Here is a 72,089-nt window from a genome sequence, read left to right as displayed (position 1 = left end):
AAAATCATGGTCACAAAAGGAAGACAAGAAGGAAAGAAAGAAGGAAATGATTACCATGAAACAACCAGAAAACACATAACAAAATGTCAGGAGGAAGTCCTTACTTCTCAATAGTAACATTGACTGTAAATGGACTAAACTCTCCAATAAGAGGTCATAGAGCAGCTGAATGGATGAAAAAACAAGACCGATTGATCTGTTGTCTATAAGAAACACACTTCACCTATAAAGACACACAAAAACTGAAAATAAAGGGATGGAAAAAGATATTCCATGCCAATGGAAACCAAAAAAGGGCAGAAGTTGCTATACTTCTTTCAGACAAAACAGATTTCAAGACAAAAACCATAGGAGGAAACAAAGAAGGTCAATACATACTGATAAAGAGGTCAGTTCAGCAAAAGAATATAACAATTTTAAATATGTATGTATCCACACTTGAGCCCCAAGATGTATAAAGCAAATATTATTAGAGCTACTCCAATACAGTAATAGCTGGAAACTTCAACACCCCGTTTCAGCATCGGACAGATCTTCCAGACAGAAAATCAACAAAGAAATATTAGACTCAATGTACACTATATACCAAATGGATCTAATAAGTATTTACAGAATATTTCACCCAGTGACTGTAGAATACACATTCTTTTCTTTAGCACATGGATCCTTCTTAGTGGTAGATCATATGTTAGTTCACAAAGAGAGTCTTAAAACATTGAATATATTGAAATAATGCCAAGCATCTTCTCTGGTCACAATGGAATGTAACCAAATGTCAAACAGCAAGAAGAATTTTGGAAACTATACAAACACATGGAAATTGAAGAATAGGCTCCTGAATGACCAGTGGGTCAATGAAGAAATTAAAAAATGATTTGAAACAAATGATAATGGAAACACAACATACTAAAACCTATGGGATACAGCAAAAGCAGTACTATGGGGGAAGTTTGTCACTTATCAGTGCCTACATCAAAAAACAGGGAAAGCTTCAAATAAACAACCTAATGAGGTGTGTTAAAGAACTAGAAAAGCAAGAGCAAATCAAACACAAAATTGGTAGAAGAAAAGAAATAATAAAGAGCAGAGCATAAATAAATGAAGTTGAAACAAAAAAATACAAAAGATCAATGAAACAAAAAGTTGTTTTTTAAAAAGGTTAAACAAAATTGGCAAACCCTTAGCCAGACTAAGAAGAAAAAAGAGAAGATCCAAATAAAATCAGAAACAAAATAAGAGATATTACAACTGATACTGCAGAAATTCAAAGGATCAACAGAGACTACTATGAGCAACTGTATGCCGATTAATTGGGAAATCTAGAAGAAATGGACAAATTCCTAGATACATACAACCTACCAAGATTGAACTAGCAAGAAATCCAAAACCTGGACAGAGCAATAACAAGTAATGAGATCAAAACTATAATAAAAAGTCTCCCAGTAAAGAAAAGCCCAGGACCTAATGGTTTCACTGTTGAATTCTACCAAACATTTTAAGAATAACTAATACCGATCCTACTCAATCTATTCCGAAAAACATAGGAGGAGGGAGTGCTTTCAAACTCTTTCTATGACGCCAGCATTACCCTGATACCAAAACCAGTCAAAGACACATCAGACAAAGAAAACTACAGGCCAATATCTCTGATAAATATTGTTGCAAAAGTCCTCAACAAAATGTTAGCAAGCTGAATTGAAAAATACATTAGAAAGATTATTCATCATGACCAAGTGGAATTAATCCCTGAGATTTAAGAATGGTTCAACACATGCAAGTCAATCACTATGATAAATCATATCAGCAGAATGAAGGATAAAAACCATATGATTATTTCAAGTGATGGTGAAAAAGCATTTGATACAATTCAACATCCTTTTATAAAAACTGGGTATAGAAGGAATGTACCTCATCATATTGAAGCCATATATGACAAACCCTCAGCTAGTATCATGCTAAATGGGGAAAAATGGAAATCCTTTCATCTAAGATCCAGAGCACAAGAATGCTCATTGTCACCACTGTTATTCAACATAGTACAGGAAGTCCTAGCTAGAGGAGTCAGAAAAGAGAAAGAAATAAAGGGCATCCAAGTTGGCAATGCAGGAGTCAAATCGTCCTTCCTTGCAGACGATATAATCTTCTACTTGTAAAACCTAAATACTGCACACACAAACCTAGAACTGGTGAATAAATTCAGTAAAGTTGCAGAACACAAAATCAGCATACAAAAATCAGTAGCATTTCTATATGCCAACAGTGAACAATCTGAAAATGAAATAAAAAAGTAATGCCATTTACAATAGCCACAAGTGAAGTAAAACACCTAGGAATTAACCAGAGAAGTGAAATATCTCTATAATGCAAACTATAAAACATTGATAAAAGAAATTGAAGAGGACATCAAAAAATGGAAAAATATTCCATGATTATGGATTAATGAATCAATAATCTTAAAATGCCCATAAAACCCAAAACAATCTACAGAATCAATGCAATTCCTATCAAAACACCAGTGACATTCTTCTCAGAAAGAGACAAACAATACTAAGATTTATATGGAATCACAAAAGACCCAGAATAGCCAAAGCTATCATAAGCAAAAAACAAAACTGAAGGAATCACATTACCTGACTTCAAATTATACTACAGAGGTATAGTAGTTAAAACAGTATGGTACTGGGATAAAAACAAACACAGAGGCCAATGGAACAGAAAAGAGAAGCTAGAAACAAACCTGCACACCTACAGTGAACTCACTTTCAACACAGGTGCCAAGAACAAGTACTGGGGAAAAGACAGTCTCTTCAATAAATGATGCACAGAAAACTGGATGTCCATATTCAGAAGAATGGAACTAGATTCCTCTCTCTCTCCATTCACAAAAATCAAATCAAAATGAATTAAATACTTAAATCTAAGACCTCACACTATGAAACTACTACAAGAAAATGCTGGGGAAAATCTCCAGGACATTGGTCTGGGAAAAATTTTCTTGATTAATAGCCCATGAGCACAGGCAACCAAAGCAAAAACGAATAAATGGGATCACATCAAGTTAAAAAGCTTCTGCACAGCAAAGAAAACAATCAACAAACTGAAGAGACAACTCACACAATGGGAAAAATATTTGCAAATTATGCATCTGACAAGGGATTAATAACCAGAATATATAATGAACTCAAACAACTCTACAGGAAAGAAATCGAAAATCCAATCAAAATGGGCAAAAGATCTAATGCAAATCAAAACTACAATGCGATATCATCTCACCCAAGTTAAAATGGCTTATTTCCAAAAGACAGGCAGTAACAAATGTTGGTAATGATGTGAAGAAAAGGGAACCCTATGCACTATTGGCAGGAATGTAAATTAGCACAACCACTATGGAGAACAGTTTGGAGCCTCCTTAAAAAAAAAAAAAAAAAAAAAAAAAATAGAGCTACCATATGATCCAGCAATCCCATTGTTGAGTATATACCCAAAAGAAAGAAAATCAATATATTGAAGAGATATCTGCACTCCCATATTTGTTGCAGCACTGTTCACAATAGCTAAGATTTGGAAACAACGTAAGTGTCCACCAGTAGACGAATAGATAAAGAAAATGTGGTACATATACACAATGGAGTACTATTCAGCCATAAAAAAATAATGAGATCCTGCCATTTGCAACCATATGGATGGAACTGGAGGTCATTATGTTAAGTGAAATAAGCCAGGAACAGAAAGACATAACTTATTCTCACTCACTTATGGGATCTAAAAATCAAAACAATTGAACTCATGGACATAGAGAGTAGAAGGATGGTTACCAGAGGCTAGGAACAGGAGTGAGTGGGTGATGGAGAGGCAGCGATTGTTGGTAGGTCCAAAAAATTTATAAAGAATGAATAAAATCTACTATTAGATAGCACAACAGGGTGACTATAGTCAATAACTTAATTGTACATTGGAAAATAACTAAAAGAATGTAACTGGATTGTTTGTAACACAAAGGGTAAATGCTTGAGGGGATGGATACCTCATTTTCCATGATGTGATTATTATACGTTGCATGCCTGTATCAAAACATCTCATGTACCCTGTAAACATATACCTGTATTAGGTACCCACAAAAATTAAAAATACGAAAATACAAATTTTTTTTAAAAAGAGTATGGCATTGTTTTCAGTTCATTCTATTACACAGACAACCAATATTTTTCAAGTTCTTATAATGTGTTTATCATTATGACTACCTTTTAGAAAGATATAGGCAGTATAGTATATATTCTTTGTCTTCAATGAGCTTATAAATTAATTGGTGACACACACACGTAAATTAAATAACAATAATTCAAGAAGTAGCTTGAGGCAGTATTAGATTAAATGTTCATGTAACAGTACAGAAAATAAATGCAATGAGCTCAGAAGACTATTAGTGAAGGTTGATGAAGAAAGAATTTTAACTGAGACATAAAGGATAAAGAGAATTTAGATAAATAGTTTTACAATAAATGTAAGGGACCAGTAAGGTTGCAACCTAAGCCAAAGCTCCGAGCAAAGAGTGCATGTATATATACAGCCAACAACCAGCAAACCTGATAAAAGGGGAAGGTTTGAGTGTGGAGGACAGCAGTGTTGGCCACAATTTTCTTTGTTGTAAGATGCAGATAGTCGGCTCAAATGGGAACTGATACATTCTTGTAACTTAAAACCCCAGGGCTGGAACTCCCTTCAAATGAGGGCTCATATTATTATTTCAGGGTTTGCTATTATTCTCCCATTTCTCTGCTTTGCTCTTGTTTGTGGTGTGACTTCAATTTGCAAATTGGTTGTTTGCACATGCTGGGGAAAATGGCCATAGACATTTCCACTTTCATATCCACTTAGCTTAGACACTGGATGGGAAAAAAATAACTTTCTCACAGCAACTGTATAATAATTTAGGAAAGAATGACTGGCTTAGTACAGACCATGTGCCCAAATAGAATACCTATTGTAGCTAGAGAGAAATAAAGCTACTAGGATTGTCTCAGAGTTCATCATTTGCCCAAACCCTGTGATGGTTGTGAGGAATCATCAGGTTCACAGGCATTGAAGGAGGTGCGTTCCCCAAAGGTAACAGAGATGCTAAACAGGAAAAAATTAACAGATTACACAATAACAACAGATCTCAACCCTCTTGGTAGGTTTCTCCAAGCAATATGTTTGAGATGTATATCTTCATACTATGTGCTATCTATGAATGATGAATCTCAATTCTATTATAACAATTTTTTAAATAATGTCTGAAATTTACAAAACATTCCCCAGGTTGCCCATGCATTTGGTCCTAGAAGGTTGGTGCACTTCTCTTCTCACCACAGTCCCAAATCATTATCGTAGTCAGACAATGGAGTGCATCAAATGTTAAAAAAGAACATTGTTCTTTATTATGTTTATATGTGATATTGGCACTGTTACATAGACATCATTGTAAAATTGACATTTGTATTTCATTTTTTAAATCTTGTATTTGTTTGAATTATCTGTTCACAAAATAATCTGAGCCTTTCTTTCTTGCTTATGTTCTCATGGAGAAATCTAAAACAAGAGTATCCAGATAATCTGAAGTCTCTTTTCTCCCTCATCTCCACACTCTCATACCCCTCACACTTCAGCTGTCATATATCTACAAGCCTAAACAGTCTGGAGAGTGTTAAAAGACCATGTGATTTTATTTCCCCACTACACCCACTATACACTTCTACTGTGTGAGTAAACAAAAATATCCAACCTCACTTTGGAATATTGAAGCATGTAACTAATTATGTATATAAGATATGCTGTCTGTCAGGGACACCTTTAGAAGGTACTCATAAAGAATTATTAAAATCAGAACTTCATGGGGAGCCTGAAAAAGAATTGTGGTAAAATAGCATCAGAATAACAGTAGTAAATAATTAAGAAAAACAGGACATCAGAGTAAGCTCAATGTAACTATTGTTGCAAATTGAATATTTTCTGGTTATTTAATACAAGCAGAATGATGTATAACAACTTTAGCTTTACTTTCATATAAATAAAGCTGAAAATTCACCATAGTTTTGTAGCCACTTACTGGGTACTTACAATTCATTTAGGGTATTTACTTTGCTCCATAATAAAATTGGCTTATTCAGTGTATATGAATTGGCATGTTCCTTAGGGGCTGTTCTCTTTTTCTCCAATGTCTGCATCTATTTGCTTAGAAATTCCAGTGGATTTGTGGGGAAGCCACTTTAAGAAGGTAAAGGAAGGACATGTCGGAAGAGTGAATGGACACAGTCTGCGGCACACAGTGGACCCAGAGTCCCACACAACTAATTTAAGCCCTTCTTACGAATGAGATCATCTGAAGACTAAACCAAGTGTTCTCATTCAGAATGACGTACCCAAAGTGTTTCCAAAGTTAATCCAGACCATGAAAGAAACCAAATCTGAGTTTTTGTTAGCTTTTCTTAAAACTTAATATAGTTTGTCCTTGCTCCCACCATCAACAGGAGTAATTAGATCAATGTAAGAAAAGTGTGAAGTAAATATACTAAAGCATACATTTTTTTCCTGCTATTTGACTCATGTTTTTATTCTTTCTCTGTTGCTGTTCTTCAGCATTCTGTCTCTTTAAAAATATATGCATAAAATGAAAATACACACTTTAAAAAATTACATAATACCAAATGAGAAGCGACAGTCTCCTACCCAATCTCACAAACTCCAGTTCCTTTATATGGGGAGAAATAACTTTTAACTAATTCTACTGTTAATCTTCTGGTAATCACTACCGAATTCTAAGTGATATGTTTAACCTATAGATTGGAAAAAAATGGCTGTTATGTTGATGACTCTAAATTTTTTAACTGTAACCATGACTTCTTGACTGAACACCAGTCTCATAGAGGCAGCTGCCAGCTTGTATGTTCAATGAACGTTGCAAACTTAACACCTCTAAAACAGAATTGTAGATTCCACTCCATTATCTGTCCCAAATTTAGTTCACCACGAGTCTCTCCAATTTCAATGACACCATGATCTAAAAGGGTACTCAAATCAAGACCTAGGAGTCATCTCTGATTCTTCCATTTCCTTCTCCCTCTCTAGTCAATTAATCGCCAAGTCATAGGAATGCTGTCTAACCAAAATATATCTTGAATCTTTCCCATTGTATCCATGTCCATTCCACTTAATCCAAGCCACCACTGGTTCCTAACCAAACAACTGGAACAGTTAACTGGTTTCCTTCCCTCAACTCTTACCCCATTTTAATCTATTTTCTATATAGCAGCCAGAGAAGTCTTTAAAATGCTATCAGATCCTAAAACTTTTCTGTTTAAAACTCTTACACTACACTTAGAATAAAAATCATAATGCCTAGTTGTGACCTACAGGACCCTGCGTAATCCGATTCTTGCCTTCCTCTCTAACCTCACTTCATGTCATGCTTCTATTTGCACCCTGTACTCCAGTTGCATTAGGCTCCATTCCTGTCCTTGAGCATTCCAGGAAGGATCTTCCTGGAATGCTAATTTCCTAGTTTATACCTGGATTCCTTCTCATCTTTAAGGTCTTAGTTTAAATATCACTTCCTGAAGGAACAACCTGTGGCTAACCCATTCTAACCTCCTTTCCCTTTCCTTTCTCAAGTGGGTATTGGAAAGATAAAGGCTTCATTTCTCAGTCTCCTTATACTTAGTGGAGGCCATACTACTGGTTCTGGCCCATAAGACATAAGATGAAGTTGGCCATGGTTTCTTCTATTTCATTCTTCCTCCCTGGAATGCAAAAGGAAAGCTGGATGTAGAGCAATTCCTGATAAGCAGGGCAGAATAGAGCGAAAGGAGCCTGGATCCTAATAACACCATATTGACTGTGAACTGAAAAATCAAACTTTTTTTTTTTTTTAATACTTTAAGTTCTAGGGTACATGTGCATAACGTGCAGGTTTGTTACATATGTATACTTGTGCCATGTTGGTGTGCTGCACCCATCAACTTGTCAGCACCCATCAACTCGTCATTTACATCAGGTATAACTCCCAATGCAATCCCTCCCCCACCACCCTGTGATAGGCCCCGGTGTGTGATGTTCCCCTTCCCGAGTCCAAGTGATCTCATTGTTCAGTTCCCACCTATGAGTGAGAACATGCGGTGTTTGGTTTTCTGTTCTTGCGATAGTTTGCTGAGAATGATGGCTTCCAGCTGCATCCATGTCCCTACAAAGGACACAAACTCATCCTTTTTTATGGCTGCATAGTATTCCATGGTGTATATGTGTCACATTTTCTTAATCCAGTCTGTCACTGATGGACATTTGGGTTGATTCCAAGTCTTTGCTATTGTGAATAGTGGCTCAATAAACATGTGTGTGCATGTGTCTTTATAGCAGCATGATTTATAATCCTTTGGGTATATACCCAGCAATGGGATGGCTGGGTCATATGGTACATCTAATTCTAGATCCTTGAGGAATCGCCATACTGTTTTCCATAATGGTTGAACTAGTTTACAATCCCACCAACAGTGTAAAAGTGTTCCTATTTCTCCACATCCTCTCCAGCACCTGTTGTTTCCTGACTTTTTAAAGATTGCCATTCTAACTGGTGTGAGATGCTATCTCATTGTTGCTTTGATTTGCATTTCTCTGATGGCCAGTGATGATGAGCATTTTTTCATGTGTCTGTTGGCTGTATGAATGTCCTCTTTTGAGAAATGTCTGTTCATATCCTTTGCCCACTTTTTGATGGGGTTGTTTGTTTTTTTCTTGTAAATTTGTTTGAGTTCTTTGTAGGTTCTGGATATTAGCCTTTTGTCTGATGAGTAGATTGCAAAAATTTTCTCCCATTCTGTAGGTTGCCTGTTTACTCTGATGGTAGTTTCTTTTGCTGTGCAGAAGCTCTTTAGTTTAATTAGATCCCATTTGTCAATTTTGGCATTTGTTGCCATTGCTTTTGGTGTTTTAGACATGAAGTCCTTGCCCATGCCTATGTCCTGAATGGTATTACCTAGTTTTTCTTCTAGGGTTTTTATGGTTCTAGGTCTAACATTTAAGTCTCTAATCCATCTTGAATTAATTTTCGTATAAGGAGTAAGGAAAGGATCCAGTTTCAGCTTTCTACTTATGGCTAGCCAATTTTCCCAGCACTATTTATTAAATAGGGAATCCTTTCTCCATTTCTTGTTTCTCTCAGGTTTATCAAATATCAGATGGCTGTAGATGTGTGCTATTATTTCTGAGGGCTCTGTTCTGTTCCATTGGTCTATATCTCTGTTTTGGTACCAGTACCATGCTGTTTTGGTTACTGTAGCCTTGTAGTATAGTTTGAAGTCAGGTAGCATGATGCCTCCAGCTTTGTTCTTTTGACTTAGGATTGTCTTGGAGATGCGGGCCCTTTTTTGGTTCCATATGAACTTTAAAGCAGTTTTTTCCAATTCTGTGAAGAAACTCATTGGTAGCTTGATGGGGATGGCATTGAATCTATAAATTACCTTGGGCAGTATGGCCATTTTCATGTTATTGAGTCTTCCTATCCATGAGCATGGTATGTTCTTCCATTTGTTTGTGTCCTCTTTTATTTCACTGAGCAGTGGTTTGTAGTTCTCCTTGAAGAGGTCCTTTACATCCCTTGTAAGTTGGATTCCTAGGTATTTCATTCTCTTTGAAGCAATTGTGAATGGAAGTTCATTCATGATTTGGCTCTCTGTTTGTCTGTTACTGGTGTATAAGAATGCTTGTGATTTTTGCACATTAATTTTGTATCCTGAGACTTTGCTGAAGTTGCTTCTCAGCTTAAGGAGATTTTGGGCTGAGACAATGGGGTTTTCTAAATATACAATCATGTCATCTGCAAACAGGGACAATTTGACTTCTTCTTTTCCTGACTGAATACCCTTGATTTCTTTCTCTTGCCTGATTGCCCTAGCCAGAACTTCCAACACTATGTTGAATAGGAGTGGTGAGAGAGGGCATCCCTGTCTTGTGCCAGTTTTCGAAGGGAATTTTTCCAGTTTTTGCCCATTCAGTATGATATTGGCTGTGGGTTTGTCATAAATAGCTCTTATGATTTTGAGGTACGTTCCATCAATACCGAATTTATTGAGTGTTTTTAGCATGAAGGGCTGTTGAATTTTGTCAAAAGCCTTTTCTGCATCTATTGAGATAATCATGTGGTTTTTGTCTTTGGTTCTGTTTATATGCTGGATTACGTTTATTGATTTGCATATGTTGAACCAGCCTTGCATCCCAGGGATGAAGCCCACTTGATCATGGTGGATAAGCTTTTTGATGTGCTGCTGAATCTGGTTTGCCAGTATTTTATTGAGGATTTTTGCATCGATGTTCATCAGGGATATTGGTCTAAAATTCTCTTTTTTTGTTGTGTCTCTGCCAGGCTTTGATATCAGGATGATGTTGGCCTCATAAAATGAGTTAGGGAGGATTCCCTCTTTTTCTATTGATTGGAATAGTTTCAGAAGGAATGGTACCAGCTCCTCCTTGTACCTCTGGTAGAATTCAGCTGTGAATCCATCTGGTCCTGGACTTTTTTTCATTGGTAGGCTATTAATTATTGCCTCAATTTCAGAGCCTGCTATTGGTCTATTCAGGGATTCAACTGCTTCCTGGTTTAGTCTTGGGGGAGTGTAAGTGTCCAGGAAATTATCCATTTCTTCTAGATTTTCTAGTTTATTTGCGTAGAGGTGTTTATAGTATTCTCTGATGGTAGTTTGTATTTCTGTGGGGTCGGTGGTGATATCCCCTTTATCATTTTTTATTGCGTCGATTTGATTCTTCTCTCTTTTCTTCTTTATTAGTCTTGCAAGCGGTCTGTCAATTTTGTTAATCTTTCCAAAAAACCAACTTCTGGATTCATTGATTTTTTGGAGGGTTTTTTGTGTCTCTATCTCCTTCAGTTCTGCTCTGATCTTAGTTATTTCTTGCCATCTGCTAGCTTTTGAATGTGTTTACTCTCGCTTCTCTAGTTCTTTTAATTGTGATGTTAGAGTGTCAATTTTAGATCTTTCCTGCTTTCTCTTGTGGGCATTTAGTGCTATAAATTTCCCTCTACACACTGCTTTAAATGTGTCCCAGAGATTCTGGTATGTTGTATCTTTGTTCTCATTGGTTTCAAAGAACATCTTTATTTCTGCCTTCATTTCGTTATGTACCCAGTAGTCATTCAGGAGCAGGTTGTTCAGTTTCCATGTAGTTGAGCAGTTTTGATTGAGTTTCTTAGTCCTGAGTTCTAGTTTGATTGCATTGTGGTCTGAGAGACAGTTTGTTATAATTTCTGTTCTTGTATATTTGCTGAGGAGTGCTTTACTTCCAATTATGTGGTCAATTTTGGAATAAGTGCGATGTGGTTCTGAGAAGAATGTATATTCTGTTGATTTGGGGTGGAGAGTTCTATAGATGTCTATTAGGTCTGCTTGCTGCAGAGATGAGTTCAATTCCTGGATATCATTGTTCACTTTCTGTCTCATAGATCTGTCTAATGTTGACAGTGGAGTGTTGAAGTCTCCCATTATTATTGTATGAGAGTCTAAGTCTCTTTGTACATCTCTAAGGACTTGCTTTATGAATCTGGGTGCTCCTGTATTGGGTGCATATATATTTAGGATAGTTAGCTCTTCCTGTTGAATTGATCCCTTTACCATTATGTAATGGTTTTCTTTGTCTCTTTTGATCTTTGATGGTTGAAAGTCTGTTTTATCAGAGACTAGTATTGCAACCCCTGCTTTCTTTTGTTCTCCATTTGCTTGGTAAATCTTCCTCCATCCCTTTATTTTGAGCCTATGTATGTCTCTGCGTGTGAGATGGGTCTCCTGAATACAGCAGACTGATGGGTCTTGACTCTTTATCCAGTTTGCCAGTCTGTGTCTTTTAATTGGAGCATTTAGTCCATTTACATTTAAGGTTAAGATTGTTGTGTGTGAACTTGATCCTGCCATTATGATATTAACTGGTTATTTTGCTCGTTAGTTGATGCAGTTTCTTCCTAGCCTCGATGGTCTTTACATTTTGGCATGTTTTTGCAATGGCTGGTACCGGTTGTTCCTTTCCATGTGTAGTGCTTCCTTCAGAGTCTCTTGTAAGGCAGGCCTAGTGGTGACAAAATCTCTAAGCGTTTGCTTATCTGTAAAGGATTTTATTTCTCCTTCACTTATGAAACTTAGTTTGGCTGGATATGAAATTCTGGGATTAAAATTCTTTTCTTTAAGAATGTTGAATATTGGCCCCCACTCTCTTCTGGCTTGGAGAGTTTCTGCCGAGAGATCTGCTGATAGTCTGATGGGCTTCCCTTTGTGGGTAACCCAACCTTTCTCTCTGGCTGCCCTTAAGATTTTTTCCTTCCTTTCAACTTTGGTGAATCTGGCAATTATGTGTCTTGGAGTTGCTCTTCTCGAGGAGTATCTTTGTGGTGTTCTCTGTATTTCCTGAATTTGAATGTTGGCCTGCCCTACTAGGTTGGGGAAGTTCTCCTGGATGATATCCTGAAGAGTGTTTTCCAACTTGGTTTCATTTTCCCCCTCACTTTCAGGCACCCCAATCAGACGTAGATTTGGTCTTTTTACGTAATCTCATACTTCTTGCAGGCTTTGTTCATTTCTTTTTCTTCTTTTTTCTTTTGATTTCTCTTCTCGCTTCATTTCATTCATTTGATCCTCAATCGCTGATATTCTTTCTTCCAGTTGATCGAGTCCGTTCCTGAAGCTTGTGCATTCTCACGTATTTATCGTGTCATGGTTTTCATCTCTTTCATTTCGTTTATGACCTTCTCTGCATTAATTACTCTAGCTATCAATTCTTCCACTTTTTTTCCCAAGATTTTTAGTTTCTTTGAGCTGGGTACGTAATTCCTCCTTTAGCTCTGAGAATTTTGATGGACTGAAGCCTTCTTCTCTCATCTCGTCAAAGTCATTCTCCGTCCAGCTTTGATCCGTTGCTGGCAATGAGCTGCGCTCCTTTACTGGGGGAGATGCGCTCTTATTTTTTGAATTTCCAGCCTTTCTGCCCTGCTTTTTCCCCATCTTTGTGGTTTTATCTGCCTCTGGTCTTTGATGATGGTGATGGACTGATGGGGTTTTGGTGTAGGTGTCCTTCCTGTTTGATAGTTTTCCTTCTAACAGTCAGGACCCTCAGCTGTAGGTCTGTTGGAGATTGCTTGAGGTCCACTCCAGACCCTGTTTGCCTGGGTATCAGCAGCATAGGCTGCAGAAGATAGAATATTGCTGAACAGCTAGTGTACCTGTCTGATTCTTGCTTTGGAAGCTTCCTCTCAGGGGTGTACTCCACCCTGTGAGGTGTGGGGTGTCAGACTGCCCCTAGTGGGGGATGTCTCCCAGTTAGGCTACTCAGGGGTCAGGGACCCACTTGAGCAGGCAGTCTGTCTCTTCTCAGATCTCAACCTCCGTGTTGGGAGATCCACTGCTCTCTTCAAAGCTGTCAGACAGAGTCGTTTGAGTCTGCAGAGGTTTCTGCTGCTTTTGTTGTTGTTTACTGTGCCCTGTCCCCAGAGGTGGAGTCTACAGAGACAGGCAGGTTTCCTTGAGCTGCTGTGAGCTCCACTCAGTTTGAGCTTCCCAGTGGCCTTGTTTACCTAATTAACCCTCAGCAATGGCGGGAGCCCCTCCCCCAGCCTCTCTGCTGCCTTGCAGTTAGATCGCAGACTGCTGTGCTAGCAATGAGGGAGGTTCCGTGGGCATGGGACCCTCTCGGCAGGTGTGGGATATACTCTCCTGTTGTGCCCGTTTGCTTAAAGCACAGTATTGGGGTGGGAGGTACCCGATTTTCCAGGTGTTGTGTGTCTCAGTTCCCCTGGCTAGGAAAAGGGATTCCCTTCCCCCTTGCATTTCCCAGTTGAGGCGATGCCTTGCCCTGCTTCAGCTCTCGCTGGTCGGGCTGCAGCAGCTGACCAGCACCAATTGTCTGGCACTCCCTAGTGAGATGAACCCAGTACCTCAGTTGAAAATGCAGAAATCACCGGTCTTCTGTGTAGCTGGCGCTGGGAGTTGGAGACTGGAGCTGTTCCTCTTCGGCCATCTTGCTCCTAGAGATCAAATTTCAACTTGAGTTTTAACAGGGACAAATTGCATCCAAATCATAGCAAATATGCAGATGAAGACATTATTCTAGCCCACCAAGAAAAATGTATTCATAGCCATCAGGATAGAACACAGGGACACAGGAAGGGGAACATCACACACTGGGGCCTGTCACTGGGTGGGGGGTTTAGGGGAGGGATAGCATTAGGAGAAGAAATACCTAATGTAGATAATGGGTTGATGGGTGCAGCAAACCACCATGGCATGTGTATACCTATGTAACAAACCTGCAGGTTCTGCACATGTATCCCAGAACTTAAAGTATAATTTAAAATAAAAGAAAAAGAAAGAGCAGAAAATAACAAATCTTGGGCCAGGATATGGGAAAATTAAAACTCGTGCATTGCTAGTAGAAATGTGTAATGATGTACCCCCTATGAAAATCAGTATGGTAATTCCTCACAATATTAAACAGAATTATCATATGATGCAGCAATTTTACTTCAGGGCATATACCTAAGATAATTGAAAAGGACTCAAACAAATATTTCATAACCCCTTTGCTCATAGCACCATTATTCACAATAACCAAACGGTAGAAGCACCACAAGTGTCCATCAATGGAAAAATGGATAAACAAATGTGATATATACCTAAAGTGAAATATTATTCAGTCTCAGAAAAGAAGAAAATTCTGACATACTACAGCGTAGATGAACCTTGAGGACATTGTGCTAAGTGAAACAAAAGAGACAGAAAAGAACAGAAACTGTATGATTCTACTTACCTACGGTACCTAGAGTAATCAAAGTTATAGAGACATGAAGTACAACCGTGGTTATCAGACAAAGAAAGGAAGGGAAATTGGGAGTTGTCATTTAATATGTATAGAGTTTCAGTTTGGGAAGATTTAAAAGTTGTGGAGATACATACATGGTGGTAATAATTGCATAACAATATGTATGTTCTTAGTGCCACTAAACTGCAAACTTAAAAATGGTTGAAATGATAAATTGATGCTATTTAATTTAAAAATTTAAAATTTAAACTAAAAGGAACATTTAGTCTGCTATGGGAGAAAGACTTATGAACAAGCAATTATGTAACAGTCCAGTGACTGATGAGACAGAGATGTACAGCATCATTGCTCTGCCCCACAGTCACAGACTGCCTGTGCTAAACATGTTCCACAAGTAGTCATTTTACTTAAAGTCAGAAAATTCAAAAATCGTTTTGAAATAAGCTCCACTCAGCCCATTGTGATTCAGTCACTTGTACCCCTAGCCCTAGCAGTTCAAATTCAGATAACAAAAGTAGAAACATTTTCCAAAGCCACAGTCTAAAAGAGGGATGGAAAATATTTAGAAGATTGAAGTCCCCTTTGCGCGCGCGCGCGCGCACACACACACACACACACACACACTCCAATTCCCAGAGTAGGTAAAGCTTTCACGGGGTAGGGGATGAAGAGAAAGGAAACCAAAGGAACACAAGAGTTAAAGTCTAGACATTAAAGAATTGGCCTGGCTTTGTCAGACATGGATTATTAAACAGACTAGGGAGAAACAGGGAGCAAATGAGAGCAAAGTCAGCAGCCAGATCAGATGTTAGTGCTTGGAAATATTGCAGTCTTCATTAAATGATAACTGCACAGCACCTGCCCTGAAGCACTGCCTCTGTTGCCCTTCCCATTGACAGTAGGTAGGAGATTACCTATTGAAAGTCTAGCAGGAATGATGCCTATATGCTTTCAAAACTTGCTTAACCTCCATCCTATCTACCATACATAGAACAATCTCCCTTTCAATGGTCCATAATACTTGTATCTCTCTAGAAAAGAGAAAATGGCAGACCTCTGGGCAATAGATGGTGATCTGGGAAGGAAAGAAAACCCTTGCCTGGCCTAAGACACAATAGGTGGAACCAGTTCATGCTCTCCCATCAATCTGGGACAGTGTTGGGACAGAGATTAGCTTGCTTTTACAGTCAATAAAACATAATTAGAGATCTAAAGCGTCAAATACTAAAAGTTCAAGTATCACACATTAAAAATTCAGCAAAAATGTTATGGAGTTTAGAAAAACATGATAATTTTAATGATTAAATAATGAAATCCATGTTAAGGCACTTCTGGACAGGAGAATTAAGATATTCCCCTCCCACATACACACACAAAGGTAATATAACCAGGATCATGGGTGTGATTCCTATGACTCTTAGTTAGACATGTCTGTAAGCACAAAGTCTTAGGGCACAGAGGAGCTGGGGTCACAGTCAGGACCATAGTCAGTTGGAAGAAATCAGTACAGAAATCTGGACAGGGATCCACGGTGCATATCAAAACAAATCCCCTGAAACATTTTCAACCATCCTGCCCAAATTTAGCCTTAGAAGCTCTGGCCACAGACTTTCCTTTTCTGGAATCAGGAGGAAAAACAGAAAGAAATCAGGCTGGTATGTCTAGCTCCCTAAAACTCCAAACAAGAGTCACAGTCATGCAGCCTTGGTACCTCAATACTTTGCTCCTCAATGAAACAGGTTAGCTTAATGTAAGATAATGGAACACCCTTCACCTCTTGATTTTGTTGCATCATTAACTGAAATTATCCCTGGGCAAATATGTGTCCAATGTATTTCCCATTATTGGCATGTTACCCAGTAGACTCTACTTTCTCTGGATTCCAACTCTCTTAGCAATAACTTAATGGTAACATCACAATGTCTCACTGATTTTTAATGAGAGTCATCTTCATGTGATTCTTCCTGAGTCCATTATTAATTGTTTTTCTTTTCTTGTGGCTGTTCTTTCCCTTCTCTGTACCTACTCCAAATTATTAACTGTCTCATGATCCGAAATGAAAACAAATGACTAGAAAAAAAGTTTTGCTTGAGTAGATCTTTTCCTATATGAATACTAACTAGGGAGCAGCTCCTACTACCACCCAATTCTAAAAATATTTGGGATTAGTCTACTATATGTTGGCGCCACTCCACCAGTAGGATACTCTTACTGTTCAAGTACAAAAAGACATAATATTTTATAGTTTTGAAATAATGTTTGAATATATTTAAAAAACTATTGATGCCCAATGAGTTGGATCACCTAACAATCAAACATTTATTAGCTCTAGGTGAAAATGAATTTTGCATTAGAACTATTAACATTGTCCACCTACGAAAGCTATAGAGATTAAGCAAGGGACTGGGTACTCAGATTAATCAAGGAGTGTTTGCAATAGAAAAGTTTTCTCCCTCAAGAGTAACACTTATCTATGGATAATATGTAGTTAGTAGTTATTAAATACTGTGTCTGAGAAATAGAAAGAAATAATATGTATTTCTGCCCCTGAGTAGTTTGCAAACTTACAAGTCTTAGAAGATGGCTAATACTTTTTAATTTATTTTTAATACAAATTATTTGCAGATCTTTACAGCTCAAAAGAGGCTAAGAATCTAAAGTCAATTCATAGGCAGTAGAAATGTGATAAAAATGAAAATATCCTAAATCATTTATAAAAAGTACAATATACATTGTTTCATATTATTTGTTTTTTAGAGACAGGGCCTCACACTGTGTCCAAATGTCCTTTTTTTATAAAGACATCAATAACACCAGATTAGGGCCCACCCTAATGACCTCACTTTAACTTGATTACTTCTGTAAATATCTACAAGTAAATTTCCAATAAGATCACATCCTTAGGTAGTTGTGAGGCTTAGGACTTCAACATAAGAATTTGGGTGAAGGGAGGCAGTTCAACACATAGTAAGTATTGGATCCCCCAAAAATATATATAATATTGAAATATTGAAATATATAATGTTTATGTATATATGTCATGTTTATATGTGTCATGTATACACACACACATATGTTTTATATATATATATCAGCATGAACCTTAGGAATGTAGACAAAGCTCCATTTTGCAAATGTTTTATCTTAAAGCCTTGGCTATATTCCGCAAAGCATTTCTTTGTGTATCTTCAACAGAACCAAAGTGAAGGAGAATCACAATTAATTACTCTGAAACTGATGGTTTGCCTAAAATTTCTCTATTACTACCCAATTTGCCCCCAGCAATACCTTCCATAACCAGTATCAAACAAAGGCTATTAAGACCCTTCTTCCTTTCTTCCTTCTCAACTTTCTTCAAACTTCATATTTACACATTACTTGATGGGTAACAGTTTAGACAGAACTTGACTTTTTAAATGTAATTTTGCTGTACTTTAAAAAGAAATTTACTTATTGCTATATGCTATTTCCCACTCCATGTTGCCAAGGTGTTTAGATCATAGTAGGCTACATATATTATTTTATATGAAGTAACTGCTAATTGGTTTAACTGTTTGTAACCTAATATAGTTCTTGCTTATACATAGGTACTTTGATATGTTGTAGTAACATTTCAGAAATTAATTGGGGGTCCTTGGCATGATATAAAACACATTACAGTTTTTCTCCTTTAAGATAATAGAAAATAAATTTTGGTTAGCATTTCCATGAAGAACTTCTGGTTTTTAAAAATTGTTTACTGACGTTAAGAGGAAATGTCAATATTTCTTGACTAGTGAGATGATAGAAATGTAGTAATTGAACTGTAATTTCATGAAACTGATTTTATGAGAACTCAGGTGGTGCTTTAAGCTTAGGCTAAGCTAAGCTTTTGTATTTGTGTACCTCAAAAATATGTCAACATATGTCAGTATATTTTTGATGTGCATAAATACAAAAGTGCCAAACATTTGGTAACACTAGTTACATGATAGCACTCAATATGGAAAGAGGGGAAGAGAGGCAGTGTTTCATCAGTAAATGTTAGGTCACAGGGGACCTTAGGATCCAGGCTAAGGGGTTGAAAATTTACTGATAGGCAATAGAGGGTCACTGTTTTTTTTTAAATGGGAAATCTAAAAAGTTTGCTTGGGTGATAGAAGAGGAGGTCAAAAACAAATAGATCTTGATCATTGTGGCTTCTTTGATATAGAAATGAGTTTAAAAGACTTGGTTAAAAATTCTCAGTTGCCCCCTACTGGTAAGGAAGAGGTGATACAGCACAGACGGCTGATTTGATAATTCCTGTGCAGCCGGAATGAAGCATGGAGGAAACCCTCAGAATGAAATAATGCCAAAAATACCTTCAAGCTAAGTTACCCCAACAGATAAGAGCATTATTCTCTGAAAAGTAGCCAATATGCAATAAAAGTTCAATTGTAGGACTGAGAATGAGAAGAGAGATTTCTTCAGTGATTAGAGAATATCAGCTGAGCTGGGAACTTGTGGAGAAAGGGAAAATAGAAATCTTCATTTTAAACACCTTCAAAAATCTGAAAATGGTTTGTAAATGTATTTATAGTCTTTCACTTCAATTGGCTTTCAAAATAAGCCAAGTTGGAAGCACTTCATTAGAGTGCAGTTCAAAATCCCTCCTAAGAACTGTGTATGTATAGCCATCACGAAGTATACTTATGAGGCAAATAAAGTTTATAATTTGAACTTTGAACAAGGGAGAACAAGATAAAACTCTGTTTCAATTTTTTAGAAAGCGCTTCACTGTTGTATTACGTCAGAGGATGAGTGCTCTGCAGCAACCCTCATGTTCTCTGGCTGTATCTTCTCTCCTCTACTTCACCTTCCTCTTCCAAGATATTTTATTTAGAATAAAATATTACATGGAACAGGAATGGCTGAAAGTTCGGAGATGATGAGGTGAGAGAGAAGCATTATATTATCCATCCCCCTGCAGCAAGTTTTCATCAATTGTTTCAGGCAATTTGCTAACCAGTGTTGAAAATAACCAGCTATGTGTTCATTTAGATCTGTCAGTCAATGCCTCTGTCCCTCAGTTTCCACATCTATAAGATGAAGAGGATGAAAAACGTGGTTTTTAATGTCCATTCCAACTGTAAATTCCAAAGCACCACTACGAATTGTAGAGCCAAATGTAAGTTGACCCTACCTCACCACCACCCATTCTACAGAACAGGAATTTGAAGCTTAGAAACTTCGTGTATATGTGTGAGTGTGTGTGTGTGTGTGCGTGTGTGTGTGTGTGTGTGTTTCCTTACAGCAGAAGTTGAACTGGAATCAAGACTGTGTGCTTTATGCTTAGTCCTACTCAATTCTAATTCCTTTTTATCTGAAATAGAAAAGACAGCCTATATGTCAGAGAGGCAAGAGCTTTGAATCTACACAAGTGACCAATTTTTCAAAACCAAATAATTTTTTTCCAGTCCTAATGATTTTTAAACTTATATGTATTATTCTATGGTTTTATGTATTTAAGCATTTCTGCTACTTTTGTTCATTAATCAATTTAGTATTACATACATTATTTTAGGATTCTAGAACTCTTAAATAGACTTGAAATTCTTTTTACCTCTCAAATATACCCACCTTTATACTTCTACTCTTCACCTTAACAAAATTATCCACTTTCTCTCACATATATTACTTTGATCTTTTGTTTCTTAATTTAAAATCAACAAATGTAATGCTTGTGAAAGTTAAATTTGCCAAAGATATCACAATATAATCGTTAAGTTAAAAAAAGTTTCAATAGGTAAGACTGTTTCCAAATGCAGAAGTATGTGTGTGGGACATTGGAGGAAGGAAACGGGTGATAGAATAACATAGAACAAATGATTTTACAAGGAAGTGTCTATAGAAATACAGAAACCTTGTGATAGTTTGCTCAGAATAATGGATTCCAGCTTCATGCATGTCCCTACAAAGCACATGAACTCCTCCTTTTTTATGGCTGCATAGTATTCCATGGCATATATGTGCCACATTTTCTTAATCCACTCTATCATTGATGGACGTTTTGGTTGGTTCCAAGTCTTTCCTACTGTGAACAGTGCCGCAATAAACATATGTGTGCATGTGTCTTTATAGCAGCATGATTTATAATCCTTTGGGTATATACCCAGCAATGGGATTACTGGGTCAAAAGGTATTTCTAGTTCTAGATCCTTGAGGAATTGCCACACTGTCTTCCACAATGGTTGGACTAGCAAGGACAAAAAACCAAACACCGCATGTTCTCACTCATAGGTGGGCATTGAACAATGAGAACACTTGGACACAGGGTGGGGAACATCACGCATCGGGGCCTGTCGTGGGGTGGGGTGCGGGGGGAGGGATAGCATTAGGAGAAATACCTAACATAAATGATGAGTTAATGGGTGCAGCACACCAACATGGCACATGTTATACATATATAACAAATCTGCAGGTTGTGCACATGTACCCTAGAACTTAAAGTATAATTTAAAAAATAATAATAAAAATAAATTTAAAAATTAAAAAAAAAGAAATACAGAAAGCAAAATTACAGGCATCTGTGGTAATAAGCTAGCTAGATGGTACAATGTTCAGCTATCATTTTTACCAAGCCAACATTCAATTCCTCTTCTGAAAACAGTAGCACATTTTCATCGGAATAACTCTTCCCTCCTTCGTTCTTAGTCTATGGAGTTAAAAAAGTCCATGGTAACTCTTATGTGTCAGGTCTGGCCAATTACAGCACTGCATCCTTCACCACACAAGGGGTGATCCCAAGATGAGCATGTAACTCAAGACAAAGTGAAGTGTTAAATCTCTATTTTTGCCTCAATTCCACAACTTATCTAAGTCTGTTATTGTTTGAGTTGCTTAAAGTTACTTAGTTGATTTTTCTCCTTTGAAAAGACTTTACGATCTGTATCATCTGTTTAGTTAAATCATTCTGAGGATAAAATGCATAAACACACAACTTATGAAAATGTTTCTAAGCAGGATACGTTACGAAAACATATCCAATTATAGTATGTATAACTGGAATCACAAAATACATGCCCAACATATATTATGCCATTATAGAAATACAGTCTAAATGTGCTTCATAAGTCAAAATGCAAAATATGAACAAAAGGTGATGGTGATAATATCTCAGCAAGTTTGCTTCTAAGCACCAGGACATGAGTATACTGAAATTGAAGAAAAATTTTTATTATCTGAGCCTATTCATTTATTTAGTTTTTCAAGGATTTATTGAACACCACTATGTGTCAAGCACTCATTTGGGTACACATGAAGGCAACTGTCCGGAGCTGCGCGCCCCGGCCATAGCAAATAATAATTAATGATTAAACGCCCGAGCTCTCTTCCTTTCCACCTTCTACCTCCTCCCTAGATTTGTTGTTTCTCTTTTGTATCAATACCTCATAATAGATGGCGCTCTTCCTGCTTCTTCTTCACTTGTTTTTCCCCGGCGGCCGCGAAAATTGTTACTTTGTAGCACAGGCACCATCCCATGCCCGGGAAAATTACCAACTGACAGCGCAGGTGCAACATGGCGTTCGACCAGAGAAACCAATACCTACTTGGTCATGCCCTCTGCGATGAGATCATCTCCGCCTCTGGCCCAACCCCTTCCCCTCCAAGTGTATATAAGGCACTGCATTACCGCCATTAAACGAGACTTGATCAGAGCACTGTCTTGTCTCCATTTCTCGTGTCTCTTGTCCCCCAAATTCCCACTCCCTCCTCCAGGGCCTGCTTCGACGATCCCGCAGGCCGGGATACGTGGCGCCTGAACAGGGACCTGGAAACGAGGGACTCCATGAGGAAGAGGACGCCAAAGGACGGTCGACCGCTAATAAAGACAAAAGGAGTCAAATTCTTCTGATCACCGCGGGAACCTGCCGCGTCAGAATCGAAGGTAAGTGACGCGTCCGAAATGGGACAAGAATTAAGCCAACATCAAATATATGTAGGACAATTAAAAGAGGCTTTAAAGATACGAGGAGTAAAGGTTAAAGGTAATGATTTGTTTAAATTTTTTGATTTTGTAAAAGACACTTGCCCTTGGTTCCCACAGGAAGGAACTATTGATATTAAAAGATGGCGTAGAGTAGGGGATTGTCTTCAGGACTATTATAATACTTTTGGGCCGGAAAAAATTCCTGTAACCGCCTTCTCTTATTGGAACCTCATTAGAGATTTAATAGATAAGAAGGAGGCCGATCCGCAAGTCATGGCTGCGGTCGCTCAGACGGAGCATATTTTAAAGGTTAGCTCCCGCTCTAACCTCGCAAAGCCTCTGCAAGATACGGAGGAGGATCTCATTTCCCTCGAAAGTGATCATGAGGAAATTAAGTCTCCTTCTGTAACAGATAAAGAAATGCCACATGAAAACAAACCAAAAAAATACCCAATTTTACAGATGCTTCAAAAAGAGGAGGAAATTAATAAGCCTAATCAATCGGATATAAATTGGGATGATTTAGAGGAAGAGGCAGCTAAATATCACAACCCTGATTTGCCTCCCTTTACTTCATACTCACCCCCATATAATAAGACGCATAATGAGGCTTCTGCGCCTATTATTATGGCAGCAATAGATCCTAAAGAAGAATTAAAGCAAAAAATTGCTCAACTAGAAGAGCAAATTAAACTTGAAGAGTTACATCAATCATTGATAATTAGGCTCCAAAAGCTAAAAACAGGAAATGAAAAAATACCCAACTCAGACGCTATGGAGGGTTCCTTGCGCCCACCTCAGCGGCCTGGACAACATGTTCCAAGAGGGGGGTTAGTTGCTAGCCGACATAGAGAAGACTCCTCCCCCAAAGACGTTTTTCCGGTCACTGAAACCATAGATGAACAGGGACAGGCTTGGAGGCATCATACTGGATTTGATTTTACTATTATAAAAGAGTTAAAGACTGCTGCCTCTCAGTATGGGGCTACTGCTCCATATACTCTTGCTATAGTGGAATCTGTAGCTGAGAATTGGCTCACTCCTACAGACTGGAATACCTTAGTCAGGGCAGTTCTTTCTGGGGGAGACCACTTAATTTGGAAGTCAGAGTTCTTTGAAAATTGTAGAGATACAGCTAAAAGAAATCAACAGGCAGGAAACGGTTGGGATTTTGATATGTTAACAGGTTCAGGTAATTATGCAGACACTCAGGCCCAAATGCAATATGACCCTGGACTGTTCTCACAAATACAGGCTGCTGCTACAAAAGCCTGGAGAAAACTTCCCGTTAAAGGAGATCCAGGGGCTTCGCTCACAGCGGTTAAACAAGGACCCGATGAGCCATTTTCAGACTTTGTGCATAGACTTATGACCACGGAAGGTAGAATCTTTGGAAATGCAGAAACGGGTGTAGATTATGTTAAACAGTTAGCTTATGAAAATGCTAACCCCGCCTGCCAAGCGGCAATCAGACCTTATCGAAAGAAAACAGATTTAACAGGATACATTCGCCTTTGTTCAGATATTGGGCCCTCATATCAACAAGGCCTAGCAATGGCCACCGCTTTTAGCGGCCAAACAGTGAGAGACTTCCTCATTAACAAAGGTAGAGATAAAGGGGGATGTTTTAGATGCGGAAAAAGGGGACACTTTGCAAAAGATTGCCATGAAAACCAAAATAAGAGTCCAGAAGCAAAAATCCCAGGCCTTTGCCCAAGATGTAAAAGAGGAAGGCACTGGGCAAACGAATGTAAATCTAAAACTGACAGTCAAGGAAATCCTTTACCCCCCAGGCAGGGAAACGGGATGAGGGGCCAGCCCCAGGCCCCGAAACAAGCATATGGGGCAGTCAGCTTTGTTCCAGCCAGCAACAGCAATCCATTTCAAAACTTAGTAGAGCAACCCCAGGAAGTGCGGGATTGGACCTCAGTTCCACCTCCCACACAGTACTAACACCTGAAATGGGACCACAGACCTTAAATACCGGAATATATGGACCCTTACCACCTAACACTTTTGGGCTACTTTTAGGAAGAAGTAGTGTCACCATGAGAGGCTTACAAGTCCTCCCTGGAGTTATCGATAATGATTATGAAGGAGAAATTAAAATTATGGCCAGAGCTATTGATAGTATTATTACTGTCCCTCAAGGAGTTAGAATAGCTCAGTTACTCCTGCTACCTTTGGTTAAAACAGATAATAATATCCAATACTCTAATAGAAATATAAAAGGTTTCGGATCATCAGAGATATATTGGGTGCAACCAATTACAAATCAAAAACCCTCTCTAACCTTATGGTTAGACGGGAAGGCATTCACTGGACTAATAGACACAGGGGCTGATGTAACTATCATTAAACAGGAAGATTGGCCCTCTCATTGGCCTACCACAGAAACTTTAACTCACTTGAGAGGAATTGGACAAAGCAGTAATCCTAAACAAAGTTCTAAATATCTAACATGGACAGATAAAGAAAACAATTCAGGCCTCATTAAGCCATTTGTCATTCCTCACCTACCTGTTAACCTTTGGGGGCGAGATCTGCTCTCTCAAATGAAAATTATAATGTGTAGTCCAAATGATATAGTTACTGCACAAATGTTAACTCAAGGATACACCCCTGGTAAAGGTCTTGGAAAAGGAGAAAACGGTATCCCACAGCCTATACTGGTTTCAGGACAACTTGATAAAAAGGGGTTTGGAAATTTTTAGCTCAGGCCACTGACATACCTGCACCCCAAAGGTGCGCTGACCCCATTACTTGGAAGTCAGATGAGCCCGTTTGGGTTGATCAGTGGCCTTTACTCAATGATAAACTAAGTGCTGCCCAACAGTTAGTGCAGGAACAACTGATAGCAGGGCATATTGTGGAAAGTAATTCTCCTTGGAATACACCTATTTTTGTTATTAAAAAGAAGTCTGGTAAATGGAGACTCTTACAAGATTTAAGAGCAGTAAATATCACTATGATCCTTATGGGTGCCTTACAACCAGGATTGCCTTCACCAGTTGCGATTCCTCAAAAATATTTTAAAATCGTTATTGACCTTAAAGATTGCTTTTTTACAATTCCCCTTCACCCTGCTGACCAAAAAAGATTTGCCTTTAGTCTTCCATCCACAAATTTTAAACAACCAATGAAGCGTTATCAATGGAAAGTTTTACCTCAGGGTATGGCTAATAGTCCTACCTTGTGTCAAAAATATGTAGCTGCCGCTATAGAGCCAGTCAGAAAAACATGGGCACAAATGTATATTATACATTATATGGATGATATTTTAATAGCAGGAGAAATTGGCGAACAAGTCTTACAGTGTTTTGCCCAACTCAAACAGGAGTTAACAGCAGCAGGACTACAAATAGCCCCAGAAAAGGTACAATTACAAGATCCATACACCTATCTTGGTTTCCAAATTAACGGACCCAAAATCATTAATCAAAAGGCCGTTATACGTCGTGATCATTTAAAAACTTTAAATGATTTCCAAAAATTACTGGGAGACATAAATTGGCTTCAGCCGTACTTAAAGCTCACCACAGGAGAGTTAAAACCTCTTTTCGATATATTAAAAGGAGACTCTAATCCAAAATCTCCCAGGTCCATTACTAAAGAAGCATTAATAGCACTCCAACAGGTAGAACATGCCATTGCAACACAATTTGTTACCAGCATTGATTATTCTCAGCCATTAATATTCATTATTTTTAACACAACAATAACCCCTACTGGCCTATTTTGGCAGAATAATCCCATTATGTGGGTACACCTGCCCTCCTCCCCTAAAAAGGTTTTGTTGCCTTATTATGATGCAATAGCTGATCTAATTATCTTGGGAAGAGAAAACAGTAGAAAATACTTTGGAATAGAACCCTCTACTATTATACAACCCTACACTCAATCACACATCCATTGGCTGTTACAAAATACGGAAGCCTGGCCAATTGCTTGCGCTTCTTACACTGGCGTGATTGACAACCATTATCCACCTAACAAACTCATTCAATTTTGCAAACTTCATGCGTTTGTGTTTCCCCATATTACCAGTAAAGAACCTCTCAATGACACATTACTAATTTTCACTGATGGATCTTCCACAGGACTTGCCGCTTACACTTACAATGATATAATCGTTAAATTCCAGACTGCTTATACATCAGCTCAGCTGGTCGAATTGCAAGCTATAATTGCAGCACTATCAGCTTTTCCTTGTCAGCCACTTAACATTTATACAGACAGTGCCTACCTGGCTCATTCAATACCCCTCTTAGAGACCGTGTCTCAAATTAAACATATTTCAGACACAGCTAACCTATTTTTACAATGCCAACAACTTATTCAAAAAAGGACTACTCCCTTTTTTCTTGGGCATATTAGGGCACATTCAGGATTACCGGGACCTTTAACTCAAGGTAACGCAACAGCCGACACGGCAACAAAAACCATAGCCACAGTCACTACAGACAATTTGCAACAAGCGCAAAAAGCACATGCCTTACATCATTTAAACGCCCAAACCTTAAGGCTTATGTTTAAACTTACCAGAGAACAAGCTCGACAAATAGTTAAACAATGCGCCAACTGCATAACATATTTACCTGTTCCCCATCTAGGAGTTAACCCCCGAGGACTCATCCCCAACAAAATTTGGCAAATGGACGTTACTCACCACTTAGAATTCGGTCAACTAAAATATATCCATGTATGCATAGACACCTATAGTGGATTCATCAGTGCAACTCTCCAAACAGGAGAGGCCACTAAACATGTCATATCTCATTTATTACACTGCTTTTCTATTTTAGGAATACCCAAACAAATCAAAACAGATAATGGCCCCGGTTATATAGCCAAAACCTTCTTACAATTTTGTAATACGCTACAAATTAAACATACCACAGGCATTCCCTATAATCCCCAAGGACAAGGTATAGTAGAAAGAGCTCATCTGTCATTAAAAACTGTTATCACAAAATTAAAAGGGGGGAGCTGGTACCCCGTGAAGGGTACCCCCAGAAACATACTCAATCATGCCCTGTTTATCCTTAATTTTTTAAATTTGGACAGTCATGGAAAATCGGCTGCCGACCGTTTCTGGCATCCTGAATCTCAAAAACAGTTTGCAATGGTAAAATGGAAAGATCCACTTGATAGTTCATGGCATGGCCCCGATCCAGTTTTAATTTGGGGAAGAGGCTCAGTATGCATCTTCTCACAAAAAAATGATGCAGCCAGATGGCTGCCTGAAAGATTGGTAAGACAAATAAATCATAACCATTGTCAGTCCAGGGAAGATAAATCTCCCTGAGAAGTTCTTTCCTTCTTGTTTTTCAGAAAATGAAGCCTAACATGAGATTCCTTTGGGGAATAATCGCTCTATATAGCATAGTGGCAGTCTATGCAGGTTTTGGTGACCCTCGTAAGGCAAGAGAATTATTACGAAAACAATACGGCCAGCCTTGTGATTGCAGAGGGGGACAAATATCTGAACCTCCGTCAGATAGAATCACCCAGGTGACTTGAGTGGGCAAGACAGCTTACCTAATGCCAAACCAGTTATGGAAATGTAAGTCTACCCCAAGAGATACCTCACCTAGCGGGCCGCTCCTAGAATGCCCTTGTAGCTCTTTCCAATCTTCTGTACATAGTTCCTGTTATACCTCCTATCAACAATGCAAATCAGGCAATAGAACATACTATACGGCCACGTTACTAAAAACACAAACTGGAGGCATTAATGACGTACAAGTATTAGGATCCACTAATAAACTTGTACAATCTCCTTGTAACGGCCAAAAAGGAAAGCCTGTTTGTTGGAGCACTACCGCCCCCATTCACATTTCTGATGGAGGAGGCCCATTAGATACTGCAAGAATTAAAACCGTCCAGAAAAAATTAGAAGAAATTCATAAAGCTCTATATCCGGAACTTCAATATCACCCCTTAGCCTTGCCTGAGCTTAGAGATAATTTTAGGCTCGATGCTCAAACCTTCGATATCCTCAACGCTACTTACAATTTACTTCAAATGTCCAACACAAGTCTGGCCCATGATTGTTGGCTTTGCCTTAAGATGGGCCCCCCTATTCCTCTAGCTATACCTAACCTTTTATTGTCCTATGCCAATTACTCAAATGAATCCTTAGTAAATAATTCCTGTCCTATTATCCCCCCCCTCTTAGTTCAACCGATGACGTTTTCTAATTCCACTTGCCTCTTTTCACCATCATATAATAACACTAAAGAAATTGATTTAGGCTATGTTGTGTTTGACAACTGTACCTCCATAATCAATGCCACCAACCCTTTGTGTGCTGTAAATGGCTCGGTTTTCGTTTGTGGAAACAACATGGCATATACTTATCTACCTACACATTGGACAGTGCTTTGTGTTCTGGCCACTCTTCTCCCCTATCTCCTGCCATTTCTTGGTCCTTTACTTACTCTTCTACTCTTCCTCACTCTCGGGCCTATAATCCTTAATAAGCTTATGACATTTGTCAGACAACAAATCGAGGCCTTCCAGGCCAAACCTATACAGGTCCATTATCATCGCCTTGAGATGACTGAAAATGGTGAGTCTTATTTACCTTAATAAGACCACCTCCCCTGTGTGCTGAACTGGACAGTCAATGACGGGTAAGAGGACACTATCCCCATCCGAGCCTAAGACAGGAGGGCCGCCCTTGCTGCTGCCTTATCCCATGATGGGCCTAGAAGATGGGGATGAGTTGACCCAACCTAAGACAGGCGCAGTTCCCGAGGGGTCATTTCTTATCATAAAATAATAAAAAGGGGGACCTGTCCGGAGCTGCACGCCCCGGCCATAGCAAATAATAATTAATGATTAAACGCCCGAGCTCTCTTCCTTTCCACCTTCTACCTCCTCCCTAGATTTGTTGTTTCTCTTTTGTATCAATACCTCATAATAGATGGCGCTCTTCCTGCTTCTTCTTCACTTGTTTTTCCCCCCACGGCTGCGAAAATTGTTACTTTGTAGCACAGGCACCATCCCGTGCCCGGGAAAATTACCAACTGACAGCGCAGGTGCAACATGACGTTCGACCAGATAAACCAATACCTACTTGGTCACGCCCTCTGCGATGAGATCATCTCCGCCTCTGGCCCAACCCCTTCCCCTCCAAGTGTATATAAGGCACTGCATTACCGCCATTAAACGAGACTTGATCAGAGCACTGTCTTGTCTCCATTTCTCGTGTCTCTTGTCCCCCAAATTCCCACTCCCTCCTCCAGGGCCTGCTTCGATGATCCCGCGGGCCGGGATAGGCAACATTGAAGACATAGATAATATAGATAGATATAGATGATATAGATAGATATAGATATAGACAGATGGTATAGTAGATGATATAGATACAGAGTAGCGAAAAGGAAAAAATGTTATTTAACACAGACACATCTCTTTTATCACATATGCAAAAGTAAGCAGGATCTAAAAGGTTATAGCTACTTCTACCTTCCATAGAAAATTATATTAGGGAAAGAAATCCTTGAATAAACATCTTAATTGGGCAATCATAAAAGGAAATGTCTTAATTTCAAAGTTCCTATTGATGGTTTTTACTGGTATATGATTGAGTCTTCAAGAGAGATCTCTTTGTTGATCAAAATACTTTAAACAACTCGAAGATATAACAAGGTGAGGTTAAGATCATCACAGTAAGAGCCACTCTGAAATGGTGCTCATTGTGTGGCAGGCACTTGTTTAAGCCCTGCACTACTATAACTTTTTTTGTGTACACAATGACCCTCTGGGAAAGAGGTATTATGATCATTCTTACTACATTGAGTAACCATAGGCATCGTCATTCCATAGCATTCTTGTTTTTAACCAGTACTTTGGGTGGCCTGTTTACAGATGACATGATCATTTATGTAGACAATCCTAAAGACTCAACAAAAAAAGAACCTATTATGATGAATAAATAAATTCAGTAAAATTGCAGGACACAAAATTAACATACATGTTTAGTCATGTTTCTAAACACAGACAACAAACTATTATTTAAAAAAAAATTAAGGTGGCTGGGCACAGTGGCTCACGCGTGTAATCAGCACTTTGGGAGGGTGACGCGGGCAGATCGCCCGAGGTCAGGAGTTTGAGAGCAGTCTGGCCAACATGGTGAAACTTTACCTCTACTAAAAACACACACACAAAAATTAGCCAGCCGTGGTGGCACTGTAGACCCAACTACTAAGGAGGCTAAGCAGGAGAATCACTTGAACCTGGGAGGCGGAGTTTGCAGTCAGCTGATCTCATACACTCCAACCTAGGTGGCAGAGTGAGACTCCGTTTCAAAAATATATACATAAAAAATTTATAAAACAAAAAATAAAAAAGTAAGGTACAATCCCATTCACAATAGCAACAAAAACAATAACATACTTAGGAATAAACTTAACCAAAGAGGTAAAAGACTTGCACTTTGAAAATTACAAAACACTGTGATAGAAATAAGACAGACATAAGTGAAAGACATTGGCCAGGAATGGTGGCTCACACCTGTAATCCCAGCACTTTGGGAGGCCGAAGGGGGTGGATCACTTGAGGTCAAGAGTTCAAGACCAGCCCGGCCAACATGGTGAAACCCCGTCTCTACTAAAAATACAACAAAATGAACCGGGCATGGTGGCCCATGCCTGTAGCCCCAGCTACTCAGGAAGGTGAGAGAGGAGGATCATTTGAACCTGGGAAGTGGAGCTTGCAGTGAGCTGAGATGGTACCACTGCACTTCACCCTGGGTGACAGAGCAAGACTCCGTCTCAATGAATGAATGAATGAATGAAGGAAGGAAGGAAAGACATAATGGTTTCATGGATTTGAAGAATTTATATTGTTAAAATTTTCGTACTATCCAAATTGATCTAGAGAGCCAATGCAGTTCCTACCAAAATTCCAATGACATTGTTTACAGAAACACAAAAACAATCCTAAAACTGATATGGAAGCACAAAAGAGTCTTAATAGCCAAAAAAATTTCTAATAAGAAGAGCAAAGCTGAAAGCATCACACTTTCTGATTTCTAAATGTATTGCAAAGCTATGGTAACCAAAACAATATGCAATGGCATAAAATCAGACATAAATCACTGAAACAGAACGGAGACCCCAGAAATAAGAGCATACATTTACAGTCAATTGATTTTTGACAAAGATGCCAAGAATACACAATGGGGGAAAGATGGTCTCTTCAATAAATGGTTATGGGAAAACTCAATATCCACATGCAGAAGAATGAAACTGAATCCTTATGACACTATGTACAAAAATTAACTTGAAATAGAGTAAGTACTTAAAACAACTAGAAGAAAACATAGGGGAAAACCTTTTGTCATTTTTTTGTCATTGGTCTTGGCAATGATTTTTTGGATATGACACAAAAACACAGGCAACAAAAGCAAACAGGAAAATTAGATTGCATCAAACTAAAAATCTTATGCAGAGCAAGGAAAACAATCAGTAAAATGAAAGGCAACCTATGGAATTAGAGAAAATATTTGCAAACCATATATTCAATAAGGAATATTCAAAATATCTAAAACAAATATTTCAATATCTCAAAAACAAGTAACACAATGAAAACTGAACTCAGGAACTGAAAAGATATTTTTCTTTTTTAACATTTCAACTTTTAAGTTAGATACAAGGGGTACATGTACAGGTTTGTTAAATGGATAATTTATGTGATGCGGAGGTTTGGGGTATAGATCCCATCAGGCAGATAGTAAGCATAGTGCTCAGTAGGTCATTTTTCCACCCATGTCCCCCACCACCCTCATCCCTCTAGTTGTCCACAGTGTTCCCTTATTTATGTCAATATGTACTCAACATTTAGCTCCCACTTATAAATGAGAACATGTGATATTTAGTTTCCTGTTCTTGCATTAATTGACTTAGAATATGGCCTCTAGCTGCACCCATGTTGCTGCAAGGACATGATTTCACTCTTTCTTATGGCTACCGTTTGTTGGCTGCCTGTATGTCTTCTTTTAAGTAGTGTTTGCTCATATCTTTTGCCAATTTTGAATAGGGTTATTTGCTTTTTGCTTGCTGATTTTTTAAAGTTCCTTATAGATTCTGGGTATTAGACCTTTTTTGGATGCATAGTTTGTGAATATTTTCTCCCAGTATGTAGGCTCCCTGTTTATTGGTGGTTTCTCTAGCTGTGCTGAAGCTCTTTAGTTTAATTAGTTCCCACTTGTCATTTTTTGGTTTTGTTGTGAATGTTTTTGGGAACTTAGCAAAAAATTATTTGCCAAGGCCGATGTCAAGAAGAGTATTTCCTAGGTCTTCTTCTAGGACTTTTATAGTTTGAGGTTTTACATTTAAATATGTAATCCATCTTGAGTTAATTTTTATATGGTGAAAAGTAAGGATCCAGTTTCATTCTTCTGCATAGGGCTAGACAGTTATCCCAGCACCATTTATTGAATAAGGAGTCCTTTCACCATTGCTTGTTTTTGTCAGCCTTGTGAAAGGTCAGACGGTTTTAGGTGTGTGGCTTTCTTTCTGAGTTTTGAGAACTGAATAGACATTTTTCTAAAGAAGACATACAAATGGCCAACTATTATATGAAGAAGTGTTCAATATCACTAATCATCATGGAAATACACATCAAAACCACATTGAGATATCACCTCATACCTGTTAGAATGGCAATTATCACAAAAGATAACAAGTATAAGGATGTGAAGAAAATAGAACACTTGTACATGTTAGTGGAAATGTAAATTGGTACAGCCATTATGGAAAACAGAATGTAAGTTCCTCAAAAAGTTAAAACTACACTACCATAAGTTCCAACAATGCCATTTCTATTTATATCCAAATGAAATGAAATCAGTATCTTAAAGAGATATCTGTGCCTTATCCCTTCTCCATGTTCATTTTAGCATAATTAACAATAGCCAAGATGTAGAATCAACATAGGTGCCCATCAACAAATAAATGGATAAAGCAAGTGTAGACTATTATTATTTAGTGAAATGTTATTCAGCCTTAAAAAAGAAATAAATTCTGCCATTTGTGACAACATGTATGAACCTAGAGCATTTTGCTAAGTGAAATAAGTCAGAAACAGAAAGATAAATGCTGCATGATATCACTTATATATAGAATCTAAAATAGTCAAATTCTTAAAAGCAGAGAGTATAATGATGGCTGCTAGGGCCTGGGGAGATGAGGAAAATGGGGAAATGTTGGGTACTGTGATGGTTAATAGTGAGTGTCAACTTGATTGGCTTGAAGGATGCAAAGTATTGATCCTGGGTGTGTCTGTGAGGGTGTTACCAAAGGAGATTAACATTTGAGTCAGTGGGATGGGGAAGGCAGACCCACTCTTAATCTGTGTAGGCAGCATCTAATCATCTTCCAGTGAATATAAAGCAGGTAGAAAAATGTGAAAAGATGAGACTGGCTGAGCCTCCCAGCCTACATCTTTCTCCATGTTGGATGCTTCCTGCCCTCTAACATCAGACTCTGAGTTCTTCAGTTTTGGAACTTGGACTGGCTCCCCTTGCTCCTCAGCTTATAGACAGCATGTTGTTGGACCTTGTGATCATGTGGCTTAATGTTTAATAAACTACTATATATATATATATACACACACACACACACATATATACATATATATGTTATATATCATTATCTCACCCATTAATTCTGTCCCTCTAGAGTACCCTAACGAATAAATACATCTTTTGGTACCAGGAGTGGTTCTAGAGGAACAGAATATTAAGGATGAAGTTCTTTCACTGGTTTTGGGGTTTCTGGAGTTGGCTGCTTAATATTGTTAGACCCAAAAACGCTAATGTCTCTGCTTCTAATAGTATGGAGAACACTGAGAGTCCTTGGGATTAACTGTTTACAGAGTTGTGCAAAATAAACGCATTTGACACTCCTGATTCATCACCTGTGAGAGGCAATGAGTTTAGCAACTTTATATATAATACCTTTGACCATATATGGTCCATATGTGGTCTATATGTGAACTAAGAAACATAACGAAGCTGGATAGCTGCTCCTAAGTTCAGTGGAGAAAGTGAGGAAAGAACTAACTCCTGGCTTCAGAAGCAGATACTGAGCCTCAAATCTGCTAAGATTGCCCTGAGTGAGAGTCTTACCTCCTGTAGAGAGAGAGAGAGCTGAAATAGTGAGAGTCTTACCTCCTATATACAGAGAGAGAGCTGAAAAGCTCTTATCATGTGAGTGACTGACCTGCAAAGAAAGATGTATGCACAGTTTCGCCAGGTGTCTACTGTTAAAGTGAGGGCATTGATTGGAAAAGAATGGGACCCTGCCACTTGGAATGGGAATGCCTGAGAGGACCCTCCTGAAGCTGGGGACACTGAGTTTGTAAACTCTGATGAACATATTTTGGCAGAAAAAACAGCTTCCCCATCTCCAGTAGTGACAATGTCCCCTCCCGACCCATGCTGCCATCAGCCTTTCCACATTTGTCTGAGGAGATAAACCCTGCACTGCCTGAGGCAAGAGTGATGGCCTCCCCTGAGGAAGTTGCCAGGCAAGATAATATTGATTCTCCTCAGGAGCCACCCCAAACACCCGTGTTTGCTTCTAGACTTATAACTAGGCTAAAGTCCCAGCAGGCTGCTAGAGGTGAGGTTGAGAGTGTGACCCATGAGGAGGTGTGCTACACTCGAAAGGAACTGCTTGAGTTTTTTAATTTATATAAGCAAAAATCCAGAGAACAGACATGAGAATGGATATTAAGGGTATGGGATAATTGTGGAAGGAACATATTGTTGGATCAGGCTGAATTTACTGATTTGGGCCTACTAAGTAGGGACTCTGCATGCATTTAATGGTTCAGCTCATGAAGTTACAAAAGGTTCTAATAATTTATTTGCTGGGTTAACTGAAAAATGGATTAAAATATGACCCACTGAGCTAGCTGGAAATGCCTGATCTCCCTTGGTTTAATGTAGAGGAAGGGATCCTAAGACTTAGGGAGATTGGATGATGGAGTGGATTAATGACTTTAGACCTACTCCTCCCAGCTGGGAGGGTTCAGGAGATATACCCTTAACCAATGCCTTTTGAAATAGATTTTTGAGGGCAGCACCTGTATCTTTGAAGGCCCCTGTAATTGCTCTTCTCTGTATATCAGATCTAATGGTAGGAACCACAGTCACTCAACTACAAAATTTAAATACGATGAGAATAATTGGATCACGAGATGTCAGGGACCAAGTGGCAGCACTCAATCATCAAAGAAAAGGTAGACATAGCTACCATAATGGACACCAGAGGCAAAGTGACAATCAGAATAGTCTGACTCATGTAGTGCTTTGGCATTGGCTAATTAATTACAATGTTCCTAGAAGTGAAATTGATAGGGAGCCTGCTGCATCCCTACTTAAGTTGTATAAGCAGAAAATTTCTAGGTCAAGTGAATGAAAGACTAAATTGAATTATAAAAACAGAGAATCATGGCCCCTCAATTAATTTCTAGACTTGAGCCAGTTTGTACACCTAGAACCCCTTGAATGAAGGGGAAATTGGGTCCCCTTGAGGAAGGACCCCACTACACTACCAACAATTTATGTTGTTAATCTTTCTCCCATTCTTCCTCAAAGAGACTTCCCAGCATTTTACCAGGGTAATTGTGCACCAAGTGACCATGGTGACAGGGACAGAGGTTGCACATGGGCTCAGCAACAAGGATTTCCACTCACCAAGGCTGACCTGGCTATGGCCACTGCTGAGTGCCTGATTTGCCAGCAGCAGAGACCAACACTGAGTCCTTGATATTGCACCATTTCTCAGGGTGATCAGCCAGCTACCTAGTGGCAGCTTGATTATATTAGACCTCTTCCATCATAGGAAGGGCAGAGGTTTATCCTCTTTGGAAGAGACACTTACTCCAGGGATGGGTTTGCCTATCCTGCACGCAATGCTTCTGCCAAGACTACCACCCATGGACTCACGGAATGCCTTATTCACTGTCACAGTATCCACACAGCATTGCCTCTGACCAAGACACTCACTTTACGGCTAAAGAAGTATGGCAGTGGGCTCATGCTCACTGGTCTTACCATGTTTCTGGTCTTACCATGTTTCTCATTATCCTGGAGCAGCTAGACTGATAGAATGGTGAAATGCCCTTTTAAAGTTACAATTACAGTGCCAACTAGTTGACAGTACTTTGCAGGGCCTGGGAAAAGTTCTCCAGGAGGCCGTGTATGCTCTGAATCAGCGCCCAGTATATGGTACTGTTTCTTCCTTGGCCAGGATTCATTGGCCCAGGAATCAAGGGGTGGAAATGGAAGTGGCACCACTCACCATCACCCATAGTGATGGTGCAAAATTTTTGCTTCCCGTTACCACATTACATTCTGACGGCCTAGAGTGTTAGTTCCAGAGGGAGGGACGCTGCCACCAGGAGACACAACAATGATTCTTAACTGGAAGTTAAGATTGCCACCTGGACATTTTGGGCTCCTCCTACCTTTAAGTCAACAGGATAAGAAGGGAGTTACAGTGCTGACTGGGGTGATTGACCTGGACTATCAAGATGAAATCAGTCTACTACTCCACAACACAAGGCGTTACAGTGTCTCTTAGTATTACCATGCCCTGTGATGAAGGTCAAAGGGAAACTACAACAGCCCAATCCAGGTAGGGCTACAAATGGCCCAGACCCTTCAGGAATGAAGGTTTGGGTCACTCCACCAGGAAAAGAACCATGACCTGCTGAGGTGCTTGCTAAAGGCAAAGGGAATACAGAATGTGTAGTAGAAGAAGGTAGTCACCAATACCAGCTACGACCACGTAACCAACTGCAGAAACAAGGACTGTAATTGTCATGAGTATTTCCTCCTTCTTTTGTTAAAAACATGTTTGTGCGTGTATACACTTGTACTAAGGAAACATCTTCATTTTATTATTTTTTCTTTATCATGTGACATAAGACTTTTTGAGTTCGTATCAGCATTTAGTATTGTTAACTTTATGTAATAGCATTTGGTCTGGGGATTGGTGCATTTCCAGTTGTACGAAGGATAGTTGTATTATGTTAGGCATAATTACGACCTTATTATTGTCCTTACTTGAAGATTATGTATGATCTCAGGAGACGTGTATGGGTTCAAGTTGACTAGGAGTGGACTTGTGATGGTTAATTCTGAGCATCAAATTGATTGGATTGAAGGATACAAAGTACTGATCCTGGGTATGTCTGTGAGGTTGTTGCCAAAGGAGATTAACATTTGAGTCAATGGGCTGGGGAAGTCAGACCCACCCTTAATCTGTGTGGGCACCATCTTATCAGCTGCCAGCAAATATAAAACAGCCAGAGAAATGTAAAAAGACTAGACTGGCTTAGCCTCCTAGCCTACACCTTTCTCCCATGCTAGATGCTTCTTGTCCTTGAACATCAGACTCCAAGTTCTTCAGTTTTGGAACTTGAACTGGCTCTCCTTGCTCCTCAGCTTGCACATGGCCTGTTGTGGGAACTTGTGATCATGTGAATTAATACTTAATAAATGCCCTTTTATATACATATACATATATATAACAAGATATATATGTATACATGTGTGTACTTATACATATACATATATACATATATGTATATATGTTATATAACATACAACATACATACATAATGATATATATACATTATTTTATATATAACATTATATATAAACATATATAACAAGATATATATGTATATGTATCTATTAGTATATATATTTATTAGTTCTGTCCCTCTTGAGAACCCTGACTAATATGGTACAAAGGTTCAGTTACATGGGATGAATAAGTCCTGAATATCTGATGTAAGCAAGGTAACTGTAATTAACACTGAATTATATAATTGAAATTTGCTAAGAAAGTTGATCATAAGTTTTCTTACCACAAAAAAATGTAACTATGTGAGATGATGCATATGCTTAATAACGTGATTTCAGTAATCATTCCACAAAGTTTTTGTGTATCAAAACACTATCTTCTACACTTTAAGTACATGTAACTTTTATTGTCAAATATATATCAATAATCTGGGAAAAATTTTAAGTACTTCATGCAGAAATATAAAAAGGGAAAAAAAGTTGCAACACAGCTGTATAAGAAAATATTATCAAGCTTCACGAAGAAAGGTTTTGTATATTTTGTTCATTGCCTTACGCTTGTCACCTGATAAGTAGTAGATGCTCAACAAATACTTGTTAAATGAATTTATGAAGGATAGAAGGTACTGTAGTCACTAAAACTAATACTACTAAGTAATATGTCTATTAAAAAGGGATTACAATATGTTTTTACATTTAAAAGCAAATTAAAAAGTAGTGTTTATAATGTGATCACAATTTTCTCCTCTAAATTTTATCATTCTCCACTTAAAAGAGCATGACTTACAGTTGAAAAATGCATTTATTTCTTAAAAATCAGCATACAAAACATTTAGAAGCTGATAGAATACTATAACTAGAAGTCTTGAAATCTGGCAGTAGAAAGAATAAGGCAGCATACTTGCTGAAAAGATTTTAGCTCAATTTTTCAATTCTAGAAATCACTTATTTGATGAAGACTCTTCAAGATTCCTAACCAATTGCAAGCATATTTTTAAAAAGGAAAAATTCCAGAACACTTTTACATAACAATTCAAATCTGAAAATATCTCCCCAATGAAATAACCTGCCGTTGTAATTTCTTTAGGTAAACTTTTTGATTGACTGTCTTATCAATAAAATAGCTTTCTAAAGACCATTGCTGTCCCCAAACAGTCTACCAACGTTTGCCTTCAAAAATAGAACTCAGAAACGTTAGCTCTGGGATTATAAGTTTGGATAAGGGACCCCACTCTACTTCTTCTGTGCTTCTCCATTTTTCTTTGTAGCAATGGAAGGTAAGGGTAAAAAAACTGTTTGGGTTCATGAAGATTCCCAACAGAAAAAATTTATTTTTAAGATTCCTAATAAGCCACACCAGACCCTTGATTTTAGCCCCAAAGTCCTCTGATCCACTAAATGTTTATAAACCATCATTGCTCATGTACTTCAAATAAACAAAGACTTTATACTTAATTTCATAAGTAAGGTTTGGATTGACTGCTTACACTATTATTAGTTTTAATAAACCAACTAGTAATGTGTACTACATTCCAGTAGTATAAAAAGAGCTAGAGAAAATCTAAATAAACCAGTGTGTTATTTATTATATAAGAGTACAGATGTTTCTTCCTAAGAGGAAATAGAAGATGAAGGAATATATATATATATATTTTGAGACTGAGTTTTGCTCCTGTTGCCCAGGCTGGAGTGCAATGGCGCGATCTCAGCTCACCACAACGTCCGCCTCCCGGGTTCAAGCAATTCTCCTGCTTCAGCCTCCCGAGTAGCTGAGATTACAGGCATGCGCCACCACGCACGGCTAATTTTGTATTTTTAGTAGAGATGGGGTTTCTCCATGTTGGTCAGTCTGGTCTCGAACTCCCGACCTCAGGTGATCCACCCTCCTCGGCCTCCCAAAGTGCTGGGATTACAGGTGTGAGCCACCACGCCTGGTCGGAAGGTATATAAATACTTAAGGCAAAAAAAGTTGAGGAAGATCAAGCAGTATATATTCTTAAATGCCTCTACAGATTAGGAGATAAAATCACCTTCTGTGAGTTAAAAGGCAGAGCTGGAGTTAAGGATTTTAGGAGGGAGCAAAAAATTTTACAATAGTGGAAATATACCAGAGTCCACCATAAATGTATACCAGAATTATTGAGTAGCACTGAAAACCCATTTGAGTTTGATAGCAGGACTCTGAAGAGACAAATCAGCATGGCTTGGTTATTTCTCAACCAATGTTTAGGAGCCGAGAAAGGAAATCAAGGAATGTATTTGGGGTAAGTTAATCAGGCTTACGCTTTCACAAAAAGACCTCACAAGATTAAGCAGGGAAAAGACCAGTAATTTCTGAGGAGGATATCATCAGCCTAGTTTTAGGTTAGGAGTAGATTCAAGGTTTAACAGAACACAGCCAGGAAATTGGGAGAACATAATTGGATAATTAACTGCCACTTTGGTAGGAATAAGAAAGTTGGTGGACAGTAAATAGGTTGTGGTTGATATTACAAAGGTTATGGTTTAAAATTCTGAAGAAGAGTTTTAGTGATGCTCAGCCCCAGGGTATCATCATGGAAGGCTTATTTTGATTAAATGGTCAGCAGGTGGGGATATCCCCTCTGGTGGGGATATGGATATAAGAGTGAGATAGAGAAAGTGACGTCAACGTGAATGTTGACTCACCCTGGATAGTGATGAGACAGAACCTGATATTCTAAGCAACCTATCATATTTAATTAATCTAGACTTTGGCTTTTGTCCTTAAGATGTGGCAGAATAACGTTCATGACAATGAGGATGAGAAAGGGCAATATAAATGTAGACTACGAAAGGGAAGGAGTTTTACTCAGCAGTGGGAGCAGAAAATGCATATTCTTTGGTAGTGAAGAGCAGGAACTTCTTCCATAAAAGTTCAAAGTTGCCTGGCCTAATATTAAAATTAATAAGTCCAAAGCCAAGAAAATAAATAGTAGCTGTTAAGACATTTTTTTTAATTTTTGCTTTACTTTTCCTCTCTGCTTCTCTTTCCATGGTCTAATAAAAATGCTATTAAAGTAATATTATTACCCAACTTAGATAAAAAATAGAAAACTATCTACAATGCTGTCCAAAATGATAATAACTAAAATTTGCAATTATAAGAGTTTTAGGGAATTGGTATTATTCCTGGAGCATTAGTCAGACATTGAGGGAGTTCCCTGGTTAACTTCTACATTTTAGATCTTAGCTCAAACATTTTTTTCTTAGAGAAGTCTTTTCTGAAATTCCCACCACCAATATTTTTTCATAGCAGTCATCACTGTTGTTCTATTACATTGTTTGAACTTCGATGAATGTGTCCCCCCATCCACCACATGAATACACAATAGACTGTAAATTCCGTAAAGCGATGACTGTGAATCCTTTATTCTGTATAGGCTCAATATCTGATAGATTGCCCACCACAACGAACTGTTTTTTGAGTGAATTACTGAATTGCATGTGTCTAAATTTCCTTAGGATTCTAAACCAGGCAGTATTCCAAAGTTTTAACATTCAGTTTTAGTGCATGGGTTACATAGGATCTCAAACATGCAACCATTGAATGAGTCAAAAGATCAAATGAGATTCATTGAAATCAGAAACTATCTGTGTGAGGTGTAAAATTATTTAGTAATATATTAAAATTATGAATGTAGCTTTATGATGATGGTATTACTGCACAAATTAAGGGAAGGACTCAAGATGCACCCCAGGTCTAAATCCTACTTCACAGATTACTATCAGAACCTACTAGGTCCCTCTAAAATCTATGTGCATCCACCAGGCATATATTCGGTCCCTGCCCTATTTCCCCTCCCCTAGTTTTGGCGAAACTGTTGCAAAATCTTAAACTGCTAAATAGACCCAGAAGTCAGGTAGCCAATAGATATGCTTCCTAATTATAAGCATTTAATTAGTAATCTTTGGTCTGAATCTAAGGTGGAATGTTTGAACTAGGATGAATGAGGAGCAGATGATAGGGTTGGCAGCGGGGAGCTGTTTTGGGATGATACTTCTTGAATTAGCAAATCATTACATGGTAGACATCTTTGACTTGAGCAATTCAACAAATATAATAAAGAAATAACAGTAAGCATATAGAGCACCTGACTACTGCTGATCTTTTAATTGGGTGCACACACTCATCTTCAAACTGTTCAATTGGATCTGCAATAATATTTCAAGACAAATATATTTTAATGTATACAAATGGAGTTTTAAAATAAATTACACTAATAACTTTGCAACTTAATGCTTTTTCTCATCTTTCTCTATAGTAACTTGCTAAGATCGTAAAGGAATTTAGTTATTATTTTTATCATAAAATAATTTAGATTGCTAAGTTCTATGCTAAGTTCTGAATTAACAGTCATTTTGGCTTTAAAATGCCACTGTAAACTTAATTACATTAATTATACATATATGTTTACTTACATAGAAATTAGTCACCCCTTGACTGCTGATATTTGAATCTACTTTTTCATAATCATTTCTTATTAAGTATATCAATGATAATATCTAATTAATTTACAAGCTACCCTGCTAAGGCAAACTGAAAATTCTTTAGGGTAAAAGGGATATATCAGGTTCACTGGTATTGTGTTCACTATTAACATCATTGTGGCCTTTTTTTCCTTAAACATTGAACTTATTCAACTGTGATCAGAAATTATGCCCCAAATGATTTCAATTATTTGAAATTTGTTCAACTTACATTATGATCTAAATTTTGCTAAGAATTTATGTGCCTTAGAAGGAAAGTGAATTCTATTATTTGTGGTTAAGTGCTTTCCACAGCTTTGTTAAGTTAGCTTGATAATTTTGTTTTCAGATCTTCTATATCTTTTATGGTCTTTTGGATAAATATATTTTAAAATCAAAATCATTTCTGAGTTTTGGTGAAGCAATATAAGAAGCTTGAAAGTCATCACTCTGTCCTGAACACAGGTAAAAGCTGAATAAACCAAAATGTCAACAACTCTTACTAGATCCTAAGAGAAGTGAGATCATAGGGCAAACTGCTACACCCCAACTGGAAAGACTGACGGGAGAATAGAGAGAATCACAGAGCTCATCAAATCAGAAACTCATGAGCAGCAACCTCCATGAAAACCAGTGCCAGGGTAGGAAAACCTAAACTGTAGTTGATGAGTAATTGCTGGAGTCTCAATGCAGACAAGTATGAGAATTTAAAACATCCAGGGGACCCAGTCATCAAGGCCCCAACACTTTTGTGAGTTCTACCTCCTCGAGCTCTACCGTGTTCTCACAGTGAATATCATAGAAAAACATCCTCATACTTTGAGTAGTGGAAAGGAAAAATGAATCATTTTTAAGTATACCCTTCAAAAAAGATGAAGAGCATTCCCTTCTTCCTAACAAGATCTGCCCTCAGTAGAAATTATTTAACCAGAGCCTAACCTGCTGCTATTTCCCACAATCTAACTGACCCGGGGAAAGGAAAATACCCAGCTCCAGCCCACTTTAGCTATCCCATGCCACACAAGGTGGTTGGGTAATGAGAATGACATGTGAAGTTCACAATCCAGAGATACTGGCTCACCAAAAGACTAAGACCTAAACATAGGTCTATACAACGTTTTTCTCTCCCCCTACGTTTTACCACCACATTACTAAAAGCCGAGTGTAACAGTTCATTTTACCTATTACATCCTTTCTGACTGTCAAGTAAAAATTACAAGACATACTAGAAGCAAAAAACACAAGCTGAAGAGTCAGAGCAAGCATCAAAGCCAAAATCAGTATGGCAGGGCCATTGGCATTATCCGATCAGGAATTTAAAACCACTATGATTAATATGGTGAAGTTCTAATGGATAAAGTGGACGGCATACAAGAACAGACAAGTAATCTATGGGGAGAGATGGAAATCCTAAGAAAGAACCAAAATGAAACGCTAGAGATTAAAAAAACTGTAGTAGAAATGAAGAATGCCTTTGATGAGCTTATTATCAGGTTGGTAAAAAAGTAATTTTTATTTTTGCCATTACTTTCAATTGCAGGAAGGTGGTAAAAAGCACACAAGCAAATATTTCATTAATTAATTTGAAACTTGAATATTCTTAGCATATACCATACTTTTCAATACACTCATGCTGCAAAAAGGCATGATAATGAGATGCCACGCAGGCTTGTATAAATGTTGGGAAGGTGTAAGATCATTTCTCTACAGTAATATTCCTCACAAGGAGCTTATTACAATTATACTTCTCTATGGTTTTTCATTTCTAAGGTATTTCAGTGCCTAAACTGAACTTAGAAATTTGAGAACACCCCAACTGAAGATGGGTATATGCAGGCATGCAGGAACAGAGATTTGATCAAATCCTTTGAAAAATTATTTAACTTCCCAGGTTAGGGGAAGTCAGTTCAACACTGGTGGGTAAAGAAATCTGTGAAGGGCCAGAAACTGAGAAGTCAAGTTTGGAAGAGAGATGGTTGCATTATATTGCAATGAAATTAATATTTATTATTTCCATTTTACTTAAGATAAAGCTTTCTAAATGAACATGATGTTATAATCTCTAAGAAAACCAGGTCTAATTGCCTCTCATTAAGATTGCAATCTTAAAGGTCTGATTTTTCTAAAAACACTGTTTATTCTTAGATTATAGCATGTTCATAAACAAACTCCTGTGCGTTATTTGTTTCATCTTTTTATTGTTAGGCAGAATGTAGCATTTACTTGCATGAATCTGAACTCAGGCATTAAAGTTAAATGGATTTAAACTAGAGGACATTTTGTTCTCTATAAACAGCTGGATGACTGTAACATTTCCACATTAAGGCAACAACAATGAAAATAAAAACAAATCACAACAATTTATATAAATTCTAGAATTCTGTTGCTTTATCCACCTAAAACCTATCTTACTTTTTGCATGAGAAAAGGAACAACAGAAGTTTTTTAAGGATTCACAAACCTTATCCTTGTATTTAGAACATGTTTGCATTTTTGTGGTGTTATGCCTTCTGAGAGGTAATAATATCATAATTTGGGGTCTTTTGCTATCTTGCCTCAAGTTAGCACTTGAGTGAAAGAGCAAAGTTCAAAAGTTCACATAAACATACCAAACGATTTGGAGAAAGGGAACACTCTTTTGAAGCGCCCTCTGTGTTTAGTACATAAATACAAACGGTAGCATCACATTTTGTTCTTTGTCCTTAAGCTCATTGAAATTCAATTATGTTTCAGAATGGAAGAAAGTGAATAGTAGGCTAGATGTGTCCTTAAACCAAATAAATTCCCTGAAAATAACTCAATTCTTCCTTGTTTTTATATCTTTTCTCCACCTGCTCCACCTGTGCCTCCAAGTGAAAGCAATTTTACAGTCAATAGTTGTTGTGGGGTTTGGATTTGTTTTTTTTTTTTTTACCTCTCTCTTAGTCAAAAAGATGGTAAATCTTTCTTTGAGTGGGGCCAAACAATGGGGCCTAGAAGGAAGGAAAACAGATAGTAGGACCAGAAAAACAATTTTAAGTGAAATGAGGGCTCTTATGTCACAATGTAGGTGGAACCTGCCTTTAAATTCTCTTTGAACTGCTTCAAGGATGGGGACTGCTCTCATCTAGCCTTATGCAATACTTTATAAACTTATTTTTTAAGTTACAGTTTCAATGATTATTACTACCATAAGTGAATTCTGAATTTGAAGTGTATTTTATAAGTCAAATGTCTAACCTAAGGGAAAAAAGACAAGAGTCGGAAATTTTAAATAGAAAATTTGAAATCAATGAGTGTAAGATGACTTATTCTCTCTATTTTTATTTTAACAGTTCAACTTTTCCTGCAGACTAAGGAACAGCTAATGGCTTATGTCATTAAACTCTCTTTTACAAAGTTAGCAAAAAGCTAACAGTTTTCTCTTTTGAGGTTAAGAATAATAATAAAATTAATAGCTATATTTTACTGAAAGCTTATGATGTTAAGCTCTTAAATGAGCTGGGTTAGTTTTCAGCCTATAAGGTAGATTCTAGTAATAACTATTTAGCCAAGGAAACCAAATCTCAAAGAAGTTAGGTAATTCTCCCAAGTTAGTAAGTGAAAAAGTCAAAATTATAATGCAGGCTGACTTCCTTAAAAGCACACTTCACCTCCTGCACAGCCTCTAACACTAAGCCTATATTCTTCCTTTCTACTACCTCACCAAACCTGAACATTTTCTTTTCATTCTTTAAGCTTTATTTTAAATAGGAACCATCCCTTAGTAATTATAAAACTTCCAGGAAGTAAATTGGAAACTACTTTCTGATATTGCTGCTTTTCTATTACTAACTTTGTTTACCTCTGCCTCCTAGTCTTATTTCTTTCAATGTTGCACCTGAACACAATATTCACCATTGGCAAATCCACAAATATTTACTCATATTGCCTAAAAACATTCATTTAGCAGATATAATGTTCTAGGCTCTGTTGAATAAGTTAATAAAGAGATGGTTTAGTATGAGAGTGTGAAGGGAATTATGCATTTGGCCAAACCATCCCCTTGAAGGCAATGGTAAGCATTTAGAATATTTAGTAGTATAATGGTATACTCTGATTTGGTGATAGAAAAATCACAAGGCTGGATGTTTGGAGAAGAGCTTAGAAAAGAGTGTGTGAGACTGAATGCAAGGATATCTGTAAAGAGGATTTTGTTGTCCAATCTAGGCAAGAAATAATGAAGGTTGGATCTGTCATGATATGAGAAATTGAGAAGTAGGGTAGTTAGAAGTTCTCTATTGAAGAGAACCCAACTTAGGGAGAATCAGGTTCTAACTCTGTGCACTAACAGCAAAGTTGTGCACTAACAGCAAGAAGGAAAAATATCTAATACACTTGAGAATAAAAAGTCCCTCCATACAGCTCAGGGTGTCAACAGAGACAGAACCACATCAACCCTGGAGTTTTCATGCATAGAAGGAACGCTGGGCTGGGAAGATTGGCTCACACCTGTAATCCCAGCACTTTGGGAGGCCAAGGTGGGTGAATCACTTGAGGTCAGGATTTCAAGACCAGCCTGGCCAATATGGTAAAACCCCATCTCTGCCAAAAATGCAAAAATTCACAGGGCATGGTGGTTTATGCCTGTAATCCCTGCTACTCAGGAGGCTGAGGCAGGAGAATCAATTGAACGTGGGAGGTGAAAGCTGCAGTGAGCCAAGATTGCACCACTGCATTCCAGCCTGGACAACACAGTGAGACTCAGTCTCAAAAAAAAAAAAAAAAAAAGAAAAAAAAGAAAAGAAAAAGAGAGAAGGAAGGAGAGAAAGAAAGAGAGAGAGAGAGAAAGAAAGAAAGAAAGAAAGAAAGAAAGAAAGAAAGAAAGAAAGAAAGAAAGAAAGAGAAAGAAAGAAAGAAAGAAAGAAAGAAAGAAAGAAAGAAAGAAAGAAAGAAAGAAAGAAAGAAAGAAAGAAAGAAAGAAAGAAAGAGAAAGAAAGAAAGAAAGAGAAAGAAAGAAAGAGAAAGAAAAGAAGAAAGAAAGGCAAGCTGGACAAAAAAGATGAAGTGATTGCAATCACCCGGAGTTAATTTATTTTTCAATGCAGAGATTTCACACGTAAGAAGATGAAAACTAAGATAAGTAAGAGCCGTTTATTGTTCTCCTACCTGCATTTCAATCTGGCAACTTGGGTTTTACTTATTTTCATACACTCCTGGCCAAATGAGGAATGAGATCTGTTGCTCTGTAGAGCAGAGAAAACAAGGGAAGAAAAGTATGGAGCTAATTGTTTCTGACATAAAGGAAATTTTCCTGACACCCCTTCAGAAAGAAAGATGATACAAAGCCTGAGAGTATAAGTGAGATGTCAGAGAGTGAGCCCTTATATCCCTGTAATGTAACACATGACCAACTACCACAAATAACTACAACCCTAGCTGAGCTACCCCTCTCACATTTGCCATATTTTACATCACTTTTTGAGCTCTAGAGAGTTAATTTAAAGAAGTGGAGGTGAATTATCTAGGCTGCATAAAAGTAAATTTGAAAGATTTTACTTTGTGTTTAGCTAACATTATAAGATTGACTAAGTTCTCTTTTTTCATTTTCCAAGTAAAATGCTTATAAAAACACAAAAATATAAAATAATAGCAACATTAAAAACTAAAATTGACAGGAAGCTGATTGTTAGAAACTATTACAAATGCCATGGATAAACTTTGCTAATTAAAATGAATAGTAATCTCATATTATCCAATGTGGGTTACTATATTTATTTACTATTTGATTTACTATTTTTAATTTACTAGACAATTTTATTCACTATCTCTGTCCTGATAGGCTGTATTATGAGAAGAGCATATGAAATTATGTTAGCAATGATGATAGGCAGAGTTATGATAAACAGAAGAGAAATAAAATGTGGCCGAATAATGAGATTTACACCATGGGGAATCAAATGATAATATTTAAGTATTGAGTCTGACAATTAAATAAAAACTAAAATATATATAATTTAAATATAACACTAGTAAAATTTTAAAATAGGGCATTTACTTCCACAAATACTGGAGAAACATATGACATATTTTTAAAAACTGAAAAGGAGAAGTGTCAAATAATTATTAACAAAAGAATCAAAGAGAAATATAATGAGCAGACATAGCAATTTCAATGGCTTAAATTCAACATAAAATCAGTTTGCCTAAAAACAATTAAACAAAATAGCACAGATACATTAAAAGAAAAATGATGGGCCAAGACATTTAGAAAAAGACCAAGGAAAAAATTCAGGTAAATAATTAAGTTATATAAGGAAAATCATTTTATGTTGAAAAACATTTCAATTCATAATAAAATGATGACTATCACAAAACTTGTTGTACTGAATAATGCTCTCTTGTAATAGCAAATATGAAAATTAGAAAATGCTAAAGTCGACAGAAATGATAGTATTAGAAGTGCATAATAATCCCTCTTTCACATTTTAGCAAATTTGGTAGGCAAAAATTAGCATATAAAAGATATTAATTACACATTCATTTAATTTATATCATATAGACAATACACAGTATGTTATATAATATAGGTGTCATTCCTTTAAAAGTAAAATACAAGATTATAAATCATTCTACTATAAAGACACATGCACATGTATGTTTATTGCAGCACTATTCACAATAGCAAAGACTTGTAACCAGCCCAAATGCCCATCAATGATAGACTGGAGAAAGAAAATGAGGCACATATACACCATGGAATACTATGCAGCCATAAAAAAGGATGAGTTCACGTCCTTTGCAGGGACATGGATGAAGCTGGAAACCATCATTCTCAGCAAACTAACACAAGAACAGAAAACTAAACACCACATGTTCTCACTCATAAATGGGAGTTGAACAATGAGAACATGGACACAGGGAGGGGAACATCACACACCAGAGCTTGTTGGGGAGGTGGAGGACTAGGGAAAGGATAGCATTAGGAGAAATACCTAATGTAGATGACGGGTTGATTGGTGCAGCCAAACACCATGGCACGTGTATACCTATGTAACAAAACTGTGCATACTGCACATGTACTCCAGAACTTCAAGTATAATAATAATAAAATAACATAATTGCAAAATCAATAAATTTGACTACATCAATTATCACAAACAGAATTAGTAGGCAGATTAGACTATTTGGCATCAACAATACAGATCGATATGATTTTGTAAATAAATATTTATATAAATAAACTTTTTCAATGTTAGCAACCCAATAGAAAAATGAGCAAAGGACTGACTACCAACAGAAGTGATACAGATATGTAATAAAAATATCAAGAAATTTTAAGCTCATTATTCATGAAATATATGCAAATTAAAACAGCAATGAAATTAGAAGATACTACCAAATAAATAAATTTTTTAATTATTAAACCAAGAGAGGATGTCATAGGCTGAGCAGTTTCATACACTGCTGGTAGTAAAGATTTCTGGTAAATAATTGAAAAACTATAGCCTTAACAATGTTCACATATTTTCTTTTTATTCAGTAGGGCATACATTATGGAAATAATATAAAGTATGCAAAAGATTTCTGCATATCAATGTTCACTGAAATATTAGCAATAAAAAGAAAAAAATCCAAACCGAAAAAATCCATAATCTTCTATTTTGGATCATTGGAGGGCTTTTTTCTTAATTTACCATTTAAAAAAATAATTTCAGAATGCATATACTGAACCCCTGCAGGTTTCAGGCAATACTTCATAATCAATTTTGTTAATATTTTGGTTGTGAAATATCTCACCTCTAACTGGGGTAAATTAACTAATAAATAGCCTCAACTAAGTTCAGTTGAATCTTGCCACCAAATTAAATCAAACCAGCTCAGGTGCCCACCAAATGAGTTACAAAGATACTTTTCATAGCTATTCGGATTTTAAATTATACATACAGGATTGATGAATTGTAATGATATAGTATTAAGTTATGAAGTATCCATATGATAGACTATGACTCAGCAGATAAAAATTACACAATTGAAATATTTTAGAGTACAGGGAAAGGCTCTTATATATATCCAGTGAGGATGTTAGTATTTGAAACTGTATAGAGAGTGTATTTCCAATTTTTAATAATATTTATGTATATAGAAAAGGTCTAAATGACATACTATGAAATGTTAGCAGTAGTTCTCTACAAGTATTAGGGTTACAGTTGATCAGTTTTATTTATTAATCTTGTCTATATTTTCAGATTTTTAATAATGAGCATATATTCTTTTTATCTCAGAAAAAAATACTTGGGTTAAAAGAAAAAAAAATCATCTAAAGTGTAACCTAAAATGGTTCTCATATATTTAAGATGCTATTGGATAAATCTAAGTAAATGCTCTTTAATTAACAGAGAAAGGAATGCATACATTTGGCACGAAAAAAAAATCATAAAACATACTTTTTTGGCTATAAAGGTGATTAATAGCAATAATAGTTTACAAAGGAATATTTTGGAATCACAATCCCTAAGAAAATTTAAATAATTTACAACTGCTGCCTGTATGCTTTCATTTATCATAAGGATGTTTTTTATGTTCCAATTTCCTCCTTTAGAAGAATGTTGATAAATTGGTGATAGTGTGCTATATGGAGATTAGAGAAAAGGGAGTAAGAAATGAGAAATTAATTAACTTCAAGATTCTTTCTATTCTTTTTTATTCATTTCATCCTGGAATATGGAGAAATGATAACACAAGAAAGTATTAACCTATGTGTTTGCTCACTAAAATTCATTATTCCAAATGTTATCCTGAATATATACTGGAGACTTTCTATGAACCTTCCTTGTCTCTTAGTATTTTAGTTCTCAGTCAAAAGTCTTGACGAATAGATTCTGTAATTTTTTTATTTAACACATACCCCTCAAAGCTTTTTACTTTAACGTTACCATGAGTGGCTCAGTCTCTTCGTTCCCTAAAAAGACTGGAATTAAAATATTCTTAAGAATCTTAAGACTATCCTTGTATTAAGTTTCCACTAAGCCCCCAGGTTAGGACAGCCTGACCTCCTCCTGGCTGTTACAAACAAGTTTTAACTGCAAAATAGATTGATGCATCTCTTTGTTTTGTTTTGTCTTTAGATTGATTCATGTAGGCTTAACACAAATTGTTATAATTAAGCCTCTGGTGGTATTTTTGAAAGCAGAAAGAAAGTCTATGAAGGGCATAGGATCATTTTAAATGTACCTGAAGTCTTTAGCAATAAGAGAGGATACACTTTAGCAGAAAGGTGAAGCACGTTGTTGTTGCAGACTTCCTGGATAATAGAAAGCCTCAGAATTTAAGGTTGTAGTTTCTAGGAATATAAATAGTAACCAAAAACCAAGGACGTGTCCTAGCCATGCCAGGGGACCTGCTGAGCTTAACAGTGGTATGCTGGCACCAGTTTCCTCTGGCTCAGGAAAGCCACTGTGTTCATTTTTTCATACCTCCACATTGAGTGATGTCACGTTGCTAGTTTGAAACTGGCCATGTCTGGAGTGGTTAAACCACAGATAACATCAAACACTACAAATCAAGGTTTGTTTGTCTTTTCCTGAGAGGTGATTGTTAAACATTAGCTAACACACAGTTAATGAGGGGGTATAGTTTTGAGAATTTTAATAACATAATCAGTGGTAGATATGATTGTGCCTTATTTAAAAGTTAGTGCTATATAATGAAAAAACAAACCGAGGTTTTGATTCCTCAATTAGAATCTTTAATAGCTGTGCTATTTCAAGCAACATAATTAACACTGGGTAGAAATAAGTGATAAAGGCAGAGACATAAGAAATGTGGATAGATTGTCACCTTTTAATAATGAAAAGCAATAAGACCTCTGGGGTACTGAAGAACACAATCCTGCCTGAAGACTTTAATCCAACAACTTGAGAGAGTTCTATGACCTATGGTTGTCTGGACAACAATACAATTATGCAGATTCACACCAATTAACCAATCTTACCTTGAGAGTAGTGGGCTACAAACTAAGACATAAGGGCAAAATCCAGGCACTGCTTAAACATTTTGAAATAAAGCTTTATTGCAACACATTAATGCTCATTTATGCATTGCCTATAAAAAGACTATACAGTGTACAAGGCTGAAAAAATTTACCATCTAGCATTTTACAAAAAAAAAATAATAATAATAATTGCTGACACCTGCTTAAGAGGATTAATACCTTTATCCCAACAGAATTAAGGCTCTCATGGAATGTGTCAAAAGGGCTTTCCCCTCAACACCAAGTTCTGAGAATAGAAGCATGATGTATGACGGAATGAAGATTAAAAGTAAACTCAGGAGTTTGGAATCGTGGTCAAAGCCCACAAATTTAAATCAAATAAAAATAAATGTAAAAGACTTGAGGTTAAGGTTTTTTAATGAATAAAAATATATGTTTATTTTATTTTGAAAGAAAAAAACTTGGGAAAGTTAGGTAACTACAGATTGTATATGAGAAAAACTTGGCCACTAAATAAAGCCAACACAATCTAATACAATATCAGTTGAAGTTTAGTAAGTTAAAGTGTCATTCAAAAATTATTTTCAGAATACTACTTAAGAAATGTATACAAACTTAAGTATTTAGAAAGAACCCTAAAAATCCCACTTACCAAAATGTTTAACGTGGTTCTATCTGGGTTTAGAGCTTATAAATGCTTTTCTGTTTTCTTCTTTCTATATTTTCTTCATTTCACACTTTTTTAAACAATGCGTTATTGAGTTTTTAGTACTTTTATAACTTTCTAAGTAATAGAGTTTGAATGCTTGTTCCCTCCAATTCTCACGTTGAAATATAATCTCCAATGTTGGAGGTGTGACCTGGTGCAAGATGTTTTTTTCATGGGGGTAGATCCCTCATAAATGGTTTTATGCCATCCCCTTTACAAAGTGGTGATGAGTGAGCTCTTGCTCTTATAGTTCAAAAGAGATATGGTTGTTTAAAAGAGCATGGCATCCCCCCATCTCTATCTTGCTTCCACTCTCACCATGTGACATGCTGGCTTCCCATCATCTTAGGCCATGATAGTAAGCTTCCTGAAGCCCTCACCAGAAACCGAGCAGATGCTGGCATGATGTTTCCCATTCAGGCTGCAGAACTGTGTGCTAATTAAGCCTATTTTCTTTATAAATGACCCAGTTTTAAGTATTCCCTTATAGAGACACAAGAATGGACTAATATAGAAAATTAGTATCAGAAGTGGGGCATTGCTATAAAGATACCAGAAAATGTGGAAGCAGCTTTGGAGCTGAGCAATGGGCAGAGGTTGGAAGAGTTTGGAGGGCACTGAAGAAGAAAAGAAGATGAGGAAAAGTTTGGAATAGTTTAGAGACTGATTAAATCGTTGTAACCAAAATTCTGATAGAAATATGGACAGCGACCAGGCACGGTGGTTCATGCCTGTAATCCCAGCACTTTGGGAGGCTGAGGTAGGCAGATCACCTGAGGTCAGGAGTTTTTTGAGAAATATGGACAGTGAAGGCCAGGCTAAGGAGGTCTCGGATGGAAAAGATAAATTTATTAGGAACTCGAGCAAAGGTCACACTTGTCATGCATTAGCAAAGATCTTGGTTGCTTTGTGTCCAGGCTCTAAGGATCTGTGGCAGTTTGAACTTAAGAGTGATGACTTAGAGTAACTGGCAGAAGAAATTTTTAAGCAGCAAAATGTTCAAGAGTTAGCCTGGCTGCTTCTAACAGCCTGCAATCAGATATGGGAACAAATAAATGACTTAAAGTTGAATCTTATATTTAAAAGGGAAGCAGAGTGTAAAACTCTGGAATATTTGCAAGCTAGCCATGTGGCAGAGAAAAAAGAAGCATTTTCAGGAGAGGAATACAAGCAGGTTGTGGAGGAACCACTTGCTGAAGATATTAGTATGACTAAAAGGGAGCCAAGTGCTCATATCTAAGATCAATGGGAAAAAGACTTCAAAGGCATTGCAGAAGTCTTCAAGGCAGCCCCTCACATCACAGGTTTATAGACCTAGGAAGAAAGAATGGTTTGGGGGGCCAGATCCAGGGTCCCATTGTCCTGCTCAGTCTCAGAACACTACTCCCCACATCACAGCAGCTCTAGTTCCAGCCTTGGCTCAACAGGGCCCAGGTACAGCTTGAGCCACAGCTTTGAAGATCACAAGTCACAGAATTTACTAGCTTCCATATAGTGTTAAGTGGCAGGCACACAGAATGCAGGCATGAAGGAGGTTTGACAGCTTTCTTATAGATTTCACAGGATGTATGAGAAAGTCTATGTGCCCAAACAGAACACTGTTACAGGGCTGGACCCCTCACTGAGAATTTCTACTAGGGCATTGTGAGGAGGAAATGTAGAGCTGAAACCCCAATAGAGACTTGGCCTACTGGAACTGTGGAAAGGCGGCCACTGCCCTTCAGACTCCAGAATGTTAGTCATGGGCAGCCTGCATCCTGAGCCTGGAAAACCTGCGGGTACACACCTCCAATTCATGACAGCATCCACAGGGGCTTCACCCTGCTAAGTCACAGAAGCAGAGCTGCCCAGGGCCTTGGGAACACACCCCTTGCATCAGTGTGCTCTGGATGCAGTACATGAGATCAAAGGAGATTATTTTGAAGCTTTAAGATTTAATGTCTGCCCTGCTGGGTTCCAGACTTGCATGGGGCCTATTACCCCTTTCTTTTTGGCCAATTTCTCCCTTTTGGAATGGAAATATTTACCCAATGCTTATAATGCCATTGTATCTTGGAAGAAAGTAACTTGTATTTGATTTTATAGGTTCATCAGTGGAAGGAACTTGGCCTTGAGCCTCAGAAGAAACTTTAGATTTGAACTTTGGAACTTTTAAGTTAAGTCTAGAACAAATTAAGACTATGTGAGACTAACGCAAAGGCATGATTCTATTTTGAAATGTGAGCAGGACATGAGATTTAGTGGGTCAGGGGATGAATGATATAGTTTGGACATTTTTCCCCCCAAATCTCAAGTTGAAAAGTAATCCCCAGAGTTGGACATGGGACCTGGTGGGAGATGTTTGGATCATAGAAACAAATCCTTCATGAATGGCTTAGCACCGTCCCCTTGGTGATGAGTGAGTTCTCATTCTGGTAGTTCATGTGATATCTGGTTATTTCAAAGTGCATGGAATCGCTCCCCTCTCTCTTTCTTGCTCCCACTCTCACCATGTGACATGCTGTATCTTCATCTCCTTCCACCATGATTGTAAGCTTCTTGCGGCCCTCGCTAGAAGCCAAGCAGATGCTGGCACCGTTCTTCTCATACAGCCTACAGAACCAGGAGCCATTTAAATCTCTTTTCTTTGTAAATTACCCAGCTTCAGGTATTCTTTTATAACAATGCAAAAACAACCTAACACACTAAGTTTAATTGTAGTGTCCAGATCAAAAAAGTTTATAAAATGTGAATGTAGATAACACTACTAAACTATACACTTAAAAATGGTTAAGATGTTAAAATTTATATTATGAATATTTTGCCACAATTTTTTAAAAGCTAATAATAAGAAAAGTAATGTAGTATACTGAGGTACCAGCTTATTACTTACTATGAATGGTTCCCGTATGATTTTTAGCCCTTCTGAGCCTTATTTTCTCCTCTGTAAAATAAGATTAGCAATAGAACTATATACCATATATATTCTAATATAGTTAACCAGTCCCCCTTTAATACACATAATATTCTTTCTATTGCACAAACTTACTTTAGATCTCTTGCTTCAGTATAACAAAGCAACAATGGAGTCTAATAAACTCTGGCTTCTACCGTAGATTAGAGAGAGCTCATTCTAACAACATATGCTGGGCAAATTGCAAATTCATGACTCTTAAATCAGTGAGCGGAACTCATACATCAATTAATTAGTCTGAATTCAATGGAAAGACAACTGCAGCAGGAAGAAATAAGATATAAGCACTTGCTTCCCTGGGGCAGATGAAGCCAGATGTGAATAAGAATAATTCAGCTAGAATCGTTAATTAATTAATAGAAGCTGAGTGTGGGCTAGTGAGAGACCGTAGAGTCCTAGGGACTGCAGATGAAGGTAAAGTTCTCACCTTTTCTCCATAGACCCCACCAGCACTCATGAAAAAGACTGGCAAGAGTCCTAAGAAAGTAACTTTTATGGTGCTAGCCTGAAGATAGGAACTGCAGCTACTGCAGAATGGCACTGGGGCCATAGCAGAAACAAACTTCAAACTCAGCCTGCCTCCTAAATAGATTAACTCATCCCTGACACTAAAGGCCTAGCAGGAAAAAAAAAGATACACCCATTTCTAGAAATAAAAACCATTCTTTCCTACATAACATGACTAGTATTGAACAAAAAATGATGAGGAATACAAAAAGTAAGGAAAATAAAACACACACACACATACACACACTACCAAGAAAAAAATCAATCACCAGGAACCAGATTCAGATATGACACAGATGTTGAAACTAAATGACAAGAAATTTAAAATAAATATGATTAATATGTTTTAAAGTTCTAAGGGAGATGAACAACATGCAGGATCAGTCAGGTAATTTCAGCAGAAGGATGGAAACACAAGAATGAATCAAATGGAAATATTAGAAACATATAGCGCAATAACAGTGACAAAGCATGCCTTCAACCGAGTCATCAGTAGACTTAGAGGAATCTAGCAAAAGAATTAGTAAACTTAAAGATAGATTGACAGATATTACTCAGACTGAAACACAAAGATTTTTCTCTTTCCCATACTTGGGAAAAAAACATCCAAAAAAACAACAACAAAAAATAAAAAGAAGAAGAAGAACAGAGCATACAGGAGCCGTGGAACAATATCAAACCATCTAACGTACATGTAATTGAAATTCTAGAAACAGAATTAGAGAAAAAGGCAACAGACATACTTGAAGGAAAAGGGTGAAGAATTCTCCAAAATTGATGACAGACACCAAACCACTATTTCAACAAGCTCAGAGAATACCAGGAAAGATAATTACACAAACATACATACCACCGACCAAGGATACCATCTTCAAACTGCTGAAAGCAGAAGACAAAGAAGAAATGTTGAAGACATCAAAAGAAAAAGGAGGATACATATATACAGAGAAAGTAAGATAACAATTAGAGGGATGATACAAGCCAGAAGACCCTAGTCTAGCACTGTAAGTGCTGAAAAAGAAAAATTCTCAACCCAGAATTCTATCCCTAGTAATAATATGTTTCAAATAGAAAAATAAAGACTTTTCTCAAATAAACAAAAACTAGCAGAATTCATTGCCAGCAGGTTTATATACTACAAAAATGTTAAAGAAAATATTTCAGGCAGAAATTGCTATATTTTAATTGGCCTAAAAGATAATCAGCTATTTAAAGCAAAAATATTAGCTTTAACCCATTATCAACCCATTATGTATGAATAGCATATGTAAAAATAAAAAGAATTACAATAGCAACAAAAAATTGAATGTGTAAAAAGTAATGGGATTGCTAGGTCGAATGATAATCCTGTTTTAAGTTCTTTGAGAAACTGCCAAACTGCTTTCCACAATGGTTGAATTAATTTACATTCCCACCAACAGTGTATAAGGGTTCTCTTTTCTCTGAAATCTTACCAACATCTGTACTTTTTATTTATTTATTTATTTATTTATTTATTGACAGCATCTCACTCTCTCACCCAGGCTGGAGTGCAGCTGCATGAACACAACTCACTGCAGCCTCAACCTCATGGGTTCAAGCAATCTTCCCCACTCAGCCTCCTGAATAGCTGGGACCACAGACATGCACCATGATATCTGGCTAGTTTTTTTTATTATTATTTTTTTGTAGAAACAGGGTCTCACCATGTTGCCCAGACTGGTCTCAAACCCCTGGGCTCAAGCAATCCTCTCACCTCAGCCTTCCAAAGTACTGGGATTATAGGCATGAGCCTATTTTAATAATAGCCATTCTGATTATTGTGAGATAATATCTCATTGTGGTTTTGATTTGCATTTCTGTAATGATTAGTAAGGAGGAACGTTTTAAATATGCATGTTGGGTGCTTGTATGTTGTCTTTTGAGAAGTGTCTGTTCATGTCCTTTGCCCATTTTTCAATGAGGTTGTTTGGTTTTTGCTTATTGTTTAAGTTCCTAATAAATAGTAGATATTAGATTGTTGTCAGATGTATAGTTCAAAAATATTTGCTCCCATTTTGTAGGTTGTCTGTTTACTTTGTTGATAGTTTCTTTTGCTGTGCAGTAACTCTTTAGTTTAATTAAGTCCCACTTGTCAATTTTTGGTTTTGTTGCAACTGCTTTTGGAGTCTTCATCATGAAATCTTTGCCAAGGCCTATGACCAGAATGAGATTTCCTAGGTTTTCTTCTTGGGTTTTTATAGTTTTTGGTCTTACATTTAAGTCTTTCATGCATTTTGAGTTGATTTTTGTATATAGTGAAAGAAAGGGGTCCAGTTTCAATCTTCTATTTATGGCTAGCCAGGTATCCAGCACTATTTATGGAATAAGGAGTCCTTTTCCCATTGCTTATTGTCAGTTTTGTTGAGGATCAGATGGTTGTATGTGTATGACTTTATTTCTGGGTTTTCTAGCCTGTTCCATTGATTTTGTGTGTCTATTTTCTTACCAGTACCATGCTGTTTTGGTTACTGTAGGCTTGTAGCATAGTTTGAAGTTGGATAATGTGATGCCTCTGTCTTTCTTCTTTCTGCTTATGATTGCTTTAGCTATTCAGGCTTATTTTTGGGTTCCATATGAATTTTAGAATAGTTGTTTTTAATTCTGTGAAAAATGTCATTGGTGGTTTGATAAGAATAGCATTGAACCTGTACATTGTTTTGGACAGTATGGTCATTTTAACAATATTGATTTTCCATTTGTTTGTATCATCTCTGGTTTCTTTCAGCAGTGTTTGGTAATTTTCATTGTAGAGATCTTTCACCTCCCTTGTTAGCTATATTCCTAGGTACTTTTTCTATTTTGTGGCTACTGTGAATGGCATTATGTTCTTGATTTGGCTCTCAGTTTGGACATTACTTCGGTATAGAAATGCTACTAATTTTTATACATTGATTTTTGTATCTTGAAACATTATCGATGTTATTTGTCAGTTCTAAGAACTTTTGGGCAGAGACTATGGGATGGGGTTTTTTAGGTATAGAATTATATCACCTGTAAAGGGAAATAGTTTTACCTCCTCTCTTACTATTTGGATGCCTTTCATTTCTTTCTCTTGCCTGATTGCTCTGGCTAGGACTTCCATACTATACTGAATAGAAGTGATGAGAGTGGGCATCCTTGTCTTGTTCACATTCTCAAGGGGAATGCTTCCACATTTTGCCTGTTTAGTATGATGTTAGCTGTGGGTTTGTCATAAATGGTTCTTATTACTTTGGGGTATAGAACTGAGAAATTATGATTCAGCCTTTGAAAAGAGAGTAGGAAAAAGATGTGCATGTTTTTGAAAATACATATTTATAAAATGAAATAAGTAGGAGTGTAAAAAACCTGTTCACAATTATTGACAGCCATCTGCACATAAATTCTTTGTAATTTATTTTAATCAATCTATTTCTTCCTTTAATAAGCTAAAGATAATATAACAGAGAAGAAAATGATAGAACCAAAACCGTAAAATGCTAAAATAGAGAAAGAAATACTTTACCTATTTTAAGATTCATACTAAAATGCACATAATCAGGAAAGAAGATGAGGACACTAGATGATTTATGACCCTATGTAGTGGTCTTTATAATAACAATCAAGGCAATCATTATTTCCAGGAAGATTATCTAGCATATGAAATGCTAGTCATGCATAGAATTATTATTAGGCCAAAAATATCTTTGTTTTATATCTTAATTCTTAGCAGGAAATACACTCCATTAAAAAGTAATCAGTTAACAAAAAGTAATCAGTTAAATTGGGTGACTTTTTATTATATTGTTTGTACTTTTAAAAAGTACAGTTACAGAAGCAGCACATGTGCACTATAGGAAATTTTTTAATTTAATTAAATCAATTTAATTACCATCAGTGGGCACCAATGCGAATTACTTTAATGTTTACCTTTCCAGGTCTTTATACACACACACACACACACCTCTTTCTAGTTTTACATCAATATAAATTTTATTGTACATACCATTCCTCAATCTGGTTTTGTTTTTTTGGTAACTTTCTCTTTCAGTAAATTTTATCTCACCTACTGCTGAGACGATGTTCAAAATTCCCCCAGTTGACCCAAAAATATTACATGCAGTTCATTTGTCCATTCAAATATCAAATGTAAGATCCAATCTTGCATCTGGCTTTTATATTTGTTAAATTTCTTACAATTGATTACAATGTCTTTTTCATAATACTAACTTTTTAAAACCCCAAGCCAATTACATTCTGTAGAATATTCCTGAATTTGTCTAGTTGCTTTGCTATGGTATTATTGAACTTGTTAGCCTGTATCCTGTATCCCCTGTCTATAGTCTATATTCTGTATTGTTTATTATGTTAGAAGCTTAATACATTAATATTATTTTTTCCAATAACAATTCAAAGTGATGGTGTATACTTCATGTAGCATCATATTCAAAGTCACATAATATCGGGTTAACCATCATTGGTGGCACTATGAATGATAAATTCTTACACTAAGTTATTTTGTTTTTCCCTTTCACTATACAGATAAGCATTTTTCCTTGAGATTAAAAAGTAATCCATTAGGGTTTTTTTTTAACAATTAACCAATGACCAGTTTCTCATCAATCATTTACTTAATGATTTTGATACCAATTAATATTGTCCTCTTAATCTAATAATATCATTTGGGCCAGTAAAATTATATTTTCTATAATTTCTTGCATATTTTATAACTGGCTTTCTTCTGTAATACAGAATTTTTTCTCAATTATTAGGAAAATTGGTTAACAGGTGAAGATATAATAAATGGAATTCTCATACACATTTGATCGAAATATTTGTACCACCCCTTTGGAAAACAATCTGCCATTATCTAGCCAAGGTAAAGATATACAGAATCTATGACCCAGCATTTTCATTTTAGGTTTAGCATTTTTCAATATCAGGATACCCCACTTAAAATCAGAAATCTACCTCTGTAAATTAGGCATCTACAAGTGCTAATAGAGAACCAATTTCTCAATATTTTAAATGAGAAAAATTATAATGTTTTATGTATCAACTCAAAACTTCAACCAGATGAGTAGAGAAGATGGCCAAATAGGAACAGCTCCAGCCTCCAGCTCCCAGCATGAGCGACACAGAAGATGAGTGATTTCTGCATTTTCAACTGAGATACCGGGTTCACCTCACTGGGTCCTGTTGGACAGTTGGCGCTGGTCCCCAGGTGCAGCCTGACTAGTAAGAGCGGAAGCAGGGTGAGGGATCACCTCACCTGGGAAGTGCAAGGGGAAAGGGAATTCCTTTTCCTAGCCAAAGGAAATTGAGACACACAACACCAGGAAAATCAGGTAACTCCCACCCTAATACAGCGCTTTACCAAGGGTCTTAGCAAACGGCAAACCAGGAGATTATATCCCACACTTGGTCCAGAGGGTCCCACGCCCACGGAGCCTCCCTTATTGCTAGCACAGCAGTCTGAGATCTAATTGCAAGGCAGCAGCCAGGCTGGGGGAGGGGTGCCCGCCATTGCTGAGGTTTAGGTAGGTAGGTAAACAAAGCCCCTGGGAAGCTTGAATTGGGTGGAGCCCACCACAGCTCAAGGAGGCTGGCATGCCTCTGTAGACTCCTCCTCTGGGGACAGGTCATAGCTAAACAAAAAGCAGCAGAAACCTCGGCAGAGGTAAATGCCCCCATCTGACAGCTTTGAAGAGAGCAGTGGATCTCCCAGCATGGAGGTTGAGATCTGAGAACAGACAGACTGCCTGCTCAAGTGGGTCCCCGACCCCTAAGTAGCCTAACCGGGAGACATCCCCCACTAGGTGCAGACCGACATCTCACACCTCACACGGCAGAGTACACCCCTGAGACGAAGCTTCCAGAGCAAGAATCAGACAGCAACACTCGCTGTTCAGCAATATTCTATCTTCTGCAGGCTCCACTGCTGATACCACAGCAAACAGGGCCTGGAGTGGACGTCAAGCAAACTCCAACAGACCTGCAGCTGAGGGTCCTGACTGTCAGAAGGAAAACTAACAAACAGAAAGGACACCCACACCAAAACCCCATCAGTACATCACCATCATCAAAGACCAAAGGAAGATAAAACCATAAAGATGGGGAAAAAGCAGTGCAGAAATGCTGAAATTTAAAAAATCAGAGCGCATATCCCCCTCCAAAGGAATGCAGCTCATCGTCAGCAATGAAACAAAGCTGGATGGAGAATGACTTTGATGAGTCGAGAGAAGAAGTCTTCATTCAATCATACTTCTCAGAGCTAAAGGAGGAACTATGGAACCAGTGCAAAGAAACTAAAAACCTTGAAAAAAAAAAAAATGGAAGAATGGATAACTAGAATAATCAATGCAGAGAAGACCTTCAAAGAACTGATAGAGATGACAACCATCACACAAGAACTATGTGACAAATGCACGAGCTTCAGTAACTGACTCGATGAACTGGAAGAAATGGTATCAGAGATTGAAGATGAAATGAATGAAATGAAGTGAGAAGAGAAGTGTAGAGAAAAAAGAGTAAAAAGAAATGAACAAAGATTCCAACAAATATGAGATTATGTGAAAAGACCAAATCTACATCAGATTGGTATGCCTGAAAGTTACAGGGAAAATGGAACCAAGTTGGAAAACACTCTTCAGGATATCATCCAGGAGAACTTCCCCAACCTAGTAAGGCAGGCCAACATTCAAATTCAGGAAATACAGAGAATGCCATAAAGATACCCCTCGAGAAGTGGAACTCCAAGACACATAATTGTCAGATTCCCCAAAGTTGAAATGAAGGAAAAAATGTTAAGGGCAGCCAGAGAGAAAGGTTGGGTTACCCACAAAGGGATGCCCATCACACTAACAGCAGATCTCTTGGCAGAAATTCTCCAAGCCAGGGCCAATAGTCAACATTCTTAAAGAAAGAATTTTCTACCCAGTGTTTCATATCCAGCCAAACTAAGTTTCATAAGTGAAAGAGAAATAAATCCTTTGAAGACAAGCAAATGCTTAGAGATTTTGTCACCACCAGGCCTGCCCTACAGGAGATAGTGAAGGAAGCACTAAACATGGAAAGGAACAACAGGTACCAACCATTGCAAAAACATGTCAAAATGTAAAGTCCATCGACGCTAGGAAGAAACTGCATGAACTAGTGAGCAAATTAACCAGCTAATATCATAATGACAGGATCAAGTTCACACATAACAATATTAACCTTAAATGTAAATGGACTAAATGGTCCAATTAAAAGACACAGACTGACACATTGGATAAAGACTCAAGACCCATCAGTTTGCTGTATTCAGGAGACTCATCTCACATGCAGAGACACACATAGGCTCAAAATAAAGGGATGCAGGAAGATCTACCAAGCAAATGGAAAACAAAAAAAGCAGGGGTTGCAATCCTAGTCTCTGATAAAACAGACTTTAAACCATCAAAGATCAAAAGAGACAAAGAAGGCCATTACATAATGGTAAAGGGATCAATTCATCAGGAAGAGCTAACTATCCTAAATATATATGCACCCAATACAGGAGCACCCAGATTCTTAAAGCAAGTCCTTAGAGACTTAGAAAGAGAATTAGACTCCCATACAATAATAATGGGAGACTTTAACACCTCACTGTCAACATTAGACCAATGAGACAGAAAGTCAACAAGGATATCCAGGAATTGAACTCAGCTCTGCACCAAGCAGACCTAATAGACATCTATAGAACTCTCCACCCCAAATCAACAGAATATACATTCTTCTCAGCACCACATCACACTTATTCCAAAATTGACCACATAGTTGGAAGTAAAGCACTCCTCATCAAATGTACAAGAACAGAAATTATAACAAACTGTCTCTCAGACCACAGTGCAATCACACTAGAACTCAGGACTAAGAGGCTCAATCAAAACTGCTCAACTACATGGAAACTGAACAACCTGCTCCTGAATGACTACTGGGTACATAACGAAATGAAGGCAGAAATAAAGATGTTCTTTGAAACCAATGAGAACAAAGATACAACATACCAGAATCTCTGGGACACATTTAAAGCAGTCTGTAGAGGGAAATTTAGAGCACTAAATGCTCACAAGAGAAAGCAGGAAAGATCTAAAATTGACACTCTAACATCGCAATTAAAAGAACTAGAGAAGCGAGAGCAAACACATTCGAAAGCTAGCAGAAGGCAAGAAATAACTAAGATCAGAGCAGAACTGAAGGAGATAGAGACACAAAAAACCCTCCAAAAATCAATGAATCCAGGAGCTGGTTTTTTGAAAAGATCAACAAAATTGATAGACTGCTAGCAAGACAAATAAAGAAGAAAAGAGAGAAGAATCAAATAGATGCAATAAAACTTGATAAGGGGGATAACACCACCGACCCCACAGAAATACAAAGTGCCATCAGAGAATAATATAAACACTTCTACACAAATAAACTAGAAAATCTAGAAGAAATGGATAATTTCCTGGACACTTACACTCTCCCAAGACTAAAACAGGAAGAAGTTGAATCCCTGAATACACCAATAGCAGGCTCTGAAATTGAGGCAATGATTAATAGCTTACCAACCAAAAAAAGCCCAGGACCAGACGGATTCACAGCCGAATTCTACCAGAGGTACAAGGAGGAGTTGGTACCATTCCTTCTGAAACTATTTCAATCAATAGAAAAAGAGGGAATCCTCCCCAACTCATTTTATGAGGCCAACATCATCCTGATACTAAAGCCTGATAGAGATAAAACAAAAAAGAGAATTTTAGACCAATATCCCTGATGAACATCGATGCAAAAATCCTCAGTAAAACACTGGCAAAACGAATCCAGCAGCACATCAAAAAGCTTATCCACCACGATCGAGTGGGCTTCATCCCTGGGATGCAAGGCTGGTTCAACATACGCAAATCAATAAACATAATCCAGCATATAAACAGAACCAAAGACAAAAACCACATGATTATCTCAATAGATGCAGAAAAAGGCCTTTGACAAAATTCAACAGCCCTTCATGCTAAAAACTCTCCATAAATTCGGTATTGATGGAATGTATCTCAAAATAATAAGAGCTATTTATGACAAACCCACAGCCAATATCATACTGAATGAGCAAAAACTGGAAGCATTCCCTTTGAAAACTGGCACAAGACAGGGATGCCCTCTCTCACCACTCCTATTCAACATAGTGTTGGAAGTTCTGGCTACGGCAATCAGGCAAGAGAAAGAAATCAAGGGTATTCAGTTAGGAAAAGAAGAAGTCAAATTGTCCCTGTTTGCAGATGACATGATTGTATATTTAGAAAACCCCATTGTCTCAGCCCAAAATCTCCATAAGTGGATAAGCAACTTCAGCAAAGTCTCAGGATACAAAATCAATGTGCAAAAATCACAAGCATTCTTATACACCAGTAACAGACAAACAGGGAGCCAAATCATGAATGAACTCCCATTCACAATAGCTTTAAAGAGAATAAAATACCTAGGAATCCAACTTACAAGGGATGTAAAGGACCTCTTCAAGGAGAACTACAAACCACTGCTCAGTGAAATCAAAGAGGACACAAGCAAATGGAAGAACATATCATGCTCATGGATAGGAAGAATCAATATTGTGAAAATGGCCATACTGCCCAAGGTAATTTATAGATACAATGCCATCCCTATCAAGCTACCAATGACTTTCTTCACAGAATTGGAAAAAACTGCTTTAAAGTTCATATGGAACCAAAAAAGACCCCACATTGCCAAGACAATCCTAAGCCAAAAGAACAAAGCTGGAGGCATCACGCTACCTGACTTCAAACTATACTACAAGGCTACAGTAACCAAAACAGCATGGTACTGGTACCAAAACAGAGATATAGACCAATGGAACAGAACAGAGCCCTCAGGAATAATACCACACATCTACAGCCATCTGATCTTTGACAAACATGACAAAAACAAGAAATGAGGAAAGGATTCCCTATTTAATAAATGGTGCTGGGAAAATTGGCTAGCCATAAGTAGAAAGCTGAAACTGGATCCTTTCCAGGATCCTTATATGAAAATTAATTCAAGATTGATCAGAGACTTAAATGTTAGACCTAAAACCATAAAAACCCTAGAAGAAAACCTAGGTAGTACCATTCAGGACATAGGCATGGGCAAGGACTTCATGTCTAAAACACCAAAAGCAATGGCAACAAAAGCCAAAATTGACAAATGGGATCTAATTAAACTAAAGAGCTTCTGCACAGCAAAAGAAACTACCATCAGAGTGAACAGGCAACCTACAGAATGGGGGAAAATTTTTGCAATCTACTCATCTGACAAAGGGCTAATATCCAGAAACTACAAAAATCTCAATCAAATTAAGAAAAAAACAAACAACCCCATCAAAAAGTGGGCAAAAGGTATGAACAGGCACTTCTCAAAAGAAGACATTCATACAGCCAACAGACACATGAAAAAATGCTCATCATCACTGGCCATCAGAGAAATGCAAATCAAAACAACAATGAGATATCATTGCACACAAGTTAGAATGGCAATCATTAAAAAATCAGGAAACAACAGGTGCTGGAGAAGATGTGGAGAAATAGGAACACTTTTACACTGTTAGTGGGACTGTAAACTAGTTCAACCTTTGTGGAAAACAGTGTGGTGATTCCTCAAGGATCTAGAACTAGATGTACCATATGACCCAGCCATCCCATTACTGTGGATATACCCAAAAGATTATAAATCATGCTGCTATCATCTGAGATGTTCTATCAGCACAAAATTGATTAACACATAGGGATACTTCCAGGGTGGAGAGATAGAACTGTAATTAGGGAGAATGGCATGAATAGACTGGATATGTGTTTTGGAATGCTGCCAGTTTTACTTTTTGACTTAGTTACACAAGTGTTTGTTTTATAAGCACTCATTCAACTACAAATATATTTTCACGAACTCTTCTGGAAATGTATATGTTTCAGAGTAAGACAAGGAAAAAGTGAGTGGAAAAAGTAAGCTTAGGTATTAATAAAGGAGACAGGATTGCAGGATGTTGCTAAGGGGCACCAACCCTTGGCTGCTCTATCTGACCATATGTCAACAAATATATGACAGCTGTAGAATATAAAAAGAAGGGTACCTAATGTAAGACAGGAACAAAACCATTTGCAAAGGAGCTTACACTTAGAAAAATGATACATTTGTTGGATTGGAACTTTATGGATTAAAAAAACCTTCAATATAAATAACAAGCTTTAAAAATATCTAGAAGATAAAAACTGAAAGTTTCCATGGGAACAAAATGGGCATTCATAAAATCATAAAATGTAAGAACACCGTGAACTGTGGCTTTGTGCAACAAATCCTGCAATTTTCAAAACATGAGGATGTCAATGAAATTCAAAAGAAATCATTTTCAACAATTAAAAAAAATTTTACATAAAGGGTAGTAACTTTTTAATAATTCACTATTATTACATATTCTTAAATTTTGATATGTAACAGAAAATAAAAATCGAATACTTGGGCACCAAGTCAAAATTTTTTTAAAACTTGTTTAATTATTTCATAACTAGTTGAAATTTAGTTTAAAATGGATGTTTTTCAGAACTTTGACTAGGCTGGGACGCAAAGGCAAAAAAGTTTAAAATCAGTGTCAGCCTAGCGCGGGCACCGACGCAGGGCTCTGGCTGTGACTTTCCTCATGTCAGCGTTGGCCGCCCACTGATCCAGCCTGCTCAGAGCTGCCGCCTCTGTCCTCACCTTTTTCACTTCGTGGCAGTTCCTTTGAACTTCCTCAGGGAAGAGCTCTTACTGGTTCCAATAACTCTCACTGCTCTTATGAGCTAAGCTTTTGCACCAACTGAACAGCTGGCCAACCTAAAAATTTTTGCTTTTGCCCTCATATACTCCCTCTTGGTCTGTCAGCTTTGGATGAAGCAGTGGGGTTCTTAGGATGAACCCATTGCCAACTAAATGAAGCTTTTGTCAGGAAACTGGCCAGGTGGATGAAGCAGAAAGTGTGGCAGGAGGTGGAGGAGTAGCTGGCCTCTGGCAAAAAATGGCCATGCCTATGCTTGACTCTGGTCAGCAAAAATCCTGCAAGTCATTCCTATATCCTCAACAAAACCAGGGCAGCTTCAGATGTGGGAATCAACAGTGAGACAATTGTGAAACCAGCTTCAATTTCAGAGGAAGAATTGTTTAATTTAATCAATAAATTGAATAATGATGGTAATGTAGATGGCCTCCTTCTTCACCTGTCTCTTCCAGGGCACATTGATGAGAGAAAGATCTGCAATGCTGTTTTTCCAGATAAGCATGTTGATGGCTTTCATGTAATAAATGTAGGGGTAATATATCTGGACCAGTATTCCATGTACCAGCTACTCTGTGCGGTGTGTGGGAAATAATTAAGCAAACTGGCATTCCAACTCTAGGGAAGAATGTGGTTTGGCTGGAAGGTCAAAAAATCTTGGAATGCCCATTGCAATGTCACTGCACACAGATGGGGTGCATGAACGTCACGGAGGTGATCCCACTGTTGTAATATCTCATTGATATACCCCCAAAGAGCAGTTGAGGAAACATACAATTCTTGCAGATATTGTAATATCTGTTGCAGTCATTCCAAATCTGATCACAGCAAATATGACCACGGAAGGAGCAATAGTCATTGATGTGGGAATAGATACAGTTCAAGATCCTGTAACGCTAAACCTAAGTTGGTTGAAAATGTGGATTTTAAAGGAGTTAGGCAAAAAGCCAGTTATATCACTCCAGTTTCTGGAGGTGTTGGCCCTATGACAGTGGCAATGCTAATGAAGAATACCATAATTGCTGCCAAAGAAAAGTGCTGAGGCTTGAAGAACGGAAAGTGCTGAAGTCTAAAGAGCTTGGAGTAGCCACTAACTAACTGTTGTGACTTCTGTATCACCAACAGCACTCCAAGTCAGCTCAGGAAGAAAAGCAAGCCAAGAGAAATGCGATATGTTTTTATTTATTCTACTGAAATGGTTTAAAATAATGCTTTGCATTTATTGAAAGCTTTCATGGGTGTATATGCATGTAGCTCTGCAGTACCTCACCAGGAAGCATTCCAATATCATGCAGGGTCATGTGATCTAGCCAAGAGCAAGCCATTAACCATGTGACTAACATGGGAGACATTGTTATATTGAGAATGAATGCTTAACTTTGTCAAGCCACCTCTGTTAAAAATTTGCCTTTTCTAGGATTGCACTTCTCGAGTGCTATTCCCATAAGCATTGATAATCATTTTAGGTAGCAAACCTTTTGAGTTCAACTCATCAAACCAAAGGAAAAATTAGGGAAAAGATGAAAAATTTAAAAATGGTAGTAACTAAGTAGAAAAAAAAAAAGAACTAATCTATATATGTATTGACTGGTAACCAGATCTATCTAAGTAGAACTGAATTGGCTAGGAAAAAAATAAAAACTGCATGTTAATCATTTTCCTAAGTTGTCTTTTTGAGGTTTAGTCAGTCATTGGGAAAATGTTAAGGATTGTTCCCTGCTTTTAGTCCTCATTTTATGTATGTTACCATTCAGTAAGATCTCCCCACTTTAGTTTTCTAGGATTTAAAGGCTTATTTTATAAATTATTCATGTGTATTGTCATACTTGGCTTTTGCTATATAGTTTAACTTCATTGCTAAAGTTTTGTATTGTTAGGGAATATCTGTATAGCTTCTTTGGTGTATCTTAAAATCTGTTTTTGGAAAAAGAAAAAAAAACTCGTTTTCATAATCATTTCAGCAGCTTGGATAAGTATGCAAGTTACTTTTCCACCAAAGAAGTTTTAGCAGCTGCCTGCTTTTCTGTGATGTATCCTGTTGACTTTTCCAAAATATTTTTAAGAGTTTGAGTTAATATTGAATTTAATCAGACTTTCTGATTAAAGGTTCTTTTTTCTTTTTTATTAAAACACATCTGTCTGCTGTGGTATGAAAAAAAGAGAAATCACTGTAAGTTGTTAATAAGGTGAAGATGCCTATGATATACTTTCAAGTAAACTAAAAAAAATCAACCTCTTTTTGCATTTACAAAGAAAGCAATAAAATGGCAAACCATATATTATCAATTGGCATTGGATTATTCAGAGTACAAGAAAGACTAAAATCTGAAATATTTTAAAGTAATTTTAACAACAAATGTTCAAGACTGTATACATGAGCAATGAAAATATATTTTAAAATTACAGCATTCTAGATATTTGCTTTTTATTTACTACTCATAATTAAACAGTCATCATCAGAAGAATTTCCTTATTCCAATGATGCTGCCATCACTTAAAATCAATTTTGAATTGCCTTCAAAAGGTATCTAGAAGAAGCATAAAAAGTCATCCGGGCTGGTCTGGGTGCAATGGTGTTTACAACTAACCGATCACAACCAGTTACAGATTTATTTGTTCTTTTTCCACAACCACTGCTTCACTTGACTAGCCTTTAAAAAAATCATCCCAATTATTTCATTACAGTTGACCTGTGAACCATGTAGGTTTAAACTGCACAGGTCCACTTATACATGGACTTTCTTCCATCTCTGCTACCTCAAGACTTCAAGACCAACCCTTCCTCTTCCTGTTCCTCCTTAGCCTACTCAATATGAAGACAATGAAGATGAAGAATTTTATGATGATTCACTTCCACTTAATGGATAGTAAATATATTTTCCTTTTCTTGTGATTTTCTTAATAACATTTTATTTTCTCTAGTTTTTTAATTATAAAAATACAAAACAAAATACATATACAAAATACATGTTAATTGACTTTACATTATCAGTAAGACTTCTAGTCAAAGTAGGTTATTAGTAGCTAAGTTTTGGGAAAGTTTTTTAACAATGTAGGGGATCAGCCCTAACCCTCTTGTTGTTCAAGAGTCAACTGTACAAAAAACATAATTAATCACCACCATTATTTATAAACTTTGTTTTGAATGTCACTCTAATTTTAGAGCAGATGTAATTTTGGAATTAGTGAAAGATTTCTTACCACCGAAGGTATTAAAAAAGAAAAGATGAATACCTCCAATACATTCTAAAAGAATAATTTCAAAAATATTTTTAATCAACATGCATAGC

At 37.3% G+C, this 72,089-nt stretch overlaps 1 pseudogene; it reads left to right on the top strand.

Annotated features, from left to right (window-relative positions):
* Positions 1–36,010: 36,010 nt before the first annotated feature.
* On the top strand, positions 36,011–69,897 carry LOC126956189 (bifunctional methylenetetrahydrofolate dehydrogenase/cyclohydrolase, mitochondrial-like; annotated as a pseudogene).
* Positions 69,898–72,089: the final 2,192 nt, after the last annotated feature.

The sequence above is a fragment of the Macaca thibetana genome, chromosome 6 (assembly GCF_024542745.1).
Source record: "Macaca thibetana thibetana isolate TM-01 chromosome 6, ASM2454274v1, whole genome shotgun sequence".
Taxonomy (NCBI): Eukaryota; Metazoa; Chordata; class Mammalia; order Primates; family Cercopithecidae; genus Macaca; species Macaca thibetana.
The sequence above is the reverse complement of the archived record's forward strand: the minus strand, read 5'-3'. Positions and strand labels throughout refer to the sequence as shown.